The sequence below is a fragment of the Molothrus ater genome, chromosome 25 (assembly GCF_012460135.2).
Source record: "Molothrus ater isolate BHLD 08-10-18 breed brown headed cowbird chromosome 25, BPBGC_Mater_1.1, whole genome shotgun sequence".
In the NCBI taxonomy this organism is placed as follows: Eukaryota; Metazoa; Chordata; class Aves; order Passeriformes; family Icteridae; genus Molothrus; species Molothrus ater.
This window is the reverse complement of record NC_050502.2, coordinates 6,793,520-6,863,701: the sequence shown is the minus strand read 5'-3', so window position 1 is coordinate 6,863,701 and position 70,182 is coordinate 6,793,520. Positions and strand designations below refer to the sequence as shown.

The 70,182-nt window shown below is 54.0% G+C and overlaps 1 protein-coding gene across 2 annotated transcripts; it reads right to left on the bottom strand.

The window, feature by feature from the left end:
- Positions 1-22,788: 22,788 nt before the first annotated feature.
- Positions 22,789-46,493, bottom strand: CTTNBP2NL (CTTNBP2 N-terminal like). 2 transcript variants are annotated; one of them, XM_036398480.2, is made up of 5 exons: positions 46,451-46,493; positions 41,084-41,191; positions 30,748-30,978; positions 28,237-28,344; positions 22,789-27,514 (listed from the first exon to the last, which is right to left on the bottom strand). In XM_036398480.2, the coding sequence occupies exons 2-5, from the start codon at positions 41,180-41,182 to the stop codon at positions 26,066-26,068; spliced, it is 1,887 nt and encodes a 628-aa protein (XP_036254373.1). In that variant the 5' UTR covers positions 41,183-41,191; positions 46,451-46,493; the 3' UTR covers positions 22,789-26,065. The 2 variants fall into 2 exon arrangements, with proteins under 2 accessions (XP_036254373.1, XP_036254374.1); XM_036398481.2 differs by lacking the exon at positions 46,451-46,493 and adding an exon at positions 42,651-42,824.
- Between the last annotated feature and the right edge of the window lie 23,689 nt (positions 46,494-70,182).

Sequence of the window (70,182 nt, the reverse complement as noted above, 5' to 3'; positions counted from 1 at the left end):
CCTGACTCTGTCCCTCCCCTCCTTGCCCACCAGACCGACAGGCCCGAGCACCCAGGCTCGGACGGATCACCCCAAATCCAGCTGTGCTGGCCATGGCAGTCACCAAGGGCCAGCAATGGTTCAATAACACCTAAAAATACCCACGGTGTGCCGAGCCCGGTTTCCATCATCCTGCAGAGGCCTCTGTGCATGTGCGTGCGGGAGAGCGCGGCCATCAATCTGCCCCGCGCGGCTGCCATCCGCACCTCAGACGGGCTGACACTCCACAGGCCTGTGGAAAAACACGCCGTGACATCACGCAGAGACACCAGCCCACTGATTAATCTCCCAGGTCAGTGGCTGCTTTATTTATAACTGGGGAAGGCTTTGGGGTGGGTTTTTACAGGAGTGGAGCAGCATGGGCTGCCTGCTCCTCATGCCGGAGCAGCTCTGCCTTCCCCTGCACGCCTCTGCCTCCTCTGGACACTCCTGAGCAGCCAAAATGGGGCTCAGGGGACCCAAAACCAAACCTAAACCAGCCCTGGAGCCCAGCTGGAGGGACTGATCCCACTGTGGCACCTTGTCTGGATTCCAGCTGTTTTCTTTGCTCCTGGAGTTTCTCCTTACCCTCCCCAGCACACACAGCTCAGTTCCCCCCAAAACACAGCACATCAAACTTGAAATGTTTTGTGAAACTCTGTCAAGCTTTGGAGGAAAGGGAAGGTGGTCGCCAGGGCAAAAACATTCTATTTCTTCAATTTCAAAACAACATTTCCCATTTTCCAAAGGCTATTTGTTCTGTGCTTTTTAACATTTTCTGCTTTATAACCATTTTCTATGGGCTTTAACATTTTCACTCTGCTTTATAACGCAAACCAAAATTACAGTTAAAATAATATATTTTGAGTTTATCAGTTTGAAGTATTTCAAGCCATCAATTTCTCTAGGTTTTATTTTACAGATAACCTGGAAAGCTTTGGGGTGGGTGATTCTGAATTGGAACAGAAACAGGTTTCAAAATGTTTTGCAAAGGCAGAACTTCATCCCTGTTGCCAAGTGGGAAGTGGCCAAGGGAGAAAAAAAGCCCTATCAGGTATATCTCCAGCATTGTTTCTAAGTAGAGAATTTTCCCTGTGATTAATGAAAATGGGGAAATTGGGCCAAATCCTTCACGTGCTTTGACCGCAGAGCTTGCACAAACACGCTGGCTGGGCTTTGGCTGGAGTGACCAGGTTTAATTAGCTGCTCCTATCTAGGGATGCGGGCTGCTGCTGTCACTGCAGGGAGGGATTTATGTTTCCTTTTCCTCAGGAACATGATCAGTGTCTGAGTATTAAAAATAATCATTTCACTGATGTGAGGCAAATTTCTTATCCTACGCTGCTGATAGTGAGGAGGATGCTGCGAGCCAGGGACATGGCTCAGATGGGTGCCTGGCAGAGATGAGGATTTAATGCCGCTGTCATGAGCCCACGCTCAGCTCCTGGGCACAGGGGTCACCTTCTCTGGGTGGAGGTGACCCACCTGGGCAAAGGTGACCCACCTGGGCAAAGGTGACCCACCGTGCTCATGCAGCCTCGCCTCAAGTCCTGGGGCACATCTGAGCACCACGGTACAGGAAAGTTATGAAGCTGTTAGAGACTGTCCAAATGAGGGACATGAGCATGGTGAAAGGTCTGAAAGAGCCATACAGTGGCTGAGATTATTGCTTTGTTCAGCCGAGCGAGGAGCAGCTCCTGGGCTGGTGGCATCACTGCAGCAGCTCTCCTGGTCAAAGTTCCACAGGTGTTTTCTGCCCTTTGAAGAGGTAATGCTGTGCCTCCCCAAACCTGGTCCATCCTTGCTGCCTGCTCCCTGTTGGAGCCCAGTGCGGTCACTGAGTCCTGATGAATCTCCACTGAACTGCTTGAGGTTTTTCAGCTTAGCATGGTGGGGGATTTGGAAGGAGAAAGAAAGTGGAATAAGCGAGGAAGTGTGGAGAGCTCCAGCATAACTCCAAACTAGGGCAGGAAATGCACCACACATAGCTCTAACCTTATCATCCAGGATGGATTTTAAGTGCTTCTTCAGTGACTCATCATCCCTGAATGGGTTTGAAGGACTGTCTGCCAGAGAGGAAAGGCCAGAGAGCTCAGATCAGATAACAGGTTATTACAAAGCCCTCATGCTGCCCTGGGGCATCTGCCAGGGCAGCAGCCAGGGCTGGGAAGCATAAAATATGGTCTCTCAGGTGTGGTTCAGGTGGTCAGGGGGTAGAGAACAGGGCCTCTTTCTCCTCTTACTGATCACAGAATCACAGAATGGCTGGGTTGGAAAGGACCTCAGAGATCGTCGTGTTCTGAGCCCTGCCATGGGCAGGGACACTTCCCACTGGAACAGGGTGCTCCATGGCATGTCCAGACTGGCTTAGAAGAATTCCAGGAATGGAGCAAGGTTCACACTCACTCCTGGCCAGTCTCATTCCATGGGCACTCGGTGCCTCTTGCCACTTTCAGAAATCTCTTGTGTGGTTCCTTGTACCCTGCCTCCCACAGTCAGGTGAGGATGGGGGAAAACACAGTCTGAAATACACATTACTGAGAGAAACCCACTGTAAAAAGCCCTCTCTGTATTGTGCCTTACATGAAAGGTACTGCTGTGGTTCAGAGGTTAACTTTTATCTTAAGCTCAGCTAGAAGCTGAAGAGTTTTAGCATTTTTTAAAATATCAGAAAAGCATAAAAAACCCCATAAATTCTGATCTCTGCTATGTTGGTATTAATGGGGAGAAATTTAATGAAAGTCTGTAGAAGCTTCTGATTTACTCTTGTGTGAGATTGGATAGAAATAGGCCAAAGAATCTCATTGCTGCTGCCCAGATTCAGCTGCACAGTGGAGAGCTATTAATGCTCTGTTTTCTTGCCTTTGGTCAATACATCTTGCAAGGCAGGAGGAAGCTGGATTATGTCTGTGAGTGTCCCAATGCCATGCTATGTTGGATAATGAACTGTGGATAAATTGGATCAGCTTTTCAGCTGCCAGCCTCTCAGAAATCCAACAAGGAGTCAGGGCAGCAAGCTGTGCTTTCAGCCTTTGCTCTGATAACCTGTGTGCTGCTGTCAAGAGCTATTGTGGTGATTCCAGGCTGGAGCAGGTGAAAATCATTGTTAATCTGGAAAATGTACATCTCTCTTTAGCTTGGTGCTTCCCCATACCTTGGTCTGGTGCAAATCCACTTTTCAAGGAAATAGAGATGTAATGAGAGCGGCCCCTTGCTGAGCTGAATTCAGGCACTGCTTTTGACCTGGTTATTCAGTTAATCCTGGTGGTGAGGAGTGTGACTTGAGAAGCATCCAGCCTCTCTGGAGGAATGCAAAGACCCTGAGGTTGGACACCTAAAGGTTTGTGTTTCCATGGAAATGGAAGGTTTGATCCTTCCAAAAGAAGAATATTGAAAGACCCCCACTTGGTAGCAGAGCCCTCAGCCCTGGCAGTGGAGAGGACTCGCCAGCTCCTCTCCTGCCCCTCTGCTGTCCTGATGGACACCCCTTCCCTGCCCAGCGCCCTGCAGATCCCAGAGCATCGGCCTCTGTGCTCCCAGTGGGCTCCAGCTCCCTCCTGGTGTCACTGGGAGGGGATCCCGGCTCCACCAGCACTGCCCCACGCTGTCCCTGCTGCCAGGGGGACACCTCAGCTGTGGCTCAGGGGGGTTTCAGCAAGTCAGGCTGCTGCGGTCAGGGTGAGGGCAGCGTGTGCTGCTCTGCTGCTGACGCAGGGTGCTGAATTAGCTCCAGCCATTGCAGTGGCTGCAGCCTCCTTCTGCAGGGGATGCGCTGGGATGCGCTGGGGGCAGCTGCAAAGCTGGGGGCAGCTTGAACACCGAGGAGCCTGAGCCATACAAATCTTCAAATGATTTGTGTTGGAAGGGAACTTAAAGCTCACCTCCTTCGGAGCCCTGCTGTGGGCAGGGACACCTTCCACTAGACCAGTTTGCTCTAAGCCCTGTCCAGACGGGCCCTGGACACTTCCAGGGATGGGGCACCCACAGTTTCTCCGGGAAACGCGTGCCAGGGCATTTTTGCACAAATAATCTCCTCCTAGCGTCTAATCTAAATCTTGCTCTTTCAGTTAAAACTGCTCCGTGTGTAAGTCCCCTGTGGCTGGCAGAAAGCGGAGCCCGTTCCCTGCGGGTCCACGAGAGCTCAGCCCCACGCTTTGTCACGGCTTTAACAGCCCTGGAGGCTCCCAGCCCGGGGCCGCTGCGGGCAGGGGGGCTGCCCGTGGGCAGGGTGTCTGTATTTTCATTGGAGCTCCCGGGAGCGTAATCCTGTTAAGGGCTGAGCGTCTGATTCAGCTGTCCTGCTATATGGCTAATCCTGCCAGCGGGAGCGGCATTGTCCCCGGCCGGGCAGCGCTGCCAGCCCCGCTCTGCTCCCCCCGGGAAGCAAACCCCAAAACCCGGGAATTGTGCGAGGCTGTGTGGGCTCCTTTGAACTCTGCTGAGCGGCCCGGGCCCCCGGGCACGGCGGGCACGCAGCCCGGCACCCCGGCCCGAGCACGGGCAAATTCCGCCTTTGATCCCTTTGTCCGCTTTTGGGGCTCTGCTGGTCAATAGATCACAGCCAGGGAGTTAATTTACTCATTATCTATACATTTGCCAGGATTTAAATGCCATTTTTGCTCACGTCCTCCCTTCATTTGTGTGATTTCCCCTTATTTCCAGGACTATTGCCCTCCTGCCGTGGCTGGGTCTTGCAGGCAGGACATACCCTGGTGGGGTTGGTGTCACTGCTGCCTGCCTTGGCTTCTTGGAGTGTTGAAAATGCTCTTTAAAAATAGGATTGCTACAGAAAAGGCCATTTCAGTTGCAAATATTTTTTGATAACATGTGGGTTTGCGTATTTCTCCACCGGAAAAAATAAAAAAATTCCAGTGCTGATGAGTAAGAATATGTGGATAGAGCTGGTAATAAAACGAGTGGGTTCTGCTGGCAGCTGTGAGGGTGTGGAGATCCATGGGAAGCCCACAGTGCCAGGGATACTGAAGGTTTCACTGTGCAGCAGCCTTGCACGGGTTCGTTTTGGCCATTTGATTAAATTTGGCCACAGCCCTCCCGTTGAGCAGATGCTCCAGGAATGCCCATTTCATCACTTTCCACTATAACCTGAGACAGTGAATCTGGGGTTAAAAGCCTGAAGGAAAGCTGATAAATGTGTATAATATAAACTATTGAAGACTAAAAAATTCTGAAAACACTGGAGAAAGTAAATACAATAAATTTGGGGCGACATTTCTCTTCCTATCTCAGGTTTTCCAGGCACAGTTTCCAGCCCTGTAACAGCCCAGAACTCCACATCACCTCCAGACAGGGTGGGCTGGAGGAGACTGATGGGTGCCGTTAGCCACTGCTTTGGTGTGTACGGGGTATGTGGAGTTGTGGCTATGCAAAACATGGTGAGGGCTTTTTGCTTTCTTACCTGGCTTTTTTTGACGACCAATTCCCCCTTGGCTGTTGGAATCCTGCCCACCAACACCTGTCTGTGACCAGGGCTGTGGGCAGGCAATGGGATGGCAGCAGGCACTGGGCTCAGGTCCCCTCTGGTGCCACTCGCAGTCACAGGGAGATGCTGTGACTGCTGTGAAGATGCTGAGATGCCTCCAGGGCCCTGCCAGGTGACTGTGTGCATTCAGAATGGTCCTGTTTATCCAGCAGCGCCAGGGCCCTTTATGAGGGTGAGTTACACCACGTTTACTGGCTGCTGTGTGAGGCTGTCAGCCTGTGGGGCCCAGGCTGGGCTCCCAAGGCATGGGATGAGCATCCAAGCGACCCACAAGCACGCAGCCTCCCTCGGGGTCCCGCTCCTGGCTCCCCACCAACCTTCCTCCTGATAACTTTGCCTAAATGCTTTGCAAATCAGCCAGCAAACAATTTATCCCTGAAGTATTTTGGAGATGTCACTGTGGGAATGTTAATGAGTGTGATTCCCCTCTCTGGAGCTGGAGAATGTGCGGCCACGCAGGGGGCAATGCAGCAATGCAGCAGGCAATGTGGCCATGCAGCATGCAGCAGGCAATGTGGCCATGCAGCCGGTGATGCAGCCATGCAGCGGGCAATGCAGCCATGCTGGGCAATGCAGCCATGCAGCGGGCGACGCGGCAATGCAGCCATGCTGGGCAATGCAGCCATGCAGCGGGCGATGCAGCCATGCAGCAGGCGATGCAGCCATGCAGCGGGCAATGCAGCCATGCAGCGGGCGATGCGGCAATGCAGTGGGCACGGGGGCAGAGCTTTATTCACTCTGGGGCATCCTGGCCCTCAGACCCTGCTTCCCCACGGCGCTGCTTGGCAAACTGGTGGAGAGATGGAGCCATTGGGCTGGCCAGGATCTCAGGCTCAAAAGTTGTTATTTTTGGATGGAGCTCCCGGGCCCTCTCCCCTCGTGGCACTGAGCACGGCTGTTTATTGGAGCTGACAGAAACACAAGCAGTTGTCGGCGCTGCTGCGAGAGTCGTGTCCCCCAGCAGAGGAAGGAGCACGAGGGAGCTGATGGCTAATGCAGCGCTGAGTTTTATGTGCTCCCAGCTGAGGGCTCCCATATGTTCGCCTCTGCAGCCCGAGGGCAGAGCTGCTCCTTTGGCCACAGAGCAGGAAGCTTCGCTGGCTCCAAGGCCTGGCTCCCAGGAACTGGGCAGGGAGCAGGGCCGGGGCACACCTGAGCACGTGTCCCTCGTGCTGGGGCAGCCAGAGCCCTGCTGTGGCCTGTTGGTGCAGCCCAGAGCTTGGCAGAAATATGGGCAATGTGTGCATTGGCAGCTCCAGGGTGAGTGCCACTGGTGAGTTCTGCAGGCAGCACTCAGCCAGACTGGAAAGATTTATGAAGAGATCAAAGTATCTCCAGTCTACCCTGGCTAACCTGAATCTGTTACTCTGCAAGAGACTGTTGTGACCTAATTGATGTCCCTCACTTGGGGCTGTCTCTTGGAGCATTTTGGGAGGACCCAGGAGCAGGAGTAGTGGTGTTTCCTCAGCAAGCTGCTGTGTCATTGAAACAGCCCGTTGGCTCTCACAAACCATGCTTAGTAAATCCGTGTGCAGCTTTACTGCAAGAGGGATTATGAGATCCTGGGGTGCAGTTAAACCCATGTGAAGCACAGACAGACCCCATCCTCCCCAAGCACCCGTGCTCCTGGCTGCTCATTGCCACATCTGCCCACGGGTGCTGCCCCCCCGGGTGCCTGGCTTTGGAGCTCCCTGGGGAAACACAGCCACTGTAAGGTGACTGCACAGTTCTGAATGGAGGAGCAGCTCGTAGGAAGACCATTGTCTCTCACACACAGCCTTCTGTGGCCAGTGAAGGCTCCCCACACTCTGCGCTGTGGTCTTGCTCACAGCACACCTGCTCCGTCCCCTGCCCTGCACCAGATTGGGCAGCCTGTCACTCCTCGGGGCAGCACCTGGCAAGGCAGGCACACAGGCACAGCTACAGTCTGATGCAAATGGCTGCTTCACCAGGCACGTGGCACGTTCCTGAGTGCCCTGCCTGAGTGCCTGGGAATAATTCCCCAGTCTGGGAGAAGTTTGGCATCCCAACTGCTGGGAAATAAAAAGGCAGCCGTGGTGGTGGCTGTGTGTGCCCTGCACTGACTGACAGGCGGCTGTGCCCAGCTGGTCACCTGCTCCCTGGGGAATTCTGACCTTGTGTACTTTTAAACTCGAGTGCAACCTGAGTCTGGAGCTGGCAGAACCAGCAGGTGGTGAGGGTGAGGCTGGCAGCAGGAGCATGAGACCGTTCCTAAAGCCATGCCCTTGATACCCATCATTTCTTGGATGCCACGAGCCTGGGAAGGACAGGCTGGCGTGTGCCAGGGGACGAGCTGCTGCCCTGGCTGCCCTCGAGGCTCTTGGAGGAGAGTTCCCCTCTGGGTGCTGCTTTTCTGGAGCCCTGATCCCTGTTTGACCTCAGCCCTGCTTCCTGGTCCCGGCAGTGGCGCTTCCAGGGCCGGGCTGCCAGCCTGGCCCTGCGCTGGAATTCCCTCACGGTGTCTGCAGCCAGTTCCCATCTGCTCCTTCATTCATGTGATTTATCTGCCAAAGAAATTCCTGATGTAAACACAGCATTATCAGAATTTACTCCGGACTTGGCCCCTGGATTCCCTGCCAGCTTTTGCTGGAACTGCACTTCTGCTACAGCAACTCTTCAGCGCAAACAAACCAGCTGAAGGCAGGGCGGGAGGCCACGGGGTGGGCTGGGGAGGCAGGGATGCTGCAGGTCAGCGCTGGGAAAGGCTGCGGGTGCGATCCTACAGGGATCAGCTGTTTGCAGCGCAGCCAGGAGGCAGCGGAACGCCGCTGGAATGTCCCAGCGCTCTGGAGCACGCCGGGAGCGAGACCCGCTGCAGAGGCGGCCGCGCTCCGCTCCGGGTCCGCGCAGCTCCGGCAGCAGCCGGACCCCAGGGAGCCCCAGGGACGGGTCCCGCTCGGGGCACCCCGGCACGAGCCCCGGACGGGACGGACGGCCCGGCCCCGGGGATCCGGGGGCAGCGCTCGGCACCGCCTGCCCGGTGCCCGCCGGGGCAGCGGCCGCTCCTGCGGGTCGGGACGGACAGACGGACCCCGCAGGGCGCTCCGGGGCCAGGCACGGACCTGCAGCGCTACCTGCTGGCACCGGCCCGGCTGGCTGGCACGGCTGGCACGGCTGGCACGGCTGGCTCCGGCCCGGCGCGGACGGGCCCCGGTGGTACCGGCCCGGCCCGCTCCGGTCCGCGGGGCCACCGTGCCGGGGGGGACGCGCACCTGCGGGAGATGCGCCAGTCACGGCTCTGAGGCCCCGGCCCTGCAGGGGATGGGGGATCCCGGTGAGCATCAGGAGGTGCGTGGGGACCTCTCCACACTTCGCCCCGCTTTGCCTTTCTGAGCTCTGTCAGCATGACTTAGTGAGGGTGTTACAGGGGAGCCTCCAAAACGCTGCTTTTCTGCTGAAACAATTGCGTTTTGATGTGAGTTTGGAGAGAAGGGCTTTTGGGAGAACTAGAGATGCTGGCAAGAACCGGTGCCACATCAACTGGTAAAGTAAATTCCCAGCAAGGCAGGAGTGGGACTGAGGACAGTCCCTCAGGCACAGGTAAGGGGGGTCATGGACTGACCCTTGCAGGAATTTCCCTCTTTGACTTGATGTTAGAGTGATGCTTGTGGATGTGCAGTTTTGTGCAGAGCTGTTTGCACCTACCAAAACCTTTGCTATTGCAAATAACCAAAAGGCTCCCAGTTGGTTTTTTCCTGACCCTTCACGGGCAGGGGCAAAACACTGCAACTTGTCCCCCTGCAGTCTCTGTGTCCACAGTCTGGGATCAGGATGCTCCAGGGTCAGAGGAAGCCTCTCATTAAAGGTGATTTTCAAATGAAACTATTTTCCCCCTGGAGCAGCTGTGGAATATTTCAATGTATAAAGTAATTTCCCCGGCTATTTTGTCAAAGAGAAGTTTTTAATATAGATTATCTTCTAACTTTATAGAGCTTTTATCTCTTTTTTCATTCTGTGGAAGAAAAAGTCACTTCCCACTTGCTCCCCTGAGCAGCGTTCCAGCTGGGATGGCTCTCCCACACCCAGCTCCATCCTGCTGTCAGTGCCCTGTCCTCTGCGTGATCTTCCCCGAGCCCTCCAGAGCCCTGGTGGCTGTTTATGCAGGAGGGCACCGGGACCCTCCCTGGCTGCCTGTGGCTGGGGAGATAAAAACCTGCCCACGCCCAGCAAGGGGCAAAACTCCCTGCATCCAGCTGGGTCTCCATCCCTGTCTTCTCTGGAATTTCATCCTGGTCTTTCCCTCCCTCTCCTGCTCCTCTGAGAGGTGGGGATGGGCTCACAGAGAGCCCCCAGCTGTGGGTGCTCTGGCCAGCACTCCTCCATCCTCACTCCTGCTCGTCCCTTGCCTCCTGCCCACTGTCACAGGTGCCACTGCCCAAGGGGAGCGGGCAGGAGGAGGCTCAGGGCTCCTGTTCCCGCTCCAGGGCTGGGGCTGGGGCTGGCAGGAGGAGGCTCAGGGCTCCTGTTCCTGCAGGGCTGGCAGGAGGAGGCTCAGGGCTCCCGTTCCTGCACCAGGGCTGGCTGGAGGAGGCTCAGGGCTCCCGTTCCTGCACCAGGGCTGGCAGGAGGAGGCTCAGGGCTCCCGTTCCTGCACCAGGGCTGGCAGGAGGAGGCTCAGGGCTCCCGTTCCTGCACCAGGGCTGGGGCTGGGGCTGGCAGGAGGAGGCTCAGGGCTCCTGTTCCTGCAGGGCTGGCAGGAGGAGGCTCAGGGCTCCCGTTCCTGCACCAGGGCTGGCAGGAGGAGGCTCAGGGCTCCCGTTCCTGCACCAGGGCTGGCAGGAGGAGGCTCAGGGCTCCCGTTCCTGCACCAGGGCTGGCAGGAGGAGGCTCAGGGCTCCTGTTCCCGCTCCAGGGCTGGCAGGAGGAGGCTCAGGGCTCCCGTTCCTGCAGGGCTGGCAGGAGGAGGCTCAGGGCTCCCGTTCCCGCACCAGGGCTGGGGCTGGGGCTGGCAGGAGGAGGCTCAGGGCTCCTGTTCCTGCACCAGGGCTGGCAGGAGGAGGCTCAGGGCTCCCGTTCCCGCTCCAGGGCTGGCAGGAGGAGGCTCAGGGCTCCCGTTCCTGCAGAGCTGTGGAGATGTGGGCCCAGGGCAGGATCCCGGCGCTGCTCCCACAACAGTCTGCAGCCATCACTTGCGCGCGCGAGCTCTGTGTTTGTTTTTGTAATCCCCCTTTTTTTTAATTGTGATTTTAGCGGTGGTGAAAGGTGCTGGATTGACAGGCCGTGGAGACGGAAGGGCCTCTGAACTCCACAGAAGTTTACATTTACAAAGGACACAGAGAATAAATAGAAGACAGTGTTTAGAGTCCTCTGTAGACACTTCAGACTTGCTTATAATTCTGCAGCAATTCCATCACCTCCAAAGTGATTGATGCTCTCTATAAAGTCTTGCCTTAAAACATTTTCCTATGTGTCAGGGGAAGAAGTTTATTACACTTTACTGAAAGGGCAGGATTTGTCTTGAGCTGAAGGCTGAGTCCTTCCCAGCCCTGTCCCCAGGAGAAAAAATAATCAGAGTGCTGGAAAAAAGGAGCCTGACCCAAGGCAGGCGTGTGGTTTGTGGTTAGCCAGGTCGAGTGCTGGGTGTGGGGATGGAGCTCTCCCTGAGTGCTCCGAACAGGGCAGGAGTAACAGATTTTCATCAAACTGTTGTTTTCTAAAAGCTTACATTTTCTTTCAGGGGAAACATGAGATGAATTTGCTTTTGACAAAGAGAAAATATTTTTTTTTTTAAATTAAATCACCAAATACATTAAGACTGCTTTGGGACAGAGTTGCTTGTGTTCTGATAAAAGTAGCACAGATCATAGGTCTAAATTTCATTCCATATTTCCAATGAAACAGTTATTTTGGTTTTTGCATGGAAAATTCATGGCAAGGTAATGCTTTTTCTCCCTGTGCCAGGGCATTCCCAGGGCTGTGGCACCATGGGGCTCTGTGGGGAGCTCAGCTGCCCTGATGCACTCACAGGAACATCCCTGGGGTCAGGGCTGGGTGCTGCTGTGCAGCCATGGCCACCGTGCTGATTTATCACTGGACCCACTGCAAGGAATTGGCTGTGTCTGCCTGCATTTAATCTCCAGTTTGATGTTTGAGGGAGAACCCGATGTCAGTTCGGTTAATTATCTGCTAAAGACTCTGCTCCTTCCCTGCTTTCGTGCTAGATTCACCTTTTCTTTTTTCCTTTCTGCAATGCCCTCAGGTAAAAGACAAATGGCAACATATAAAAAATGACCCGAGTCCCTTAATTTGAACCAGAGGAGACAATAACAGTCTGGAGACAGAGCTGGATTTATCTTTTCTCTCCGATGGAGGCCCCTCCTCCGGTGATGGCTGTCGGACGGTGCGAGCAGCATCTGAAGCAAATTGAGGGTAACCTTTCATTCCACAGGGATCTTCCAGCAGGGTTTGCCGGTCCCAGGGACATCTGCAGCCCTCATGTTGGATTTTGGCAGCCTCTGAGCCCATTGTCAGCCAGTTCCATTGCATTCACTGGTAATGGATAGGGAAATGCCTGCCAAGTCAGCCCATGCATGTGGAGCCACGAGGGGCTGGGAGCTCTGGGCACGGGGATGGCGACAGAGCTCGGGCAGCTCTTGACTGAGGACTCACATTTGGGGCCTTTCCAGAGCCTGTTTATCCACCCCAAACTGCAGCACTTTCCCTCTCAGTCCTGTTTTCCTGCTGGGCTGGGTGCGGGTGCCTCAGGGAGGAGCTGGGAAAGAACCAGAGTCTCGCCCTGCCGGCTCATTCACAGGGAGTTCCTTCCTTCTTGTGTCCAACAACGTGGAAAAACGAGAATGATGCATATCAAACAGAGGAACAGGGAATCTTGACTTCTGGCTTGTGAGCTGTTGGACCAGCAGCTCAGCAAGGAGAAGCTAAGCGTCAGACTCATGATGCTTGCACTTCATTCAGTGTTTATGGGTTCTGCAATTACTTTGTTCAAGTTTTGAGGTGCTTGACTGTGCATCAGACATGGCTTGGTTGCTGTTACAAACTCACTTTTATGTCCATACTGATTCTATACCAACCCACTGCCCTCTTGTCCTTTCCCTTCCCTTCAGTTCTCCAGCTCGTTTTCTTATTTATGATCAAAATCATACGGTGACCAAGGAGTGTGATCAGGATGCTTTTATAAAACCTTTAATTGCATTTCATAACCTTTTTCCCTAAACCATCTTCAGTGTGTTTAGAGATGTCCTATCCCTTGTTTCCTGTTTTGGGGATGTGCTGTGCAGGACCAGGAGCTGGACTTGATGGCCCTTGTGGGCTCCTTCCAACGAAGGAAGGAAGGAAGGAAGGAAGGAAGGAAGGAAGGAAGGAAGGAAGGAAGGAAGGAAGGAAGGAAGGAAGGAAGGAAGGAAGGAAGGAAGGAAGGAAGGAAGGAAGGAAGGAAGGAAGGAAGGAAGGAAGGAAGGAAGGAAGGAAGGAAGGAAGGAAGGAAGGAAGGAAGGAAGGAAGGAAGGAAGGAAGGAAGGAAGGAAGGAAGGAAGGAAGGAAGGAAGGAAGGAAGGAAGGAAGGAAGGAAGGAAGGAAGGAAGGAAGGAAGGAAGGAAGGAAGGAAGGAAGGAAGGAAGGAAGGAAGGAAGGAAGGAAGGAAGGAAGGAAGGAAGGAAGGAAGGAAGGAAGGATGCTGGTAGAAGCCTCAGTCCTGGGATTTTGGCTGCCAGCCTGGTACCAGCAGGGATTCAGATTGTCTGGTTCAGGCTGAGCACAGCACCGTGCTGTGGATTCTGTGGGTGCTGTGACAGTACCAGAACATCAGCAGCAGGACATGGCCCTCCCCGTGTCACTTAGGGCAAGCAGGAAAACAAACAAACCCCGGATAATGGCCAAAGCATCTTCTGGGGGACTTGCAACTTCCAAACTTTATTTAAAAAATAAGAAAAAAAGTAAATTTTCTCTGTCAGAGCACAGCTATCATCACGCAATGGCACTTAGGAATATTATAAACAATGGTGTGGGTTTATGGGGCTGGAGACGTTTCCCAGTGGCTCGCTCAGCTTCCCTCTCCCCAGCGAGGGCAGGATGGCCAGGATGAGCCTGGGAAATGAGGGAAATCGGAAGGGTTTGTGCAGACATCGGGGTTTCCCGTCTGTTTCCGTTCCCCTGCTGGCTGCGGAGCTGCTCCCTGCTCCCTGCACAGCCCCAGGCGCGGCTGCCCCGGCCGGTGCTCGCAGCCAAGGTGGGACGAGCCTGGCTCCCGAAGCCTCCCCAGCACCCCCTGCCCGCCCCTCCTGGCCTGGCGCTCATTTTCTCCCACCTCAGCACTTTCTCTGCCTGCAGCTCCGTCAGCTGGCAGGCTGTAAATCAGAGCCCAGGCCTGTGTGGCCGGCTGTGCAGCCCAGGAGGACGCAGCTTTGGACGGGTGGGGAGGAATTATCTCGGCAGCAAAGGAAACCACCCTGGCGTGTGCTCTCTGCTGGCCCTTGCTGCACACACGCTCTGTTACCCCTCCCTGCAGGCACAGCTGCTGTGTGAAGGATTTTTCCCCGCAGGAGAGCATCCCTGCTTGGGGGGTGCCCAGGATGGATGGGCTGGGAGGGCATCCACAGCTCCCTGCTGCTGCCCGGGATGGATGCACTGGGAGGGCATCCACAGCTCCCTGCTGCTGCCCAGGATGGATGGGCTGGGAGGGCATCCACAGCTCCCTGCTGCTGCCCGGGATGGATGGGCTGGGAGGGCATCCACAGCTCCCTGCTGCTGCCCAGGATGGATGGGCTGGGAGGGCATCCACAGCTCCCTGCTGCTGCCCGGGATGGATGGGCTGGGAGGGCATCCACAGCTCCCTGCTGCTGCCCAGGCTGGATGCACTGGGAGGGCATCCACAGCTCCCTGCTGCTGCCCGGGATGGATGGGCTGGGAGGGCATCCACAGCTCCCTGCCGCTGCTGCCCGGGAATGAAGGGCTCTGCTCCATGCCTGCTCTACAGAGCTAAAACCCACCCAAACCTACTTCATTCTGCACGTTCAGGGCTGCAAAGCACGTGCTGGAGCTGGATTGCTGGTGCTGCTGCTCCTCACCTGGCAGATGGAGCGTGTAAGGCACGCCCTGCAATGCTCTCACATGGAGAGGCAGAGGATTTATAAGATCAGTATGTGACTGACAAATAAGGGACTCCCACAGAGCAAAGACAAGAGCAGGGGAACCACAAAGCTCCGAGCTTGGACCTGAATCAAGGAATTCGCAGCCCCTCTTGTTCAGGCAGGTTATAGCAGAAAATTTGCCAAATCAACCACATGCCATAAAAACTTTCTTGAGGAAGGGTTGGGGCAGAGATGGGTTTATAAAAAACACCCACCAATAGCCCCGTGTCCCACCCTGGTATTTATGAGATGCACGTGGAGGGTGTTGATAGCAGAGGCATTTTTGTAAGTCAGTAAAACAGAAGAAGAGATTGCGCTTGGTGAGGAGGGGTGGTGACTTTGAGCGCGTTGAGGGCAATGAAGGAGATCATTCCATTGTTCTAAGATTTCCATAACTCACTGTGCTTAAGCACATAAAAATGAAGACATTCTGGCAATAAAGTTTGGGTAATTTTTGAGTATGAATCAAAAATCTCTCCCTCGTGCTCCCCTCCCCCTTGCTCTGCCTTTTGTTGTTGCTGCAGGCGCTGCCCCCCCGCTCGCCCGCTCCACCCCATGGCCTCACGAATGGAAAAATGTCTTCAGCAGAAACCTCCCAGCTTTTCTCTAATTCTGTAATCTGCAGCATCTGTGCCCAGCCCCGGCGCTGCTGCGGGCGGCCCTGGCCCGCTCTGCCCCGGCTCATGAGCAGAACCATGTGCAGGTTGAGCTTTCCAGGTGGAGGTGGCCCTGCCCCAGCAGCCTGGCCACACTGTGGTGGTGCCCCCTGTCACCTCCGTGCCTGGGGCTCCCGCTGCCTGGGCAGGGTGAGGGTGCCTCAGGCAGAAGTGGTGCAGGGCACCCATCACCAGAGCAGGTGCCTGCTGCCTGCTGCTTGCTGTCCTTTAGAGGCCAGAGAGGTCAGCTTTGGGTTATTTTTATTCCTTTTTGTCTTGCCCTGTGTTTTTAGCCTGCTCCAGGGATGAGAAGTTCAGAGCCTTCAGCTGTGGTGCCCAGAGCTGGCACATGGCAGCGGTGGCACAGAGTGGGAATTCCATCCTGCCCCATGCCTGAGTCCTCACACTCCTCCCAGCAGACCTCACCCTGCACCTCCTCAGGGGCTTGTTCCTTTTTGTCTTTCCCATTTGCTTCTCTCTCTCTCTCTCTCTCTCTCTCTTTTTTTTTTTTCAGCGAACAACTTTATTTCCCACTTTGACATTTTCCAGACCCACCTGGGAGCCTGCTTGCCAGAAGGAGAAATGGCACAAGAGGAAATACATCTTCACAGCCTTGAGAGAGGAGAAGGTTGGAATCTGAGTCCATAAACAGCGTTGCTGTGCAGTGAGCAAAGACAGAGCAGGTTGGGCTCTGGAGAGTGTAACCCCACCTCTGCTGCTCCACTGCCAATTAAAAATACAGAAGTGGAACTTGTTTGTTTTTCCCTCTCAGGCTGGGGATGCCGTGCAAGGAAAACCCCTTGCACAGATTTTTGTCTTGGGGACCTCCTGGGACATGCAATGGCTCTGACCTGGCCTGGCTCGCTGGGACCTGCCAAGAGCCACTGTGGAAAATTCCCATTTCTGCCCCAAACCATCAGCCCAACTCCTTCCCCTACCATAAACGTGGCCACCAGTGCACAGCCCCCATGTCCTTGTCCCCAGCTGTGTTCTCCTCCTGCCGCCGCCCTGCCTGTCCCGCTGCCTGCTGGCAGGGAGGTTCAGCCTCAATCAGGCAGCACTGCAGAAGGGTTCACTTTGATTTAAACAGGTTTTCTGTGGCTTTGCAGGAGGCAGGTTAGAGCAGTGGTTACTGAGGCATGGCAGTGAGGGGCTGCAAAGCTGTTTCCTTCAGTGCATTTCTTCTGAGCATGGTCACAGTGTCCGTGCTGACAGCTCAGAAAATGTGGAAAAACCAATCTGACACACGCTGGTGCTTTATTTCATAATGCTCAGTGCCTGACGTTGATTAAAGCTCCTTTGCAGGGCTGCCAGCGCTGACACCTGGTAACCCAGGGCTGTCCCCAGCAGTGAACTGCGCGAGCACAGAGCATCATTTACTCTCCCACCTTCACTCAGCAGAGCACAGAGCATTTTTCTGTTGCTGAAATTGCCAGAATCACCTGTGCATTTGTCAGGGCCAGCACGGGATGATGGATATGACCCGGGCAGGGAGGAAGCGCTGCTGGGCTCCCACAGCCCATCCCCACAGCCCTCGCCCTCTTGCCCCACCACAACTTTCATCCCTTCACCTTTTTTTTCCGACTCACTGAGCAACAACTGTCATGTTTATACTCTTCCCCCCCAGTCCTGCTCTGCTTCAAGGATTAAGCTTTCATCCTTCATTATGAGCTTCTCCCCCAGGCAACATTTTCCACGAAGAAAAAGGAATTTCTGGGATTTTGCTTTTAAGAGATTATGTTACTAAGCATGTGTGTGTTTGTGCTGAGGTGAAGAGCTTTCCCACACACACGGGGCATCTCACACCCTGGGGTGCTGTGGGGGGACAGGTCCCTGGCGCTGCCTGTCCCTGGCAGCTCGTGCCCTTCCTCCCCTTGTTCCTGCCTCCTCCTCCTCCTCTCCCACCAGAGGGCTGCTGGTGGGGTGGCACCCACGAGGGTGTTCCCCTGGGACCAGGGTGGGTCCCTCACCACGCTGGTGTGTGGTCACCCCTCTGGGATGAGGGGTATGGAATGGGCATCCCCGGGGGTCTGGGAAAGGAGGGGCCTCGCCCTTGCTCCCTAATTTGGGGGCCACTGCCACGGCCCTGCCATTTGGGCCAGAATCACCAAATATTGGTGCCCTCTGCATGAGGCTGAGCTGGGCTGTGCCTGCCTCCAGCACCACTGGGGTGCTCCTGGGGGGCTCAGGGCTTGGCAGGGCTGGGACCCACCCCCTTTAGCTGGGGGGGAAGCCCTGACCTCGCTGTGCTCTTGCTGTGCTCACACGAAGCCTCAGCTGCTCCCAGGGAGGTGACACCACGCCTGGAGGCTCGGCTTGGCTGCACAGGCGCTGCTGAGCAAGGTTGTGCTTTCATTGGCAGCAGCTCTTGCTATTAAATCCTTTTCAGGAGCTCATCTAAGCCCAGCAAATTAACATAAGGGAAGCACAACAGATAATGTCAGCCGACCAAAATAATCCAAGTCTGTAGTTACAGCAGGGAAGGCATAAACACAGCCCAGGAGGAATAACTGCAGCTTGTTCAGCGTCAGCATCTGGGCTGCTGCTGCCAGGCAAGCGCTCCAGTTCTGCTGGGAAATAACCAAGGGAACGTCAGGTGCAGGCTCTGAAAAACCCCAGCCAAACCCCCAGGCTCTCGGGGACGCCGGTGTGAGGCTGCTCAGGGGACACTTGGGGACACGGCCTGGCACAGGTGTGGGGGAGCAGAGGCAGAGCCCCCCGAGAGCTGGGACATCCCCACCCCTCTCTCTCCGCATGGGCCGGGGGACGAGCCACGGCTTCACCCGCTGAGTCACGGCTGAGTCAGACCTTGCTCACCCTTGGAGCACTAAACGCTGCTTATTGGAGTGTTCACAGGGCAACACAAAGATCTGCTCCTGGAGAGACGAGAAGCTTTTCCCCTGCTTCGACTGTAGCCAGCATTTGCAGTGATTAACAATTAAATACCTGACCAGCCTGCTGCTTTGCTGCCGGAGCAGCTGCCATGATCCTCCTGTTGGGAAACTAAATGATTCCCAGCTTTCCACTGCTTTTTGACAAGTTGTTTTCAACTTAGAAGTCAATAAATAAAACTAGTAGCTTCTGCTGAGCTGAAACTCAGCTGGAAAAGAGCACTGAAAACAGCTCTCAACGTCACTGGAAGCCCAAGAACTTGCAGCCTTCAGAGCCCCCACCACAACACCCTGGGCAGCAGGTCTGTATCACACATGCAGACACGCACTATTGTGGGTATTAAAGAGCCTAAATCTGATTAAAGCCTTTCTATCCCCACCAGTGGTCAATTCCAGAAACCAGCTCACCCAGGAGGCCAAATTCATTTCATCCCCAAAGTCTAATTAAAGCCATTAGTGTATTCCTTGTCTTTCTGATAAGATCAAAGCATTCCAAGAGCCCGGCATTACCTTATTTTCAAGACAATTATACAACATATAGCATCGATTTATTCTGCCTGCAGCTGTACACATTTATCTCTGTCTATCATCGGGTAATCGGTCCCATCAGACACAGCCCAGCCCGGGCTCTCAGCTGACACTGCCTGCACTTGCCAGGCCGGGTTTCTTTGTCACCCTCCCCTCAAATTAACGCCCGGGGCAGTGCCTGGTGTGCAGAGCCCAGTGCCCGCGGCCAGGGGGACACGGGGCATGCCCAGGCTACCGTGGAGGTGTTCAGGTGGCCACGGTGGCCTGTGGAGGAGTCAGGGCACCCTCAAGGCTGCCCCAGGTCCCCTCCTCTCCCCTGTCCCTGCCTGCCCCGCACAGCCCCGGCTTTCAGCACTGCAGATCCATGGGCGGGACCCCCGGGCACCGCCGGCTCAGCAGCGCCGGGGGCAGCGGGCACGGGGTGCTCTCCCCTCCCGTAAACATCTCTCCAGCAGCTCACGGCCCCTGCAAGAGCCGAGCTGTGAATTTTCATCTCTCAGCTAATCAACTCGCCTGCTAGTCCAAACTTGTCAGGAGCTTTATCCCTGCCCTGCCAGCCTCCTCCCGGCCCACGAGTGACAGAAGACGTTCCCATCCCTCCCCGAGACACATCCAGCTGCTACAAAAACAAACATCCTCCCGCTGGTGATTCCTCCTCGTCAAACAGTCCTGACCCTGGTTCCCTGGGGAACATCTGCGCTGCGCCCGTGCCCGGCCGCCGGCACATCCTGAGCCGTGTCCCTGCCTCAGCCAGGGTTTATTAATTGCTGCTTCTCCCGATTCCTCTGCGACAAAAGATTAATCACCGGCCGAGGCCGCTCTGCCCGTGAGGCTCCTGCAGACGAGAGGCAGCTGTGGCAGAGCCTCTGTCCCTCTGTCTGTGCCCGGCAAGGACGGGCTGCCCCAGCCGGTGCCTTCAGAAGGCTCAGTGTGGTCTGGGCAGGCTGCACACCAAGGGATTCGCAGGAAGTGGCTGTGGGCTGTAGGGCAGAGTGGCACTAACCCTAACCCTGACCCTAACCTGCCCGCTGCTCGCTCACGCCAGGCCGTATCTCTGTCTGGGTCTATTTTGTGAGACCTTGCATTAAACACCCTGAGTGCTGTGCCTGGGCCAAAACCTGGCTGTGGGCAGCTGCAGGACACCCCGGAGACCCCACTCTTCACCCTGCAGCCACCAGGGTTTATTGGGGTTTGCAGCTGTACCAGCTCACAGCCAGCAGGCACCACCTTCCCATTTCTGGCACCTGGCTGCAGGGGCTGGCAGCACCAGATCATCCCAGGACGGGGGGCAAGCCAGGAGCTCTGGGCACTGCTGGGCAGCACAGGGGCTCTGGAGGGGTCTCTGCCCATGGCACGGGGGCACCAGGCCAGTTTGTGCCCAGGCCCAGCAGATACATGCCAGGAGGATGTACAAACTGGAAGCAGAGAGCTGCAGCTGAAGCACAAGCGTTGTGTCAGCCTCCAAACCAAGCCCTCTGTGTGCTTCCTTCGCTATCTTCATCCCGAAAGAGGTGATGATGATGATGAGAGGGATTTTCCCAGGTGCTTTAAGCGGCTGCTGGAGGCCGGGCTGGCTCTCCCGGGCTGGCGGGGCCGGGCTGAGCGCGGCGCCGGGCGCTGCCCCGGGGTTATCGGCGGCGGTGGCCGAGGCGGAATTAGCGGGCAGGGAAGTGGGGTGAGCAGAGCTCAGCCTCTCGGCATGTTTGCTTGTGCTGAACCCGCAGCATGAAAACTCTTCACAGCAACACTCAGCGCTTGAAGCCCTCCTTGGCGGCGAGCACCCGGCGGAGGGAGAGCCAGGGCTGCGCTGTGCAAACAAACCGGGCCGGAGCTGGTGCTCGGGCTGAGGGCACGCCAAGGCCAAAGGGCTTTTCCTGACGGAAATGTGGGTCCCAGCTTTTGGGGGCAGCCACGCTTCCCGGGGGATGCCCTGCGATGGGGGTGCCCTGCAGCAGGGATGCGCTGTGGCGGATCCGCCCCTCGGTGCGGGCTGCCTGCGGTGCGGCAGTGGGCTCCAGTGGCGGGGCCCGTGTCCCGTCCGGGCTGCGGTGCTGCCGCTGCCCAAAGGGGCCTCGCACGGAGCGGCCCGGGCCGGGTCCCCATTCCCGTTCCCATTCCCGTTCCCATTCCCGTTCCCGGGCGCCGGTCGCCCTCCAGCGGCCCCGCTGCGCCGCGCACCGGGCGCGGGTCGAGGGCTGCAATGGGCATCCCTGAGCGCTCCTGGGCTCCCCTGCCCTGTCCTGAGCATCCCTGCCCTGTCCTGAGGATACCCGCCCTGTCCTGAGCATCCCTGCCCGCTCCTGGGCTCCCCTGCCTTGTTCTGAGCATCCCTGCCCTGTCCTGAGCATCCCTGCCCGCTCCTGGGCTCCCCTGCCCTGTCCTGAGCATCCCTGCCCGCTCCTGGGCTCCCCTGCCTTGTTCTGAGCATCCCCGCCCTGTCCTGAGCATCCCTGCCCGCTCCTGGGCTCCCCTGCCTTGTTCTGAGCATCCCTGCCCTGTCCTGAGCATCCCTGCCCGCTCCTGGGCTCCCCTGCCTTGTTCTGAGCATCCCTGCCCTGTCCTGAGCATCCCTGCCCGCTCCTGGGCTCCCCTGCTTTGTTCTGAGCATCCCTGCCCGCTCCTGGGCTCCCCTGCCCTATCCTGAGCATCCCTGCCCTGTCCTGAGCATCCCTGCCCGCTCCTGGGCTCCCCTGCCCTGTCCTGAGCATCCCTGCCCGCTCCTGGGCTCCCCGTCCTTCTCCCGGGCTGCCCGGAGCTGCCCTGCCCGGCCCGGGAGCGCTGGAGGCAGGGGAGGCACCGGGGGTGGCTCGGGACGCTTCCAGCCACAGCCCCACACCCGGCAGCGCCCGCAGCCCATGTGCAGAGGGTGGCAAACCCCCAGGCCCCCTGTGCTCCCTCCTTGCCCTGCGGAGACCTGGGACCCCTCTCTGTGCCCCCCAAACCCCGGGTCCCCTCCTCGCCCCGCACACGGGAAGCCGGAGCGGCGTGGATGCGTTTTAGGGCTGCGGGAATGCCTGGTGTCCCAGGAGCCGGCTGCGAGCGGGCAGCAGGAGGAGGATCGGGGCTGGTACCGGGCCGGGAACAGCCGTGCCCGGCTCTCAGCGCGGTGGGGCACGGGGAGCCGGCTCGGAGGGGCGCAGCCAGGGTTTGCCAGCATTCCCCGCCTGGGCAAGGACCCGCTGCTGTAAAAGCCGTCGGGGCGGAGGCTGAGCTCCCGTTCCTGCCCGGGCAGGGCTCCGCACCCCCGGCTGTCCCGCATGGGGAGCAGCACCAGTTTGGTGGCTTTGGGCTGGTGCCGGCCCTGGCCCGAGCTCGGGATGTTATCCAGCCTGCAGAGGAACCAGGAGCTCCTTCCCAGCTGCTGCCAAACCTGTTCCACTGAGCAGGCAATCAGGCAAAGATAAGGAAATCAGGGCACCGTGGAGGCACATTAGGGCAGCGCGGGAGCTGCGGCTGTGCCCTGCACAAGGGCAGGGAGGCACCCGCAGCAGCCCCAGCTCCCGGGGCACAGGGGTGAGGGCTCTGTGCCTGGACCTGCTGCGTCCCAGGCAAAGCAGCTTTTCCTGCAGCCAGGCTCTGCTCCCAGCTCTGTCCTGTGACACACCTGAGCCGCTCCTCGGCTGCAGAGGGAGTTTCCATGAGATGCATCCTGTCTGAACACCAGCAGGGGACTGGGGCGTCTCCTTGCCCAAGCCCCAGAGCGTTCATTAATCCGAACTCCATCCATTCAGAATCCTGACACTGTGGCAAACAGGTACTCCAGGAAAACTGCTTTTACTGACAAGTACTAAAAGCCAGAGCTGTCTGGGGCTTGCAGAGTGTGCTGTGCCACCTGAAGCTGCCCCAGGGCACCTCCCAGCTTCCAGCACCCAGGTTGTGGAGATGGAGGAGCAATGTGCTCTGGCTGCAGCAGCCAAGACTGCTCGGGACGCACTGTGCTCACAAGAAATTCTCTTTCTTCTGACATTTCAGAGCTTCCATTACAGCTCCAGGTTCCAGGTGGGCACAGATGCCCAGTCACCATCAGCAGGAGTGTTTCCTACTGGGCAGCCCCAACTGCAAACATTTCCTTAAGCAATTTGCACATCTTAAAAATAAAATCCTTTATTGATAATATGAATGTTTAACATGTTTAATGCCATCAGCTATAAAAATGATTAAAGACTTCAGCTTGGTACATTTGGCTTTACAAATTTACAAGTGTTAATGAATTAATACTAGTGTTATATGTTTTGCACTTCATTATACTCCATTAGCCAGTGACAAACTCTGCAACAATGTCTGCTTAGGACACATGTGAGTTAGAGAAGAAATATTTAGTTGCTTTCACACAGAATCTACATCAACAGTTAAATACTAACTCTAAATGTCTTACTGAATTAGTTGGATCCATTTTAATCCCTTGTGCTTAGTTTCTTTCAGAAGTTAGTCTACTAGCAAAAATACATTCTTTTGCATACCCCTTCCCATATTATATTTTAAAAGAAACAGTACTCAGTGCATTTCCTATTAGACTTCATCATAGTATCTCTCTCTCTAGAGCTATCAATAAAGAAGGGGGATAATACCAGTCAGATTAATGTAAAAGTAAAGAAACTCATTAAAGCAGTGTATACAAAAGCCTCACTTTTCAGTCAGAAGGGATACATGGGCCAAAATCCATCTGCCCATCCATTTTTACTTTTACTCTCAGCAAGAGCTAAAAAATCTGCTGTGGACACTTAGTTAATAAAGTAATAAATGTGCTTCCAAGAGAGCCACTGCCCATTCAGCTCTGGCTGCCTCTGGGTCCCTGCTGTTAATGCACAGACCGTTCCACTGGATTAGGAACAACAGCCCATAATACCACTGCCTAAAGGGCTACCAAAAGGTCCGTGCAAGCCTCTAAACCCCTGCCCTGGCTGCGTGGGGTCAGTGCAACAGCAGCCACCCGAGCAGCGCTGAGCTCCCCTGTCCTGCAGAGCGAGCTCAGAGCCCAAGGAACCCTCAGCATGGGAACCCCTCTGCATGGGGACCCCTCAGCATGGGGACCCCTCAGCATGGGGACCCCTCAGCATGGGGACCCCTCTGCATGGGAACTCCTCAGCATGGGGACCCCTCTGAATGGGAACCCCTCTGCATGGGGACCCCTCAGCATGGGGACCCCTCTGCATGGGGACCCCTCAGCATGGGAACCCCTCAGCATGGGGACCCCTCTGCATGGGAACCCTCAGCATGGGAACCCCTCAGCATGGGGACCCCTCTGCATGGGAACCCTCAGCATGGGAACCCCTCAGCATGGGGACCCCTCTGCATGGGAACCCCTCAGCATGGGAACCCCTCTGAATGGGAACTCCTCAGCATGGGAACCCCTCTGCATGGGAACCCCTCTGCATGGGAACCCCTCAGCATGGGAACCCCTCTGCATGGGGACCCCTCTGCATGGGGACCCCTCTGCATGGGGACCCCTCTGCATGGGAACTCCTCTGCATGGGGACCCCTCTGCATGGGGACCCCTCTGCATGGGAACCCCTCTGCATGGGAACCCCTCTGCATGGGGACCCCTCAGCATGGGAACCCCTCAGCATGGGAACCCCTCAGCATGGGGACCCCTCAGCATGGGAACTCCTCTGCATGGGGACCCCTCTGCATGGGGACCCCTCTGCATGGGGACCCCTCTGCATGGGAACCCCTCTGCATGGGGACCCCTCAGCATGGGGACCCCTCTGCATGGGGACCCCTCTGCATGGGGACCCCTCTGCACGGCAGCGCTGCCCCTCCATGGCACAGGGATCCTCCCCAGCACAGAGGATCCTAATGGATCCTAATGGATCCTAATGGATCCTAATGGAACAGGGAAGCTGAGCGAGGATAACGCGTCTCTGGCACCGGGAGCTGTGCAAACACCACTCTGCGCCGAGGGAAGTGCTCCACGCTGGATGACACCGAGCAGCACGGCCACTTTCTAAATTTAGGATCAGCTCACATCCAACACCCAAGATCATTAACTCGGGGTCGTGCTCTCAGCCTGTGCCACTGATCTGTGCTGTCTGTCCTGTATTTCTCAGCACAATGACTCAGAAAACCACTGTGCTGGGCCTATCGGTTTTCTTGCGGCAAACGTTTCTGCACAGGAACCAGCTGCTTCTCCTGGGTCCAAATACTTCTCCTCACACGTGATCTGCCTCAAACTTAGGCAATTCCTCACTGAGGAACTTTTTAAAATCTCAGTGAATTGCCATGTTTTCCTCATATGAGGCAGAAGATCAAGAAGAGATAAATAGTTCCCCAATACACTGTGTGTTTAGCATGTATGTGTGTGACATACTTACACATATCCACGTATTTAATTCCACAGCAGCAATGATTTGGTTCCATATTTGCAGCCAAGGAAAACTAGCCACAGCTAGTGGGTAAAATCCAGGTCAGTCAGACTTAACTGACACAGATGGGGAACAAAATTATTGCTTTTGTTTAAAGTTGAAGATCCCATTTACAGGTGTTGCAAAAAACCTGTATTGGATGGATGAGTTACTTTTTCAAGTAATAGTGAGATCTTTGCCAAGTAACAGAAAGATCCTTTTCTCAGAAGTTCTACACACAACAGTAGAATGCTTGAAGAGCTTGAAAATTCCAGGTGATTCACCAGAAACCAGAGCTGAGCCATGTAAAGCACACAGGCGTCTTGGCGGGAAAGCAGAAAGAACTATATGGACAAGGAATACTGACAGAGAAGTAATCTGGATAACATCACAACTAAATTTTATCCCAAGAAACTCCTGTGTGCTTCCTCAAATAGCTGGAGCTGTGTCCTGAAGGACATAGCCTGGCTGGCTGCACCAGTCTGGTGGTCACCTGGCAGAATCTGTAGCACATTTGCTAACTTACCTTAGCAAATGGAAAGAATTAAAAGGAAAACCAGTGTTGGTTTCAACATTCAGGACTCAGAAGAATTTGTTTCTGCAGCTAGATGTTCCCCTCCTCACCTTTTCCCAAGAATCACATTCATATTGCAGGCTTAGTTCAGGCACTTTTATAAAATGTTCATCTGGAATAAAAAGTCTGCAAAAATTATTTCTGCATAATTTAAAAGTAGCATTTCAGTCCCATTAGAGGTTGATAGGTCCCACCACATGATCATGGTTGTTATCTCTAATGATTTGACTGCTGCCATGAGACATTTGGAGGCTACTGTATAGCTGTAGTTAAGGTTTCTTCATAAACAAAAATATTTTCCTACCTATTAAAAAGGAAAAAAAAAAATACTAAATGCTTTATACAGACAGAATCTGCTACTATGGAAATAAATAACATGGAGTGGAAAAACAGTGTCTTAGCTGCAGGGTAAGCTAAGCTGTGGAATGTCACATTCCCATTTTCTGGAGACTAGCTGCTGCTTGGCAGGAGGATCTCCAGGTCCTTGCCATTTGACACGACAGTGCTGCTGGAGCAGCTACTGGCCACGTCCATGGGGGCACCCAGGGAGGAGGCCTGGGAGGCTTTGCCGAGAGCAGCAGGAGCAGCAGGCGACTGAGCCAGGCCGGGTTTCTTCGGAGGGATGGGCGGAGGGTTCCCTCTTTCTGCCCTAGGAATGGTCGGTGACTTGACTCCAGGAGACAAGGGGCTGAGCGGGCTGGAAACCTTGACAGGGCTTGGGCAGTGCCCAGCCTCGGCTCTGGGGCTGCCGGCACTGGCCAGGCTGCGGTAGTCCGTGCCGAAAGGGGAGCTGTTGGGGGACACAGGCTTGATGGGGCCCTGCTGGCTGGTGAACCTGGACAGCACCTGGGTGACCGTGTTGCGGGCCAGCTGCTTGGCAGCAGAGTTGTCTGCCAGGGTGGGGGACAGGTCCCGGGACGGGGGGCTCTGCAGGCCCCCCGGCTGCTGCTCCTGCTCTGCCTGCGACTGGAACTTGTGCCTGGCCGCGTGGAAACGCTGGTTGATGCCCACCTGGTAGGAGGACTGGTAGCCAGGGCTGCTGGCAGAGGCTCCCACCAAGCGTTTGGCCAGCACTGGTGAGGAGCAGGGAGAAGGCGTGAGGGAGGAGGCAGCTGTGCTGCTGGGAGACAGGGACGCCCCGGCAGAGGGGAGCGGGTGCACCGGTGACTCTGTTCTTACAGGGGAGCTTCCGTTCTCCGCTGCACTCTCTGGGGCTGCAGCAGCTTTCTCCCTGGGAGCTTGGCTCTCTGTCTCCCCACCCGTCTGCCCCTCTGCGTCACAGTGCCCGTTGGATTTTGCATAGGAATGCGCAGGTGCAGGGGGGCTGGCAAACACGGCGTGAGCAGCTCTGCTGGTGCTGGCAGGGGCTGCTCGCTCTGCCTGCAGGCCCTCGGTCTGGCAGGACACAGACTTCACTGGGGCACTGTCAGTTGTGACCCCCCTGGATGTCACCGAGGGGCCGGGATGCACGGGCTTGGAGGGACTGTGCTCCTGGCAAGAGGCCTCCAGCTCTTTCAGGGCATTCTTCAGACATTCCACCTCTTCTTTGAGTGCTTTTGTACGGTTTTCTTCTCTGTTCAGCTTAGCTTTCAGCTGCTCTCTTTCAATGTCAAACTCTGAGAGCTGCTTTTCTACTTGTGCTTCCATCTGCAAGCCCCGCTTCCTCTTGGCTGCGAGCTCCTCTTCCAGTTTACTCACCTTACTCTTCTCCTTTTCCAATTTCAAGCTCAGTTCTGCTGTCTTCTGGCCCTCTTCAGCTGCTTTGGCAGTGGCTTTCTTGCACTCCACAACAAGCATGGAGGACACTTGCTTGTGGCGTGCCCTTTCCTCCTCCAACTGGCTCGACAGCTTCTTCAGCTCTTTCTCAAACTTTTTCCCCTGGGACTTTTCAAACTCCACCTGGAAATTAAGAACAAAAGAGATTTTTAGGGTACCATAAAACCTCCTGAAAGCAAATGAAGGGCAGCACCCCAAAAGGGAACAGGTTTACTGTGTTATCTTGGAGAAATTACAAGGTAAAAAATGACAATAACTAAGAAAGAGGTTATTGCACCAGAAATCAGCAAAATAGTCTGGCACAACTCAGCTTGCACACAGTAACAATTATTACTTCCCAGTAGTTTTATCCTGTGTGAAATTCGACTGGCCTTTAGTGAGACACACACCCAGTCTGCCATGCACTGACAGAACAAGCAAAGCTTCCTTCCACCTCATTTACCACTTTGTCAGTTTGCCTTTTAAAGGCATTTAGGCTTTAAAATGCTGATGTGTTATGTATGCTTAACAAAGGCTACAGGCTTGGGTAACAGAAAACAGTGGCTTAAATATTTATTAGCATCTCTGAACAACACCCCCAGGAGATCTTCCATGACTTATTCTGAATTTTGAGTGATGCAGTGAGCTATCAACTGTAAATGCAATCCTGTCCTTCCCAACTCCTCGGATTTCAGGCTGAAGTAAGATTTCAAAGCATTTGATTGCCCATTAATACCTTTCAGCACTGCTCAGCTACCAAAACACGCCGAGCAACTGAGCAGGGCTGTTTTCCATATTGGATGATAAAAGCCTTGCAGAGGGAGGGAGTTCCTGCTGCTCTCCCAGCCCTGCCCTGTGGCTGGTACCTGCTGGGTGAGCCGCTCCCGCTCCTTCTCCAGCATGTAGGTGACATCGTCCCCCTCGGCCGTGTCCTGGGCGTGCCGCTGCCTCTCCTCCTCCAGGTCCAGGATCACCTGCCCAAACACAGCAGCCATCAGGGCCAGGCCTCCAGGCCGCCAGGCAGGGAGCAGAGCCTGTGCACAGCTCCGGAGGGACACGGGACAGACACCAGGGCAGCCCTGGAGTGGCACAGGAGCTCCACAGGGACACGGGAGAGACACCAGGGGAGCTCTGGAGTGGCACAGGAGCTCCACAGGGACACAGGAGCTCCACAGTGACACGGGACAGACACCAGGGCAGCCCTGGCGTGGCACAGGAGCTCCACAGGGACACGGGACAGACACCAGGGCAGCCCTGGAGTGACACAGGAGCTCCACAGGGACACGGGAGAGACACCAGGGCAGCCCTGGAGTGGCACAGGAGCTCCACAGGGACACGGGAGCTCCACAGTGACACAGAAGCTCCACAGTGACACGGGAGAGACACCAGGGCAGCTCCACAGGGACATGGGAGAGACACCAGGGCAGCTCTGGAGTGACACAGGACAGACACCAGGGCAGCCCTGGAGTGACACAGGAGCTCCACAGGGACATGGGAGAGACACCAGGGGAGCCCTGGAGTGGCACAGGAGCTCCACAGTGACACAGGAGAGACACCGGGGCAGCTCTGGAGTGGCACAGGAGCTCCACAGTGACACAGGAGAGACACCAGGGACACGAGACAGACACCAGGGCAGCCCTGGAGTGGCACAGGAGCTCCACAGGGACACGGGAGCTCCACAGTGACACAGGAGAGACACCAGGGCAGCCCTGGAGTGGCACAGGAGCTCCACAGGGACATGGGAGAGACACCAGGGCAGCTCCAGAGGGACAGAGCAGCTCCAGAGTGACCCAGGAGCTCCAGTGACACGGGAGAGCCACCACAGCAGCTCCAGACACCCGAGCTCAACCTGAGTCACAGAAAAGCAGCTTCTGGACAAGTCCAATGTATGTTATTTATTATCTGGTCAAACTGAGTCAATTTGTGAAAGATGTTAGGGAAATCTCACACTGGATCTATTTTACTATTAAATATCTAAACTGCACGCTTTCCCCCCAGACTGTGCAATATCCTTGGGAGGCCCGTGTTATGAATGGTGCCCTCGTTCCAGAAGGGCTGGGGCTGGAGGGGATCTCTGGAGATCACCCAGTGCACCCCTCGCCCTGGAGAGGGCTGCACAGATCAGCCCAGGAGGGCTCTGAATACTGGCAGGGAAGGAGAACCCACAGCCCCTCCACAGCCTGTTCCAGTGCTCTGTCACCCTCAAAATAAGTCAGTTTTTCCTCACATTCAGCTGGAAATTCCTGTATTTCAGTTTGTGCCTCCTGTCCCTTGCAAGCCAGAATTTCCTGGCAGGAGCATCACCCCAGGGCCCAGCAGGAGCAGAGGTGCTGCATGAGGAGGCACAGGGCTCTAGCAGCAGGACAGTCCCCCTGTGGCCCCAGCAGCAATTCCCAACAGGCTGCTCCCACTGCCTTACGGGGATCTGAGGACTCCAGCCTAAAGTTTATTTTAAAGAACATTAATTTGTTCTTCCACTTAAGAACAAGATGAGCTCTTGAAGCGAAACTGCTTCCCATAAGGGCCCAGTGAAGGAGCTCCTTCAGCTTTAACACTGAATTACATGAATAATTGAAATGCTATTAACAAAAAAAGCCAGAATACAAACTTCCCAAGAGGCTCTGCTTATCTCATCACCAAAACAAAGCTCTCCCAACACATGCTCGCCATGAATTTAGCAGCTCCTCAGTCTTCCTGAAATTTAAGCTTCCAAATAATGCTGAAATATTATCAAGTATACATCCTTGTATACTTGAAGCAGACAGGAAGGGGAAAAAGTGAAAAAATATCTGATTTTACTCTATGACTTAGTTGGATATTTGGCTGAAAAGTGAAACCCAGCCTTGCTCTTACTTCTAGTGACATCAATTTTTGTGGTAGTATGGTCTGACACATGACCAAGCACTTTACTGGTGTCAATATACATTAAAGGTATGTCTGAAGAACAACAGGTGCTTCAATTAAGAGGCCAAATGGCAAGAAAAATACTTTTGGTCCCTCCGTATTTCCTTAGGGAAGCACAAGGAGGTGCCTTCCCCGGGCAGCAGCTCCTCAATACCCACAGAGAACAAGCCCCAGGCAGAACAGTGACGGGTCTGCTGAGAATTCCATCTTCCAGAAACCCTTCCCTGCATTTTGGGAAGCGTTACACCTGTAAGCTGCATCCTTTTTGGTGTGTCCTAACAAAAACAGTTCAAATTCTAGAATTATAACTAATTAGCTCACCAGCTGCATCCTCTGGAGTGAGAAGTTTGAACAAAGGTGCAAAGTCCTTCCAGGTACCAAGCCCCGGGGAACTGAAGTGTTTTTTGCTGAAGTTAACTTGTTATTAAAATGCAACTGTAACCTCTGCACATCTTACTTGAGGCAACACCTACCTTTCTGTGTCTGCTTTCCGCAGCAGCCAGCTGGGATAACATTCTTTCCTGCATGTTCTTGCAGTGCTTCATCACCACCTTCAAAATAGATAAAGGATTGGAGCATACTGGCTGCTTTTCACCACGGTTCCCCTCTTTCAGTGTCTCAAAGTCTCTCTGCAAAGCCATCAGTGGATCACTGATGTTGTATTTCCCATAGCGCTCCTCAATGAATGTGTCCCTGTGCTGGGCCTGCAACACAAAAACAAATTTGCATTTTAATATACTCAAACTAGCTACAGAAACAGGGCTTTGTACTTAATATTCCTTTTCCCCAGTTTTCCATTTAAAGATAATTTAACACAGTCTGATTCATATCCTGTTATCTGCTGGAAATAAAGGCAATAAAGACAAATCTTGCTTAAAAAACACAGCATCTCCACAATACATCCAGTCTACAAACATCCTCATACCACAGCTACCTGCCAGGGCCGTGACTTACATTCCACAGCTGTGTGAAAGGAAAGAAGGTAAGTACCAACTCTTGCTCAACAAAAGATTTAATCATTTATTGTCGCATCAGTGAAAGAAGCAGTTGTGTGCTGTCCTTGGCTGTGTCACCATCAAAGAATTTCATGTTGAGCAATTAAAGAGCTTCATTCTCGCAAGAGCCATCAATCTGTGAATTGTTAATAAAACCTTTAATGTTCTCATCCAGACTAAACAGAGTTTAGCATCCCAAGATGGGAATGATGAGGTTTCCTTTGGTGCTTGTAGGAATTAGGACAACTCACACATCCCAGGCTCTGCCTTTACAGTGCTTAATGGCCGGACTCGATGAGCTCAGAGCTCTCTTCCAACCCCAACCATTCCATGAATCAGCCATTCCATCTGGAAATCTGTTTGTTAGGATACCCAGAGACTTATCCTACTCAATGATGACTGTAAAGGTCTAAGAACAAAACAAAATCTCATAGACAGATATGAAAGTATTATCTGTGTCTTCACCACCATGATGAGAAACCAAATATTTATGCAACAAAAGACACAGAAAACCAGACGAAGATTCAAAAGAGCCCTCAGAGGCGTCCTGGCTCAAAGGAATGGAATCACTGATTTCCAGTGAAATGGTTCTGGGCTGAACCCTGAGCATTTGTGAAAAGCTGTGGCAGTGCTCCATTCCCCTGCGTGCCCCTGCCCAGCAGAGCCGAGGCACTGCCAAGAAGCAGCACCTGAACACGAGACTGCAGCTGGGTTCCTGTGACTCCTCTGTGAGGACTGGTGCCAGCACAGGTCACCCCTTCTCTTTTCTGTACATGACTCCTCTGTTCTGCACTGGAGTGTCCCCAGTGAGGCCGCAGAGGAAGATGGGCTTTTCCTCTGCACCACTGAAACGCAGGAGTGAGCCCCAGGACCTTCTTCAAAGTGTGTTCAATTTAGAACAGAGTTTAGCACGAGTGACCTCTCAAGGGTGCTGACCCTGAGTGCCCTTTTCCTGCCACAGCACACACGTTTTTCCCTCGAGCACCCGCTCCAAACAAACGCTGTCTGCACCTCCCCGGGCGCGCTCCACCCTTCTGCCCCAGCTGCAGAGCACAAAGAGCAGATCTCCCATTGCCAGCCAAGCTCTCTGGAGCTGGTGCAGGGCCCTGAACTGGGTCCCACACAAGCCCAACTCTGCTGCTGCTGCTGGGAATGGCACCCAGCTGAACAGAGCTCAGAGTGCAGGGCCAGCCGTGCCAGCCTCGCTGGGCGCTGCCCAGAAACCCTCACGGACAGCAATGCAAACATCAGCAACCACCCGTTCCTGATGGGACGGCACAAGGACGGCATTTAGGCAGGAAAGATGGGCCCGACTCAAGTGAAAAGACAGCTCAGAAGCCAGTGCCTCTTGGAATGGCTCTTTTGTCATGACCCAGTATCAAAACCACAAATGCTTCCCTCGAGCAGGAGCCCCAGAACCGTGGAACATCCCCACACAGCAGCTGGGAGAGCTACACTGACACAGTGAGAGTTAAATAATAACACTTGGCTTCACTCAAAGAGCTGGTGAGGTTTGCTGGTCCCACCTGCATTCTTAAATGCAGCCATGTGATTAACATGAAATAAACTAAAAAAAATTGATTTTTGCTCTTAAAAGCAAAAGTGTTTGCATTACCTTGACAAGAGGCATAAAAAAACCCAACCCAAAATATCTTCTCCATGACCAAATCAGAGACATTCATCCTGTGAGTCCAGTTTGGAGCTGGATTTTAACCCTGCAGTAAACAAACACAGAGGAACAGCTCACACTCACACCCCTCCCTCGGTATCAGCAACATCCGTCAGGAACTGTGGGTACCTTTGACCAGAGCTTCAGATATTGTTCTAACTTTACACAATAATAAAAAGGAGAGGAAGGAAAAGAACAGCCCTGGAAATGGGAGAGCAGCCCTGGATAATGGGGCAGCCCTGGTTTAATGAATCACAGGAAAAACTTCAGGTTTGGTGTTTTTTTTTAGGAACAGGGAATCTTCTGTTTTTCTGAAGTGTTTATAAAAATGACTCAGTGAAAGCTCCATATAAGTGTGGAGGCAATTTCTAAGTGACTCAGGCATTAATAAGTCTGTAAATACGAACTGGGATCTCCATCCAGCTGGCCTTACAGCTTTGACAGAGGAATTTAATCCCACCTCACCCCAGTGCTGCCACTCCACACAGAAACAGGGCAGGGACCCTTCAGAGGGGCACCAGTGCTTCAGTGTGCACACAAACCCTGCCTTTGCTGCTGGGCAACTGCTACCAAATAAGAGCTCCAGAACCTGAGATTAAGGTGATTTTTGCAGTACTGAAGGTGTAACAAAAGCCACGTTTTCCTCTGCTCCTCTCAGCACCGGGCTCTGAAGCCTGAATAAACCACCCACTCTGAATTCAGTGAGGTGGTTTATTTCCTGTTTGGGAAAGAACGAGAAGTTCTTCCTCGCTACTTTGAGCAATTAAGTATTTTCCTGAACTAGCATGACAAACAAATGAGACTATCATAACATTAAGAGCTTTCTCAAGTCCAGCTATTCTTCTTCAGTAGCCAGCAGAGCATAAACATTTAATTAAAGTTGTCTAGACTGGAGAAAGTCTTAACCAGGTCATCCTCCAGCGAGCACACCACGTTTGCAAAAACAAACCCAGTGCTTTGGCGTTGGGGCCGCTTGGAAATGCAAGCAGGGATTTTCCAGCCTGGGACACCTCTGTCCTGCAGAGCAGCCCCCTGAACCACTGAGGCAGCTCGTGGAAAATGCATTTACAGTGCCACGATCCCCAGAGTTCCCTTATAGAGGTGTGGAAATGGCACAGAGGAGTGTGCTCCTCCCTGAGACAGCTCTGCACCTCAGCTGCTGTCACTGGAGGTCACATCCACATCTTCCACCCTTCTGATTGCGTCCTGTCTGAACTGGACTCTGCCCTAAATGGCTGTTCAACTTTCACAACAGAAGGAACTTGATGGAGGAACACTCTATTAGTGAGCCCGAAGTGAAAAGAATCAGCCTAGATCTCAGATCCCAGCACAGAAAACACAAATCCACAGAAAATCCAGGTTAAACGAAAAGGAAACGAGGTTACAAAGGGCAGTGTTAGCTAAAGAGTGGAAAATTTCATCTGAACATCAGAGATGACATGACATAAATACCTCCAACATCAGCAATGGTGCTTTGAAAGAAGATGCAATTCTGAGCAATTACATCTTCTGATTTAGTACCTCCACCTCCATCATCTCCAACATGCAGAACTGTGAATTTCCCAACAAAATACTCAAATTCCAGAAACAACTAAATGGATTATTCAGCAACTTTCAAGACAATTAAACTGACCTCTCCCAACAGGAAACAAAGATAACATATAAGCTTGGGGTGCTTTTAAAAAACAGAAGGAACTATACATGTGAACTACCTTTAAAAATAAACTTCCAGAAGACTGGAAAAATGAGCCATAAGCAGAGGGGGTTCCACGTGAAACTGGCTGGCTGTGAGCTCCAGTTTGGGCAATGGACCACGGCTAGTCTGCTTGGGAAGAGATAATTCTGATTTTATGGGGCAGAAGCAACATCTGACCCAGCTGAAAAGATGTTTCCTGTGCAGGCAGGCAACGCAAAGGCTTTGCTTTGTTAGGAAAAGGCTGCTGTTTCCTCTTGGGAATTCTGGGCTGGTTTGGGATGTTTCCCATAACCCATTTCTGTGTCTTTTAAAAAATAAAATATTTCTTTCTACTGAAACCTTGTTTATGTGACAGAATATTCTCTCTCTGTTCAGTAATCTTTACAACTTGTTCTACTGGAACATCAAACAGGGAATTTCCAGGACCTGTTTCAAGTGTTTTTTTGGACATCAAGTAGAGCATTTCTCCTCCCTGTAATTTCAGAGTTCAGGTTTTAACCCTTGGTACACAACAAACACACTCTTAATTAACTCCAGCTACTGAGTTTGCAGTTCTCCAATGATAATTTGCACAGAAGTTCCTCCTTCATGTAGCAGAGAGTGGAATAAGCTTTAAATAGCTCCTTGCTGCCTTGAACTTCCTTATTAGCTTCTCTCCCCAGAGACAGAAGTTGGGAATAAAGACAGGCTGAGGTCACAGCAAGCACGGAGAGAGAAGGGAAATGGGGGTGGGGACCTCTCGCTTTGCCCAAAAATAAATGTCAAAATGCTGGAGTGGGACCTGCAGTGCTGCTCCAGCTCTGCAGCAACGCCAGGCACAGAGCCACCAGTAAATTGTTCAAATGCAGCATCTGTCCCAATTGCCAGCATTACATCGAGCCAGCAGACCTGATAAACGAGAGCTGCCCGCATCTGCCCGAGTGAGACCGGTTATCTGTGGTGTTATCAGCTCTGAAACACAGAATCGGCTTCCTCGGGAAGCGTCCGGCAGCGCGGAACCGCAGCCTCCTTTGCTGGGAGTGGTGCCAGGCTGGCTGTGCCTGCCCTGCACCCTGGGGCGGTGCTCGGGATGGGCTGTGGGCACCCCAGCACCCCTGCCCGGGCTCAGGATGGGCTGTGCCTGCCCTGCACCCTGGGGTGGTGCTCAGGACGGGCTGTGGGCACCCCAACACCCTGGGGTGGTGCTCAGGACGGGCTGTGGGCACCCCAGCACCCCTGCCCGGGCTCAGGACGGGCTGTGGGCACCCCAACACCCTGGGGTGGTGCTCAGGACGGGCTGTGGGCACCCCAACACCCTGGGGCGGTGCTCAGGATGGGCTGTGGGCACCCCAACACCCTGGGGCAGTGCTCAGGACGGGCTGTGGGCACCCCAACACCCTGGGGCAGTGCTCAGGACGGGCTGTGGGCACCCCAACACCCCGGGGTGGTGCTCAGGACAGGCTGTGGGCACCCCAACACCCTGGGGCGGTGCTCAGGACGGGCTGTGCCTGCCCTGCACCCTGGGGCGGTGCTCGGGATGGGCTGTGGGCACCCCAACACCCTGGGGTGGTGCTCAGGACGGGCTGTGCCTGCCCTGCACCCTGGGGCGGTGCTCAGGACGGGCTGTGGGCACCCCAGCACCCCTGCCCGGGCTCAGGACGGGCTGTGCCTGCCCTGCACCCTGGGGCGGTGCTCGGGATGGGCTGTGGGCACCCCAACACCCCTGCCCGGGCTCAGGACGGGCTGTGGGCACCCCAGCACCCTGGGGCGGTGCTCGGGATGGGCTGTGGGCACCCCAACACCCCTGCCCGGGCTCAGGACGGGCTGTGGGCACCCCAGCACTGCTGCCTGGGCTCAGGACGGGCTGTGGGCACCCCAGCACCCCTGCCCGGGCTCAGGACGGGCTGTGGGCACCCCAGCACCCCTGCCCGGGCTCAGGACGGGCTGTGGGCACCCCAACACCCTGGGGCGGTGCTCAGGACGGGCTGTGGGCACCCCAACACCCCTGCCCGGGCTCAGGATGGGCTGTGGGCACCCCAGCACCAGGGAGCAGCACCCCCAGACAGCCGGGACCCGAGCAGGAGCCGTTCCAGAGGGAACCCACTCGAGCAGGAGCCGTTCCAGAGGGAACCCACTCGAGCAGGAGCCGTTCCAGAGGGAACCCACCCGAGCAGGAGCCGTTCCAGAGGGAACCCACCCGAGCAGGAGCCGTTCCAGAGGGAACCCACTCGAGCAGGAGCCGTTCCAGCAGGGAACCCACCCGAGCAGGAGCCGTTCCAGAGGGAACCCACCCGAGCAGGGGCCGTTCCAGCAGGGAACCCACCCGAGCAGGAGCTGTTCCAGAGAGCCGGGACCCAAGCAGGAGCCGTTCCAGAGGGAACCCACTCGAGCAGGAGCCGTTCCAGCAGGGAACCCACCCGAGCAGGAGCCGTTCCAGAGGGAACCCACCCGAGCAGGGGCCGTTCCATAGGGAACCCACTCGAGCAGGAGCCGTTCCAGAGGGAACCCACCCGAGCAGGAGCCGTTCCAGAGGGAACCCACCCGAGCAGGAGCCGTTCCAGAGGGAACCCACCCGAGCAGGAGCCGTTCCAGAGGGAACCCACCCCACAGCCGCCTGCCCCTGCTCAGCACAGCCGGGCGCTGCAGGGGAGGAGAGGCAGCTTTTAAAGACTCTGGCAAAGCCGGCTGCTGCCAGCACCAAAGAAACAGAAACCTCCCCAGGCTTGCAGTAAAGGCCGTAAGGAATGCCTGCGTTCCAGCAAACAGCACCCATGGGAACGCTGCTCCATGGAAGCTGCTCTCTAAGTGATGCATAAGCCCAATTTGCCCCATCTGTGAAAGATTTAACAGCAGGAAGGTTTTGTATTACTGAACTTTTATTTTTATTTAAACAAGAGGCAGGCTTAAGTTTTTCAAACTGCACTGTAAATCTAATTTCTAAATCTACCAACAAACAACACCTAGTTTTTCACTAATATCGCTTTATAGTGCATCACTGCACTCAGAAGCAAAGAGATGAATACCAGCTCCCAGTCATTAACACAAAATAGTTTCTATTCCAGTGTAAATTGCCTGAGGCCTTATTAACATAAAGGAACAAGCCAGAAAGCTGTTTCCTGTTTTCTAAAAGTAAACAGAACCTCAGTTCTAATGTATGGAAAGCAGGGGGGAGGGAACAAAGTGCTCTAACACAGCGATAGAGATCCATTTAAATATTGAATTGTTTCCAGTCGTGGTGTGCAATTTCAAACCTGTGGCTCATGCAACCCTTCCTACACTGCAATGAGGACTGAGAGCCCAGCTCTCAGGATTATGCAACTCCCTGACAGCATCTGGGTTTTTTGGATGATATAAACACAATTATAACTACAGGAAAAGGAGCACAATAAGAAGTCAGGATTAAAATCTGTTCCAAGGAGAACATTGAAATTTATGTAGTGGACAGGAAGCTACTTTCAGGCAAAAAAAAAAAAAAAAGTTTTGTTTTTTTTTTTTTTCCCAAAGAGGTTTTAAAACAGAGGAAGCAAACTGAAGCAGTGGCAAAGAATATTTTGAATACAGTCAGTTTGTCAGACAGCAAGGAAGAAAGGGCCAGGATTTGGGGAGAGGGGGGAAGAAGGAGTGAGTTCAACAAGCAGTGTCTGGAGGGCCTGGCTCAGCAGCTCGATTCTGACAGAGAGAAACGGGGCCAGTGCCAGCCAACAAGTGCCTGATACCATGAGGGAGAGGAAAACTATTTTAAGCTTTGTCATCTGCACGCATGGATTCTCTCTGCTAAATGCCAGATGCAGAATGTTTGTCTCTAAGCGTGCAGGAATATCAATTATTGCAGACTGTACTACAACCAGATGACATGTTTACAAATGAAGGTACTCTTCCTCTGCAAGTGCCTGTCCTTTCCTACAATGTACCACAGGATTTGACCCAAACAACCAGAGCTCAGAGTCATTGAAATCAGAAGCAGAAGTAAAATTAGCCCATGAAGGGAAATGTGTTTCTGTTACTGTGAGGGAAGCAAACAGGCAGATAAAATTCTTATTTCCAGCCACTGACATCTACGTGTTCAACAAAAGTGCTGGAGAAAAATCACTGCTGTGGTTGAGGGCTATGCAATGCCCTAGGAAAGTTCAGAGGGTTGAACTCCACCTGCTCCCAACAAATACCCACATCTGACACAAAACTATTGCTGTTCCAAAGAAATGCAGCTGCCAAGGCAGGACAGCCACCCTGCCCATGGCCCTGGGGGAACTGAGAGCTGTGGTCAGACAGGTCCTGAGAGAGGAACAACAGCTGCCCCCAGCCCCAGGGTCCTCTGCTGGAAATTACAGCTCCATTCACCCAGATGTACAAGTCAAACTAAATGCTCTCAAGAGCGCAAATCTTTAACTCAGAAGTTGTTTTTACTCAGGGCAGCACTTTCACGCATCAAAAGGTGAGTAAACAGATTAGCAAGGTTTCCTTTAATCAGTCACACACAACGCCTTCGGCCAGTGAGGCACGGCGAAGCTGTTACCACAGCTACTATCAGCAAACAACGAGAGAAACAGCGTGAGGCCGGTATTTCTCTAGCTGTATATCCCAAATAAATGCAGAAAGCAGCGCTGGGAGGGCTGTGCTGCCGAGCCTTTGCCCAGGCACAGATGAGGCGTCGCAGGAGCTTTCCTTGCACGCACGGAAGGGCAGCAGAGCTGCTGCAGCAGGGCCAGCCCGGGCTGCAGCAGCTCTGGGGACAGCTCTGGAGGCAAAGAGCAGCACAGCGGGGACCTGCAGCCTCTCACAGCGCTGCAGCCCCAGGGCTGGCAGCTCTGCCCCCAGATCACCCTCAGGAGGCAGCAAGAGCCAGCTTGGATTTGGAGCTTTCACTGCCCACCAGCTCCAGCTGTCCTCACAATCCTGAGATGGACACTGCAGCACAGCCCTGACAGAGGAAGGGGAAAACAGCCCTAACCTTTCATTAGATCAGTATTTTATACCCCATAATTATCAAGCATAGGTTACAATTTCATTTAATTTCTTCTCAGTTATGAGTACTTGACAAATTATGTCAAAGGGTATTCTTGGCGTATTAATCTCCTCACACAAGGGGGAACTGCAGGTTAAATTTCAACAGGAAAGATAATTGCTTTACACTACTGGAAGATAGGCAATAAGGAGCCTCTGGAATGGAGCTGCTGCATTTCTTCCCATTGGTCTCTCTGTGCTCCACTGCACACCTTTCACACCGAAATACTGAAGGGGGGCTTGCTTGGGCAACACATTCTGACCACACACAGTGAAAGGATGGATCTCGGGGCAGAGCAGAAACTTGCAAGTGGGTATCAAAGCAGAAAACAAACCTTGCACCTGACCAACAGTTTCGAGAGGGTAACACTATTCTTCCGAAGTGAAAGGATTATCAAAATGGAAAAGCAACTAACAACAAACATAAGCATCCCAACTGTCCTAGAGAAGGATATGCCTCCACTCCTCTGAAAGGTGTTTGGAAGCCCCTGCAGCTCTCAGGCCTGCAAGCTGCCATTCCTCTTTTGAAACAGCTGCAAGTTTTACACACTGTGAGCAGTGACAGGCCAGCTTGAAAAAGCCTTCAAGATTCAACCCTGACACAAGTAATTCCTTCCAAAACTGCCCCCTGCCATCATTTATCCCGCTGGTTTTTTCACTTTGCTGAGGCTGAGTGCCAACCAGGCACCCTTCAGAGAGCAGCAGAACTACACGTGGACAATGCATCTTCTAAAATAACGTGCAGGCTCAATATGAACACAGCACCCTGTGCAGAGAGCCACAGTCCTGCTCCAGGCCAGCAGAGCACAGAGCTCACAGCACAGCAGCCAGTGTTCTGCCAGAGGGGGCTCCAGCACCAGCCCTGCCTTGTCCCATCACATCCTGCCAAGCACCACGACCCAGCTGCACTGACATGGACTGAGAGTGGCCTTTGGGAGCAGTTTTAGCTGGCATCTGCCTCGCTGGAGGGTCACACTAATGCTCCTGCCAGCCAAGGGAAAGAGTAAGCAGCTGAGCACTCAGGGCTGCTGCTCTCAGCAGTGCCAGCTTACGGAGGCTTAGCCAACACAAAGCCACGGATGCTTTTTGCTCAGTGTGACGTTATTGCCACTAAAAGACTCATCTGTGATCCCTCCTGCGGAGAAGAGTTCCTGCTTTAAGCAGCCCTCCTTGCTAAAGGAGAAAAAAACCTAGAAAGGAATTCTGGTGTACCTTTCACACGGCAGAAACACATGGTTCTTTATCAGAAAGGATGAAAACACACGTGTAACACTGTATTTCAACACCAAAATGCTCCTTGCAGACAGCTTCTGAGACAAAAATTACCTACAGCATTTACTATGTAATCCTGCTGATATTAAATGGGATTCTGAACCAGTAATGAACTTCACCTTGGATACAAGCTCTCTGCAGAACTCACAGTGGTACTGTTGCCATGTTTGTCTCTTGTCCTGATACTTAAAACCTACCTTTAAAGCCTCTATGACAAGATCTCTTGCTTCTAATTCTCCCTCGAGAATGCTAAACAGCGTCAGTAGTTCTGGTTTGCTGAGTTTTTCCAGATTCATCCTGAAAACCTGAAAAATAACGAAACCCAGTTTAGTAGGCATTTCTTTGGACATTAGGATCAGTATTCGAAGCTATGACATATAATCTCCATTTAACCTCAGCTCCCAGCTTTCTGGACTGCAAATTGCCCTAAAGGGGGGATAATTTTCTCTCCAGCTTCCACCACCAGTTGCAGAAGATGCATTTGTCACCTCCTCCCAGGGGACAGCAACATATGCACTCCCAGATGGTGATGGCAGAACGTGTGGGCTGGCAGGACAAGGCAAAATTCACCAAGCAGCAGCCAAAGCTAACAGGAGAGGGGAAAAACAAGGATATCCAAAAGTCATACTGATTGCACATCTGGCTCCCACAGCTGCAAACACCACTGAGGAGCTGTGATGAATGGAGGCCAGCGTGGGCCACCCACAGGGGCTCGGCAGGGCTGGGATCTGCTTCCTAATGGGAATGCCATTAGCCATGCTGATGGAGCAGGCCCAAACCCTCCACAGAAATCAATGCCACAGAAAATACACACTTCATTACCGGTCTTTCAAACTGGTTCAATATCAGCATCATTTATTAAATATAATTTCACTGCCTGCGTAAGAGGTCCATCATCTGAACTGCACATAAAGAGGCTTCACATTCCCTTGCATCTTTGCTGATACACTTAACACTGTCCCATAAGAAGCCTGTTTGTTACATTATTTTGTTAAAAATATGAATAATTTCAGGTTGAATCCTTGTCTCTGATGAAAACATACCCACTGATACAGTCTTGTGCTTTGCACAACCATCAAATATACTTTTCTGAGTCCAAGTTACGTCCATCTTTCACCACACTTCGTGTCGAGCAGAAAATGCTACAGCATCAAGAAGCTACTCAGAGATCTCAAACTCCAGTGGCAAGTGATGAAGGGTTAAATCAGCCCCTGCTGGAGAATCTATCCAGCTAAAACATTCAGCTGAAGTCTACTTTGTCTGAAGTCACTGCTCCTTTACAACTGATTTGCATAACTGTGCCTTGGAGAGTTACACACAAAAGCAAGTTCTGTCTTGTTTGTGCCAGAGCAGTTTTCCAGTGGCTGAGAACAGAAAGTTCTGCAGTCATCATACAGCAAGAGAAATCAGAAATCTGCTCTGTGCCCCTCTGCTAGGCAGGGAAGTGTCTCATCACACCCACGTTCCTGCCTCACACGGTGTTTTACACGAAATTCCATCAAGCAGCAGCATTTCTCACAGGCTCTGCTGGCTCCCCCTCCCTTGGCATGGGCTGCTCAAGGGACCACGAGTGGCTGCTCCAGAACCCAACGGAGCTGGACACCACAGACCTGTCCCTTTGCACTTCTGTTCCCTGCTGCACATCCAGACAGATTCAAGAGGAAAACCCACGAGTGGAACGTTTGGGAAATCTGCTCATGTCTGTCACCGTGCCAAAAAACCCCGATCAAAACTCGACACAAAGGCACAATTTAGGAGACTCACTGTACTGACTAAAATCCCGTTTCTGTGGGCCAGGGCAGGGCTGGTCAGTCCATGGAGCTTGACAGAGATGTCCAGGTGGGAGCCTGACCCTCTCCCTCCCTCTGGACACGGCTGGAGGGCTCTGCTGCCACGGGGAGCCTGGCTGGCTGAGACCGCGTGCAAGGAGTGTGATTTACAGCTTGGTCATCTCAGAAAAACGGAGGAGAGGCCAACAGAAGCAGCAAAGAAATGCTAAAACATCAAGAAGTAGCCACAGAGAGTGAGAAAAGACACAGCCTGGTTCTAGTCTTTGATATTTACCATGTTTGTGCTGGTGCTCATGTCAAAGCTGCAGCATTTCCCTGGGCAGCCTTTAGATGTGGAATATCCAAACAGCTGCTTAGGAGATGCACAGCTTGATTTCAAAACCATCTCAGTCCTTGCTCTGACTGAATTCACAGGTTCTAAGACTGAAGCAATACCGGTGGGAAATACCTTTTATTGCCAGACACTCACCAGGTTACGGTAGCATTGGGACATTATAAACCTGAACGAAAAAGGAGATCTTAGAACCAAGTGTATCACATAATTCTGTTACCCCAGGACAGTAAGTGTTGAACATGGACTTTAACATGACTGCATCCACGCTTTTCCCTAAAAAAGAGATGATGTGGAAATGCGCAGCTGCATCTCCCCAAGAGCTACCAAGCAGCTCAGTCTTATAGCAAGGACAGCTACCAGCTGCAGTTTGGTATTTTAAAGCCATTAGTCAGGGCAGCAATAATTTCTACTCTATATTCTAACTACTCCCATTGTGACTCGTACTTCCCCGTGCTGTAGGAATAAGCCATGCTATTCTTACCACACCTCTAATGTGCTTAATAACATAAACAAGCCCCGTCCTAAATATACAGGTAAAATACTTAAAGAGAAATAAAGAGCAGGAGCCAGTGTGCACAGTAATCATTTATCCAACAACAAGAGGTAACATTACAGGTGTGCAAGTGGTACAGCCTCAGCTTCCTCACGTGCAACCTGCTGCAGGAGAAGATCTCCACCTGCTTTGTTGGCATCAGTTACTTCACACTGCTGAGGAGCAGACTGGGAGCACATGCAACAAATAAAGTCACCCACCAAAGTGTACCTGCACTCTCCAGAGATCTCAGGGAACTTCCAGAGCTCCCCAGGCAGATGTCTGTTGTGCTGAATGGACCACAATCCCAAGCATTCCCCTTAAGGGCCACTCCGCACTTGGGAGCTGAAAATTCGGGGGAAAAAAAAGCCCCATTCATTTGATGTTACTATCTTACAAGAAACATCTCTGCATCAGAGAGCTAATAAGCATGTATTCCTGCTCCTTTTCCCTTATCCAAATCTAAATCCAAATCCCTTCCCAGCCCTCCAGGCTCCTGAGCTGACCTTTCCAAGGCTCTTTCAAGCTACACATCCCAGTGCCTTCCCTCGTCCCATGTTTTATCAAAAGATCACACCAACTCTATGAAATTACCCAGTTCTCCCCCTTGCCAACAGTCTCATTCTACCAAAAGGATCTGGGCACCTCAGCTGGGGAACCTGACCCTCCATTTCCAAACCTTTAACCAAGAGACAGAGCTTCCCAGCATCAGAAACAAGATCCAGCAACTCCCAGGGCATGCTACCCCTTTCCATCCAGGGAAATACACCGAGTGCACTCGCACAGATCACAAACCACAAAGACCTTGTTGTTTAGACCGATTACATAAATATTTTCCCTGAGTCTGAGATACACCACCATTTTTGGACAATAAGCCGGAGTTTAGAGCATAAACAAAGATAATCACTTTCTGCTTGCCTAAAGGTGAGCTTCCTTTCAGCTACGGACCACTGGAGTCCCCTTGGCAGAGCCATGGCCACCCTCCAAGGAGATAACACCTTTCTAAGAAAGCTATTTCCCAGTATTTCACTGAAAATAACCATGGGGAGCAGTTTAAGTGTGCGCACACCGAGGGAGCGGGGGAGTTATCTCTGGCATGTGCCACTTGAGGAGCTCTCAGATAGGCTGGCAGCTCCCCCGCGCCCTCGGCCACGGCGGGGTGGAGGTTACAGCGTGCCAGGTTACACGGCACTGCTCTCTCACACACACACGGGCAGAACCCAGGCACAGAATGCTCGGGAGAACCTCACCCTCCCACCGCCAGGGCTGGAGTCAGGGACAGGAACCCAAGGGGAGCTGAAAGCACAGCCCGAGGCATGGGGAGGCAGCTTCAGGATCCCCCGCCAGCCCTTGGCTCAAAACTCTTCTACTTTTTGAAAAAAACCTCATGAAGAACCAAGCTTGTTGCTCCTTCTTCCTCTGAAAGAGGGTATTTCCTAAACCTACACCATGCAACAACGCCATAATGCTGATAATTCTGAATCAGCTTAATTGTCTTTCCTGTGTTCCTGAAGAGGAACCAGCATTTTCCAGAAGCCAGCACAGGCAGTCATGTAATCACATTAATGGGAGAACCTCAATGACCAGTTGGAGAAGTCCTGACAGACAAGTTCCCTAAACTGCTTCTGCGTGTATCGGGTGCTGTTTGAGTCGTTTCAATAATTACATATGTTCATGAAATGAAAAATGCGAACATAGACCTAATAATTGTGTATCCACAATGCTACCTGGCATTGCATCACTCCTGTGGAGATCTAGGTTAAAATGAGAAGTGCTTATATTTCCTTCACCTTTGTATCTCAGCCCTAAAGGAAAAAGGGCATTACCCACGAAAAACCCATCCTCACTGCATTGGGTTTTGAAATAATACTCGAAGGAAGCAAGTTAGCAAAATTTCAGCGTGGATTTTGTGCGGGTCCCTGAAGCCCCCGTGCAGAACTGAAACCATCGCTGGCTGCTGACCTTGAGCCCCCGGGCCCGGGGAGCCGCGCCCGCCCTGCCGCTCCCAGCCCCGGCCCGGCACCGGCGGGAGCGCGGGTCAGCCCGGGACACGGCCGGGGGCACGGCCGGGACCGGCACAGCCCGGGGACCGGCACTGCCCAGGGACCGGCACCGACCGGGACCCGGCACCGACCGGGACCTGGCACCGCCTGGCACCGGCACTGCCCAGGGACCGGCACCGACCGGGACCCGGCACCGGCCGGGACCGGCACCGACCGGGGACCCGGCACCGACCGGGACCTGGCACTGCCTGGCACCGGCACCGCCCGGGGACCGGCACCGACCGGGGACCGGTACTGCCCAGGGACCGGCACCGACCGGGACCCGGCACCGACCGGGACCGGGACCGGCACCGCTCGGGGACCCGGCACTGCCTGGCACCGGCACCGCCCGGGACCGGCACTGCCCGGGGACCGAACGGGTGGTTGGCAGGGGCCGGGCTCGGTGGCTCCCGCGCTGCACCGGCCCGGTACAAGCGCGGCGAACAAAGGGAAGCGCCGCAGCGGAGCCCGCGGGAAGGAGGGCGGGCGCGGGGAACAACAACCGGCTCCATCGCCGCTCGGTCCGCCGGGCCCGGCCGGACCGGGCAGCGACGCCCAGATCCCGGTAACGCCCCCCGGCCCCCTCCACCGCTCCCCGCTCTCCCGTTGCCCCCGATGCCTCCCCTGCGGCCGCCCGAGTCCCGACCGCAGCCGCCCCCGCCCGCAGCGGGGCTCGGCCCCGCCGCCGCCCCTCTCAGCCCCCGCGGGCCGGGCCGCCCTGCACCTGCCTCCGCCCCCCCTGGGGCAGCGCCGCGCCAGCACGGGCCGGGCCGGGCCGGGCCGGACCGGGCCGGGCCGGGCCGGGCCGGGCCGGACCGGGCCGGACCGGACCGAGAGCGGAACCACACCCACCCCGCCGCACCGACCTGCCCGGCCCCGCGCTGCCGCCGCCGCCGCCGCTCCGCTCCCCATCGGCCGCCCCGCCCCGCCGCTGACCGACGGCCCGCCCGCCAATCAGCGCTGCCGCCGCCGCGGCCGCGGGCCAGTCCGCCGCGGGAAAGGCGGGGCGGGGGCGGGCACAGCCAATGAGGCGGCGCGGAGGGCGGGGCCGCGCGTGAAAATCCCTTTTGTTCGCGGCCGAGCGAGCGGGCGGCCGTGATTGGCGCGTCACTTCCGGCGGGGCGGGGCCGCGGCACCGCCCGGGCCGCCGCCCCCGGCCATGGCTGCGGCTGGGCGGGGCCCGGGGCCGGGGCCGGTGCCAGGCGGGAAGGGCTGCGCGAGCCCGGGACACGGACAGGGGGACAGGGGCTCAGCGATTGCAGCCCCGCCGTGCCCATCTGTGCCCCGGTGCGCCCAGCGGTGTGCAGCCCCGGTGTGCCCGTCGGTGCCCCGGTGTGCCCGTCGGTGCCCCGGTGTGCCCGTCTGTGCCCCGGTGTGCCCACAGCGTGCAGCCCAGGTGTGCCCGTCGGTGCCCAGGTGTGCCCAGCGGCGTGCAGCCCAGGTGTGCCCGTCGGTGCCCCGGTGTGCCCGTCGGTGCCCCGGTGTGCCCGTCTGTGCCCCGGTGTGCCCAGCGGTGTGCAGCCCAGGTGTGCCCGTCGGTGCCCAGGTGTGCCCAGCGGTGTGCAGTCCAGCCGTGCAGCCCGGGCGCAGCCCCGCGCTCCCGGTGCCGTTCCGGCGGCGCTCCGGTGCCGTTCGGGGCTGCCGCGCTCCGGTGCCGTTCCGGCGGCGCTCCGGTGCCCCCGCGCGTCCGCAGCTCCCGCTCGGAGCTGTTTTCCCCAGTTCTCAAAGCACACTCAAACCGCTCACAGCTCAGAATAGCAGGGAGCGAGTGCGTTCCCCTGTGTTTTTCCCGTGCGTTCCCGTGTGTTTGTTCCCGTGTGTTTGTCCCTGTGCCTTCCCGTGTGTTTTTCCCGTGCGTTCCCGTGTGTTTGTTCCCGTGTGTTTTTCCCGTGTGTTTGTTCCCGTGTGTTTGTCCCTGTGCCTTCCCGTGTGTTTTTCCCGTGAGTTTGTCCCCGTGCGTTCCCAGGCTGGCACGGACCATCGGCGGGGCTGTTGCTCGCTGGCCATTCCTGCTGCGAACATTCCCGGTGCTGTCCAGCCCCGCTCCTGGAAGCTCGGGAGAAAGGAGAGCTTTGTGCGTGAGCTGATTGCCTGGAGATGAACCGAGCCTGGAAAGGCCGTGGATGCATGAGGTACACCAGGGAACATCTGGCACCAAAAGCTGCTCTGTTCTGGGGCTTGCTGAGGACACCTGGTGAGCCCAGAGCAAACATCTGAAGGGATTGAGAGTCCCAAACCTCCCAGGTGGTCTCAGGGGTGGCAAATAAACAACTGCAGCCTTTAAAATCAGTGCTATTGAGAGGAGAAAAAAAAGTGTAATAGCTGAGTCCATACAGAAAAAATATATTAAAAGATAAAGACGATATTCAGTTGCCCACTGGTCTGCATTGAGGGGGCAATAAATCATCTGCACAGGATAGGAAAGGCTTTCCAGGTCTGGAAGACATCTCTCTCCAGGCTGTTTGGTCACTTTACACTTTGCATTTTTTAACATGCTGTAGAGATGCTGGCACAGACTGCCCAGAGAAATTGTGGCTGCAGGAACGTTTGCAGCAGGAATGACCAGCGAGCGGGTGACCCTGCTGACAGCCCGTGCCAGCCTGGGAGTGTCCAGGGCCAGGCTGGACAGGGCTTGGAGCAACGTGGGAGAGAGGAAAGTGTCCCTGCCCATGGCAGGGGGTGGAAGAGATGAGCTGTGAGGTCCCTCGAATGACGTTCTGTGATTCTGTGATTGCCAGGCGTGTCAGGTGCAGGCAGAACAATCAGGTGCCCTGAGAGTCTGTGCAGGGTGGAAGGGAACAAGGAGAGGGCAGGTCCAGATGGCTCCAGCAGCTGCACAGACGAGGACAAGCACGGGGGTGTGCAGGAGGTTCTGGATGCCTGTGCCTGCCACGGAACCGTGACCCGAGGGCCAGGGAAGGGCGAGGGGCTCTGGGGGCTGCAGGTCCTGTGGGACCAGAGCAGGGGGTCCTGCAGGTCCTGTGGGATCAGAGCTGCAGGTCCTGTGGGACCAGAGCAGGGGGTCCTGCAGGTCCTGTGGGACCAGAGCAGGGGGTCCTGCAGGTCCTGAGGGACCAGAGCAGGGGGTCCTGCAGGTCCTGTGGGATCAGAGCTGCAGGTCCTGTGGGACCAGAGCAGGGGGTCCTGCAGGTCCTGTGGGACCAGAGCAGGGGGTCCTGCAGGTCCTGTGGGATCAGAGCAGGGGGTCCTGCAGGTCCTATGGGATCAGAGCAGGGGGTCCTGCAGGTCCTGTGGGATCAGAGCAGGGGTCCTGTGGGATGGGAGCAGGGGGTCCTGCAGGTCCTGTGGGATGGGAGCAGGGGGTCCTGCAGGTCCTGTGGGATGGGAGCAGGGGGTCCTGCAGGTCCTGTGGGACCAGAGCAGGGGGTCCTGCAGGTCCTGTGGGATCAGAGCTGCAGGTCCTGTGGGATGGGAGCAGGGGTCCTGCAGGTCCTGTGGGATCAGAGCAGGGGTCCCGCAGGTCCTGTGGGATCAGAGCTGGAGTTCTCAGCTCTTTGGGAAGCCAGGGAGGAACCAGGATGGGACCCTCAGCAGCACTGGGCAGGCTCCTGTCCTGCTGGGGAGGATCAACCACCAAAATCTCCCAGAGGGAACGAGGGGGTAAGAGAGAGATTCCTCCTGAAGTATCACAGGCAAGAGAGATAAACCACAAACACAAACAATTAGGAAGAAGCACATCTGTCATGTTCTTGATGCTGTCGGAATGAGAATCCATCTGGGAAAAGAGCCAGCCCTGCCTCCCTGGGAATTATGCATTTTTTCTTTTTAAATATTGTATGACATCCATCTCTGGAGCTGTGTGTTGTTTGTGCTGGCATGTGGGTGTGTATTTCTGAAGGCTCCCCATATTAACACAAGATCTATAGTCTCATTTTAGAAAATTTGCGGCTATAAAAATATATTCTGGGTTTGACTGAGTGTTTTTCCCTTCCTTCCTGAAACTCTGGAGCCACGTAAAATAGCTTCATAAAGCTTGTAGGGCTTTTTAAACAGAAGTTACTGCCTTGCCTTGCTTTTCAAAATGCACTCTTGATTTTAAATGTTGGGATATTGTTTGCTTTTAAACTAGTGAATGCTGGAAAGTTGCTCTAAATTCCTTTTTTATTTTGTTGCTTACTGAGAAAAATCCCATTATACCAAAGGGAAATGGGAATAAAGCATTTCATAAAAATACATGGTATATAACCCAAAAACCCCACTCAGTCTTCTAAAATGAGTGTGCAGAAAAAGGGTGGAATTCTTTCAGCATTATCCCTTGAGCAAATGCCCTCCCTCGGGAGGTACCCAAAGGAGTGTGGGCCCCTCCTCAGCCCCAGAAGTCCCTTCCCTGGTGATGGCTGCTCAGGGCCAGGGCAGTCCTGGATCCTGGGGGTTTCTGGCTCTGCCAGAGCGGGGCTGCTGCTCCCAGCCCCGAGGGACAGGGACAGAGGGACTGGGACAGAGGGACAGCACAGGGAGTGCTGGACAGCACTGAGGGGCTGGGACAGAGGGACTGGGACAGAGGGACAGCACAGGGACTGCTGGACAGCACTGAGGGACACTGCAGGCTCCACTCAGGGGCTGCTGCTGCTGCTCCCAGCCCTTGCCCAGCCCCTGGAAGGACAGAGGGACAGCACAGGGACTGCTGGACAGCACTGAGGGGCTGGGACAGAGGGGCTGGGACAGAGGGACTGGGACAGAGGGACAGCACAGGGAGTGCTGGACAGCACTGAGGGACTGGGACAGAGGGGCTGGGACAGAGGGACAGCACAGGGAGTGCTGGACAGCACTGAGGGACTGGGACAGAGGGGCTGGGACAGAGGGACTGGGACAGAGGGACAGCACAGGGACTGCTGGACAGCACTGAGGGACTGGGACAGAGGGGCTGGGACAGAGGGACAGCACAGGGACTGCTGGACAGCACTGAGGGACACTGCAGGCTCCACTCAGGGGCTGCTGCTGCTGCTCCCAGCCCTTGCCCAGCCCCTGGAAGGACAGAAGGACAGCACAGGGACACTGTGTGAGCTCCTGCTGCTGCTCCCAGCCCTTGCCCAGCCCCTGGAAGGACAGAAGGACAGCACAGGGACACTGTGTGAGCTCCTGCTGCTGCTCCCAGCCCTTGCCCAGCCCCTGGAAGGACAGAGGGACAGCACAGGGACACTGTGTGAGCTCCTGCTGCTGCTCCCAGGCTCTGCTCCCGCCCTGGAAAGGCACCAGCCCAACAGGACAGTGACTCTGAGCCCCCAGAGCCAGGCTGGGGCTCCTCACGCCCCTCTCAGTCACTTTGTGAGAGCTGGAGTGAGAGTGTGAGCAGCCAGGGAGCAGCTCCAGCTCCAAGGACTTGGGAAAGCCCTTTTTCCAATCAGGCAATTTGTGATTTCAATTGCTATGTGTTTCCCTTCCATTCCTTGTCACTCTAGCACCATCTGAATTGGCTTCCTCAGGACTTCAGGAAGGCTTGTGTTACATTATGTAAGATTTAACAGCCATCACTTCCCCAAAAGTAATACAGAAAAGTGTTTTTTATGACACAAGAGGGAGATTGCTCATTTAGGAAGCTGATTCTTTGTTATTTTCAAATGACTGCTTTGGTGCAATTTCAATCTAATAAATAATATTTTTAATGAAAAAACTAGAATAAATTTTGCTGATATTTTGATAAGTGGAAATGCCTGCTGAGAGGAAATTAAATTTGTCTTTTTATCTTTATAGGTGCATATCATGTAGGTTTATGTGTCATATTTAGATATAGGGAGCCCTGAGGACACTGCCTGCATTCACAGAAGCACAGGATGGGAAAGGTTGGAAATGGCCGTGGTGGGGTGCCCTGGCCCAGCCCCATCTGTGCCTTTCTGGAGCTGAGCTGAGGTCACTAAGCCTGCAGGAAGGGCTCGTTTGTCCCACATGGAGCTGACAGAGAATTCCTGCCCCAGTCCTGCCACAGACCCAGCCCAGGAACCATCCCAGCCTTTCTGATCCCTGTGGGTGATTTCCTTTTCTCTCTATGACCGTTTATTCACCCATTAATTCATCCTTGGCCTTTCACATGGACACCCTGTCCCTCTCCGTGGGTCCCACAGCCTTGGCAGGGGTCAGCCTGGGCAGGGAGCTTCTCACCATCCCTAAAATATTAATGGCAGGCAGCCAGAAGAGGTGTGGCTTTGCTCTACTGAAGCTGTTAGCAATTTCCATGGAAAGAGCACGCAGGGAGCTGCTGGCTTGGTGGTGACTTTCCTGACAGTGATGGAGTGCTCTGATAAGGAGCAGGAGTTTGGTGCTGCCTCATTTGCTGTGCTGGGCTCTTTCCCTGCAGCACTTAATACTGTTCTGGCCAGACCAAGGTGTAAAAGGAGTGGAAAACAGAAATACACTTGGAAATTGCCATCACCTGAGAGCACAGCCCGTGGCTGAGCTTGCTTTGAATCACCCTACGCTCCGTGTGTGGGGAATTGCTTTCCGTGGTGGGAACTGCTGGCCAAAGCCCTGGGACCCTGAGTGATTGCTGTGCCTCTGCAGTCGGGAGAGCAGAGAGGAGACAAGTGTGAGAACCAGGACAATAAATGGGAAGGGCAAGTTCTCCCTGAACTGGCTGAGCACTGAGCTGCCTGACTAATGTTCCCTAATTATCTCCTGGAGTGGAAAAGGGGGAATGCCAGGAGCTGTGTGGGGCGCACACAGCTTCATGGCTGCACAGTGTAAATTAGCCCTCATTTTTGGGCAATACATTTCTGCATGGCACCTGTTCTTGCCATCACTCCTAGGCTGTCTTTCCTCACCAGCTGGTTTGCTCTGTTTTATTTCTCCCTCATGGAAACTCATTTATTATTTTACATCAGTGTGTGAAGCCTTGGAGCATCTCTTGCTGCATTTAAAGCAGGAGGAAACCCTCCCTCTGTGACATTTCTGTGCAGGGCTGGCTCTCACAGCCTCACTCAGCAGCTCTGAGGGTCAGGATGGGGTGGTGTGGTCAAACCCATGGTAATGAGCAAAGTGTTCAATCACCAGCTGGGCCTCTCGTGAGCGCTGAATGGGGAATCACAGAGCAGAAGAGTTTCCAGAAGAGGAACCTGCTGCAGTCCTGCTCGTGGTGGAATTGGGGCTGCAAAGAGCTGAATCTGGGGAGTGCAGGGGAGGTGCTTCACCCCTCAAACACCCTGTGACATCCTGCCAGGGCACAGAGCAGCTGCGACCAAGGGGCAGAAATTGGAAGTTACACTGCGGACGCACAGGGTACAGAGGAAGTCAGCGGGAAAGCTTTACCTTCTATGGGGACTGCCCAGAAAGGAGAAACACTGAGTGCTCCTGGAATTCAGTGTCTTTAGGGAGAGCTCTGCACCTTTGGAGAGGAGCAGCCCTTGCAGCAATGGCCCTGGGCTGCTTGCCCTGTGCCTGACTCGCTGTGGGAGCACGGGGAAATTCTGCACTCACATTATCCACATTATCCAACCTTTGTGCTGTGTCCTCACTCACATTATCCACATTATCCAACCTGCACCTTTGTGCTGTGTCCTCACTCACATTATCCACATTATCCAACCTGCACCTTTGTGCCGTGTCCTCACTCACATTATCCACATTATCCAACCTTTGTGCCGTGTCCTCACTCACATTATCCAGATCATCCAACCTGCACCTTTGTGCCATGTGCTCTGCCCACAGGGATCTGGCCCTTGCTGCATCCATCCCCAGCCTCTCTCCACGCTGAGTCTGCCAGCAATGACAGGGTCCTCCAGCATCTCCCCTGATCTGCATTCCTTGGCCCGTGCTGGGTATTTGTGAGCCAGCCCTGCTGCTCGTTAATGTGCGCCGAGGGTTTCTCTCAGCAGGCACAGTGGCACCCAGGGCTTTCCTAATGGGGATCAACGGGCCAGAGAGGAAACAGCCACAGGGCTCTGCAGCTTCCACTCCCTCAGCACCTGCTGGACCCACCCGCCAAACCAGGAAAAGCCTAACGTGGGCAGAAATTCTGGGTTAATTCACCAGTGCCTACTTAAACCAAGGATGAGGGTGCCACGAGGTGGTTTTCTCTGAAGTGCTGTCCGGATGAGAATACCTCAGAACTGGGCACAGGAGGCAGAGGTGCTGCAGACCTGCTGCAGATAAAAGAAAACACAACCATGGGGCATTTCTGGGCCATTTAAGGCACCAAGCTCCCCCTGTCCCTTCCCCTGGAAGATCTGTTACCCCAGAAGTGTCAGAGCGAGTCCTGTTTTGCCAGGGAACATGACAGACATCAAACACAGCTCTGAGAGAGGAGCAGGAGTCACCCAGGGCATGGGTCCTGCCTGGATTGTTTCTGAGCTGGCACAGGGGGAGTGGGAGATAAGAAGGAAGAAGATGTGAAAGCAACACTTTAAAGGCCATGGGCAATGAGGCAAGTCAGGAGGAATAATAAGAGCCCTGTCTGCATTAGGACTTCACTTACAAATAACTTCTGGAAGGTGGCTCTGAGCTGACTGTGATTTCATAGCTGATTAAACCGTGCTGCAGAGTCCTGGGGGCAGCTCGTAAACACGAATTCTGCTCTGTGTGCTCACAGCCATGATGCTCCAAACACATTCCCTAATCATGTTTCCCCTGGTGAAGTGCTGTCTCAGCGTGACCAGGCTGGGGTGGGCAGGGTGGGGGCGCAGGGGGGCCCAGACCCTCTGTCCCCAGCCCAGCTGGCACAGGAGGGAGCTGGGCACCAGCCCCAGCAGCCCCACACCTTAGCATGAGCAAAGGCATTTCCCAGGCTTGACCTTGGCTCCCCAGAATTCAAGCAAGAGGAGAGGCTGTTTGGGATGTGGGGGTGTTCAATATCCTCAGAAGCTCCTGCAAGGACCCGGGTGCCCATGTGGGGAGTGACAATTCAGCCCCACAGCGCAGAGGGGAGCTGGCCTGGTGCTGCCATGCACGTCAGGCTTGCTCACATTTAGCAGAGTGCTTTAGAATTTGCATTCAGGCAATGGGAGGTGAAAAAGCAACCATAAACTTCATCAGCCTCATCAGCCTCGTGTATAGGGTGATTTACATAATTTCCTACTTTCATGGGGCTCCTGTTTAATTTTTCCACCCCTTGTATGATCAAATATACCTACTTCCAGATGAAATCCTCAAGTTTAGAGGATTAACCTGCCTGCAAGAAGTGACAATGTTAACAGCTTGTTATCTCCAAAATACAATTCCAGGATCCCTGCAAGCTGGAGAAACTCAGCTGTCTCCACGCCTCGGGGAATGGCATCACTTCCAGGGCTTTGAGAAAGCAGTTGCACATCCAGAACTGCCTTTCTTCCCCCTCTTCTCGTGCTGGGCTGACGAGGATCGCAGAAAGCTCCAGTGTGTCCAGGCAGCGTCCAGAGGTTTGATGTCCAAGGCTCCCACAGGGGTGCAGCATTGCGCCTTGTGCCCGGAACGGAGCTGTGCTGCTGCTGCTGTAATAATGCTGCTGCCACTGCTGTGCTGCTGTGCTGCTGTGCTGCTGCTGTAATAATGCTGCTGCCACTGCTGTGCTGCCGCTGCACTGCTGTGCTGCTGTGCTGCTGCTGCTGTAATAATGCTGCTGCCACTGCATTGCTGCCATTGCTGTGCTGCTGTGCTGCTGTGCTGCCGCTGCTGTGCTGCTGTGCTGCTGCTGCTGTAATAATGCTGCTGCCGCTGCACTGCTGCCACTGCTGCCACTGCTGTGCTGCTGCTGCTGCTGTGCTGCTGCTGCCACTGCATTGCTGCCATTGCTGTGCTGCTGCTGCTGTGCCGCCGCTGCCACCGCTCCTCCGCTTGGGCAGGGAGGGCTCAGAGCTGCCTGCCAAGGGAAGCAGCTGCTGGCAAAGGAGCAGCTCTGTGGCCAGTCTGAATAAACCCGGTCTCCAGGAGCAGTGCACACTGAATTACTGCAGTGGGAACTGGGATGTCGCGGGCTCTGTGGCTCCTTGGAGGGCAGGAAGGAGAGGTGTCCTCCCTGCCTGCCTCAGTTTCCCCACACCGAGTACCAGGATGGCAGTGCTGGCAGCGCAAGGACAAGGGCATTGCCAATGTTAATTAATATCAGTCTGCAAAATGAGCTCTCAGACAGCAGATTCATTCCAACATCCTGCTTGGGAATTCACCTCTGCCCACAGATGGATCCATGGAGCTCTCATCAGCGTGACTCAGGGCAGCATCTGGCTCATGGCTTGCTCAAGGAGAGGGAATTCTCCCGGTGTGGCAGTGCCAGGCCAGTGAGGAACCCACCCTTGTCAGTGCCACCCTCCCGACCCCGGGCATCCTCCACCCGCAGCACCTGAGTGATGGAGACAAATGGCTCTGTCTGACAGGAATTAATATTTAACCCAGCCTTCCTCACACCTGCCTTCTCCTCGGTGGGCAGAAAAGCTGCATTGATCTGCTGCTAAAAATAGGAGCCCCAGGTTTGGAGGCAGCAGCACCAGCGGGGCTGCGAGAGGTTCCTCGCATCTGTTGCCTGGCAGAGGCCCAAAGTGTTTTTCTGGTACAAGGGGCTTTTTTTCATGCATCACCAAAGAACAGAGCTGCTATTTTTAGCTCTAATAAGCATATTTAATTTCCTACTGCCTCATTCCTACTGTTTTGTGCAAGTAGCATTTCTGAGCGTGACCCTGGGGAGCAGGTGAGGATCTTGTCTGCATCCCTTGAGCATCCAGAGGGATGCTGTTCCCCCCAGCACCATCAAACGCTGGCATTCAGTGAAGAACAATGCACTGGGCTGCTCCAGATGGAACCCCCGGGCTCCCACCTCCACTGTGGGGTGCTCTGGGCAGGGGCCCCTCACAGCCCTCGTGCCCCTGTTCCTACCTGGGGCGGCAAAGGGCTCCTATTACACAAATAATTAATTAACACAACATCAAAAGTTGCTCCTTGGCATTCCAAAGTGGCCACACTGTGCCATAACTCCCAAACTGCCTCTGCCATCAGCTCAGGGACTCCCTGGGAGTGCCTCCCATCGGCACCTGGGATGGGGGGACATTCAAAGCAGCCCAAGTTCACTTTGCATCTGTCGCTGGTTTTGGTCAGGGCAGGGGATGCAGATGCTGAGTTGTGCTGTGTGAGAAGTGACATGAAAGCACTTGGCATGACTCACTGCCAAGCCTGGGCTGCAAACACAGCCCTGACAATGAGACAAATGCAGAACCTGGGCTGTGCACAGCCCAGTCCTTACCCCACTGATCAGTGCGGCCCATCAGCTTTGTGGGACAATCGTGGCCCAGAACCCCTGAGTAATGGCTTGCCAATGCTGAGTAATGATAATGATGTCCTGCAAGTGAAGCAGAAACGACCAAGTAAAGGGATTTAAAGCAGTTTAATCGGGCTGAGTTTTCCTTGAGTTTTCCCAGTTCTGTCAGCCCAAACCTGTGCTTTATGAGATTTCCTTGTTGGCTTTCAGCAGCTGCCTGTCCTCTCTGGGCCTCTGCTCACTGCCCCACCCTCACCCTGGGAGAATTTCTGTGCAGGAGGGTGCAGAGCCCTGGAGAACTGGGGTGTCCCTCTCTGAGACATCCCAGACCCTCCTGGATGTGTCCCTGTGTCCCCTCTCCAGGTGACCCTGCCTGGGCAGGGCATTGGACGTCCAGACATCCCTTCCAACCCTCTTCTGTGGTTCTACAGAGCCCCCAACACTGTCATTTTCCCCATTCTCCTGTCCCCCACCTCACACTCTCATTTCCCCAGCCATTCTCCTGTCCCCCACCTCACACTCTCATTTCCCCAGCCATTTTCCTGTCCCCCACCTCACACTCTCATTTCCCCAGCCATTCTCCTGTCCCCCACCCCACACTCCTTTCCCCAGCCATTCTCCTGTCCCCCACCTCACACTCTCATTTCCCCAGCCATTCTCCTGTCCCCCACCCCACACTCATTTCCCCAGCCATTCTCCTGTCCCCCACCTGACACTCTCCTTTCCCCAGCCATTCTCCTGTCCCCCACCTGACACTCTCATTTCCCCAGCCATTCTCCTGTCCCCCACCTCACACTCTCATTTCCCCAGCCATTCTCCTGTCCCCCACCCCACACTCTCATTTCCCCAGCCATTCTGCTGTCCCCCAGCTCTCCTGGCTGCAGCTGGGCACTGTCCCTGTCCCCAGACATCTCTGGCACCGCTCTGGAGACAAGCCCAGCTCCTGCAGCTGAGAGCTCCAAGTGTGCCGTGGGTTCCTACCTGGCAGCGCTCAGACGTTTGCTGCAGACAGAAGCCTCGTCATGGCTGATTCCGTTTATCGTTGTGTGAGTGTATTTCCAAATAAAACAGAAAGTGAACAAATAAACTGGGCGACAGAGCCATAAACCCTGCGCCTGCTCATTCACTTGAAGAAAAGCCTACTTCAACTAATTAACCTGTGCAAGCCTTGTGCTGTTCATAAACAAGCCAGGAATTAATAGTGGTTGTGTTTTTTTCAAGCAGGCAGCATATGCCAATAAATCCTTTTTGGGCAGCAGGAGGAAGCAGCTCCACTTTCTGGGGTAGGTACTGCGACAACAGTGAGAGCTCTGAAATGAGGGTGAAATATTAGAGCAGGGTTATTCCCTGCTTTGGCTGCCTGTGCTGAGCACACCTGGGATGTGCTGAGCAAAGGGTGGAGTGGAAGCTGCAGCCTCCCCAGCACTGGGGGTTACAGAAACAAGCACCCAAATGGGGTTTTCTGCACCAAATCTGCTCACAGATCCAGCAGGAAGATGGATTATACGGTACAGCAGTCTGAGAGGCTGAGCAGCAGAGAGGAATGAATAAATAAATGAATAAATAAAGCTGTGGGGATGGGGAGGATGGTCATGGGAAGGAAAATAAACAGTGGGGAATGCTGGCAGGGATGTGCTGGGCGCAGGAGTGCCCTGGCCCTGCACAGGGGTGGGCAGGAGGTGCCTGAGGCGTTTCAGACCAGCCCTGGCTGTTCACTGGTCACACACACAAGGAAAGGGAGACTTGGGAAAATAGAGAGGGGGCAGAAATACAAATCAAGGAGTAACACTTTTGAAGGAGAAATTATAAATTGCAATTTAATCACATAATCACTTTGACACTCTCAAGCAAGCTAATTTCTTCCCTTGCCTCATTTCACCCACTTGGCAAGATGAATCTTGATGAATAATGTCCTATGAATATTTAATTTTTTGATCAATTTGAATTTTTTTTTTCTCCTATGCCTACCTGCTGGAAAAATCAGTTCTCTTTTCCTCTCACAAACATCCAGAGAACAACAGCTTCTTCTTCAACTTCCATCCTCCCCTATTTTGCCCTTTTTTCCTCCCCTTTGGAAGGGTTTTTGGCCAAGCAATGATCACTGTCGGCACCCCTTGCCCATCCTCTGCCAGCCAGGAAACTGGGGACAGCCAGGGAATTTCCTCAAGCCAGGACGACTTTGCAGACAGGCAGGAAAACTGATAATCTCAAGTGGTTCTAAAGCAGTTGGAATACAAGCACATTGCTCGTGCAGGAGTCTGGTGGCTGAGGAGAGGGGAACGAGGCTCCCCTGTTCGTGAGCACTGGGTGAGGGGGGCTCTCCTCAGGGACCCTCGGGGTCACCTCCAGCACCTCCTGGTCCTTGATGGCCACAGAGAGTGGAGTGCAGGCCTCTGCCAGTGCAGCTGGATGTGCCTGCAAGGGCTGACCTGAGAGCACCAAGCACCTCCTGGAGCAGGAGCGGAGGATAAATGGTCCACCCGAATCCCTGCCTATTTTATTTGCTGTTTTTCTTTGTTTCTCCCAACTGTTCCATCCATTCCTGCCCTAAATTGCCAAATTGGGAAAGTTTATTTGAAGTTAACACTGATGTCAAGCTAGAAATCAATGCCCTTGGCTTCACAGCAAATCCATCCCTACCGCTGCTCCCAACAAGCTGCGGGGATAACCAGGCCCTGCTGAGGCCATGACAAATGCAGAACTACCTGCAGCCTGAAACTGGGGAATTGGGGAATTGGGGAATTGGGGAATTGGGTTTGTGGAAAGGGGAGAGCACCTGAGAGCAGCGGCCAGGGCTTGGATGCCCCTGCACGCTGCTCCAACAGCCTGGGAGCGGAGCACAGGTGCTGCCCTCCATCCCATCGCCCGAGTGTCTGGGCAAGTGTGAGGCTGCAGGAGCTGGGCAGGTGCTGTTTGTCTGAGCTGTTTATTAGAGCTGGCAGTAACACCACTGCGAATCCAGCTGAAACGCCTCCGTGGGCTCAGGGAAGGGGAAGGAAGCCTGAGTGCTGTGGCATCCATCCATCCATCCATCCATCCATCCATCCATCCATCCATCCATCCATCCATCATCCATCCATCATCCATCCATCCATCCATCATCCATCCATCCATCCATCCATCCATCCATCCATCCATCCATCATCCATCCATCATCCATCCATCCATCCATCCATCCATCCATCCATCATCCATCCATCCATCATCCATCCATCCATCCATCCATCCATCCATCCATCCATCCATCCATCCCTCGATTCCATCCATCCATCATCCATCCATCCATCCATCCATCCATCCATCCATCCATCCATCCATCCATCATCCATCCATCCATCCATCCATCCATCCATCCATCCATCCATCATTCATCCATCATCCATCCATCCATCCATCCATCCATCCATCCATCCATCCATCCATCATCCATCCATCCATCCCTCGATTCCATCCATCATCCATCCATCCATCCATCCATCCATCCCTCCATCCATCCATCCATCCATCCATCCATCCATCCATCATTCATCCATCATCCATCCATCCATCCATCCATCCATCCCTCCATCCATCCATCCATCCATCCATCCATCCATCCATCCATCATTCATCCATCATCCATCCATCCATCCATCATCCATCCATCCATCATTCATCCATCATCCATCCATCCATCCATCCATCCATCCATCCATCCATCCATCCATCCATCATCCATCCATCCATCATCCATCCATCATCCATCCATCCATCCATCCATCCATCCATCCATCCATCCATCCATCATTCATCCATCATCCATCCATCCATCCATCCATCCATCCATCCATCCATCCATCCATCCATCATCCATCCATCCATCCATCATCCATCCATCCATCCATCCATCCATCCATCCATCCATCCATCCATCCATCATCCATCCATCCATCCATCCATCCCTCCCTCTGTCTCCACTCAGCAGCACTGATGGAAACCCCTCCTCTGCCTCAGCCCCCCATCAGAGGCAGCTGCCAGCTCCCCCTTCTCCAATTATCCCCTCAGTTCCTGTCTCTGAGCCCTGTCCCCTGACCTCTGCCTCTCAACATCTTTCTCCAAAGCTTGTTCTAGCATGAAGCCAGTCCTGCACAGACTTACAGGGCCAAAAACACTTCCCCTCCCGAAAATCCCAGCACAATTCTGTCTCTGTGTTACTTTAAAACCTCACCAGCACAATCCCTGTTTCCTGCAGCTGCACAGAGCCACAGTGATCTGAAATCACCAACTTTGGAGCCGTGGCTGTGCTTTCCATGCCCCATTACATCTGCCCAAAGGATTTTTCTTCATTTGCAGGAGCAGAGGTGCTGCCTAACGAGGGCACCCTGCTAATGGCACTCACTCCATCAGGAGCTGGGCTCTGCTTCAGACCGTGGCTCCACACTACCACAGAGCTAAATCTCACCACAAGGGCTTTAATTTGGGATTAACCAATTGGGAAATTAGATCAGTTCTCCCATCAGTCATCCTGCCCTCCCTGCTGGGCTGCTGGGGATGGCTGCAGGAGGAGCAGGCTCCCAGGAAGGGCCCTGCCCGAGGCTGCAGAGCTCCTGCAGGGCTTGGACGGGGCTCCCAGGGCTCCTTTGGGGCTTGGACGGGGCTCCCAGGGCTCCTTTGGGGCTTGGACGGGGCTCCCAGGCACAGGGAGGGGTTTTTGTGTGTCCTGTGCAGGGCCAGGAGCTGGACTGGGTCATCTTTGTGCGTCCCTTTCGGCTCAGGATATTCCCTGATCTTTATGCTTAAGTCCAAATTAATTTATTATGCTGTTTAAACCAATATCCTGCTGTATCCATCACTGTTTGCGTGTGTGGCCCAGCAGATGAGCACACACACACACATACACCCCTTATCTTGTAAATTCCTGCTTTTTGCTTGCATTTCTAGGGCAACACTTAATGCAGGATGGAACATAATAGAGGCCCCAGCTGGGGAAGCCAGGATACAGCCCAGGCCCCAGAAAGTCAATTACCCTGCAGGAGAGGGTGAGGATAACAAGGAGATTTGCATGGAAATAGCTGATCTCCTGATACAAAGGATCACAGGGGCTGTGCTGGCAGACAGGGCTGGAGGCAAAGGTAAAGGCAGAGGATCAGAGCACACCAGGCATGGCTGTGGCAATCAGCATTGCTTTGTTCTCTGTTGGAGATGGCCAGGCAGCAGGCTGAGCTGGTGGAGATCTGGCTGCATTCTTGCAAAAGTCATTCATTGAAAATTAATGACAGCTTAAGTTTTCAATTAAATTTTAATTTAAGCTCTGTGACTGGTGCAAATCAGCACAGTGCCACCCGTGTCAGTGATTTATCGCAGCTGAGGATTTGGCCCCACATCTCAAATGAAGGCTCTGCCAAGATAAGCTGCAGTGGAGATCCTCAGGCCAGATTCCAAAGTGTGCTGAAGCCCTGAAAGGTGGAGATGGGCACGAAATCAATGCAGCCTGGGACCTCTGAAAACTCCATTAGGGACCTGGCTGACTCTCCAGGAGCGGCACTACCGCCCCAAGTATAAATTTGCCATAAAGGGAAAAATCCTGCAGTCCCCAAAGCCTCTTTCCTTTACCAAGTGGGATGTGTCCATGGCTCTGCCCAGGGTCCTGATGGAGATCACAGAACCCCAGCGGGGTTTGGGAGCTCAGCGCCCACCCAGTGCCACCCCTGCCATGGCAGGGACACCTCCACTGCCCAGGGCGCTCCAGCCCTGTCCAGCCTGGCCCTGGACACTTCCCCAGGTGTCCTTGGCTGACACACAGCCTGGAACAAGGAGGAGAAACCTGAACCTGTGTCCCTTCCATGAAACAGCCTCTCCTGGGTCACCTGTGTGCTCCCAGAGGGGCTCCTGGGTCACCTATGTGTTCCCAGGTGTGTTCCTCGGTCTCCTGTGTGCTCCCAGGTGGTTCCTGGGTCTCCTGTGTATTCCCAGGTGTGTTCCTGGGTCACCTGTGTATTCCCAGGTGTGTTCCTGGGTCTCCTGTGTATTCCCAGGTGTGTTCCTGGGTCTCTTGTGTGTTCCCAGGTGTGTTCCTGGATCACCTGTGTGCTTCCAGGTGTGTTCCTGGATCACCTGTGTGCTTCCAGGTGTGTTCCTGGGTCTCCTGTGTATTCCCAGGTGTGTTCCTGGGTCACCTGTGGGCTCCCAGGTGTGTTCCTGGGTCTCCTGTGGGCTCCCAGGTGGTTCCTGGGTCTCCTGTGGGCTCCCAGGTGGTTCCTGGGTCTCCTGTGTGCTCCCAGGTGTGTTCCTGGGTCTCCTGTGTGCTCCCAGGTGTGTTCCTGGGTCTCCTGTGTATTCCCAGGTGGTTCCTGGGTCACCTTTGTGCTCCCAGGTGTGTTCCTGGGTCTCCTGTGTGCTCCCAGGTGTGTTCCTGGGTCTCCTGTGTGCTCCCAGGTGGCTCCTGGGTCTCCCTGGCTCCCCCAGCCCTGCCTCCAGCCCGTGGGGACATGGGGACAGCCATGGGCACTCTCCTGGTGGCTTCATTTGAGAGGAGAGCTTTGGTTTGCACTCAGTGCCTCTTTGCATCCCATTTCATAGATCTGTGGCAGGAAGTCTAATAAGTTAGGAAGTTTAACACACTTATTTTATATGTAATGTAGTCATTTCTCTATCTGCCATTCTCAAGAAGTTCTTTTTTTTCTCCTTGCTGTTGGAATCTATCTGGATTGAATCATCGAATCATTATTCCTGATGTTCCACAAGTCTTGTTCTGAATATTTTTAGAATTTAAAAAATGAGATTTCTGCTTGGGACTTTTTTGTTTATAAATTTTGCATAAATCTGCAATACAAAAGCAGCAAAAAGAATTCAACTGACTCTTTTCAAGAGCGGGATCAGCTTGTGATGTGCAGAGCAAAACCATTGGGTTTAACAGGCTGAGGGGCTGGAAGAGAACGAAGCAATTAAGGGGAAGGAGGGATGTGGAAATGAGGGTCACTTGCACTTTACAGAAAACCAGACCAGCACTGAGTTATCTCTTGAGCTGTCAGGGCTTGGAAAATCCAAGGACAGCAAGGCAAAGGCTCTCCTGACGTGGCTGTTCCCATATTGAGTGGCAGGAACACCGAGGGTGAGGAAAGAAACTCCTGTCAGGGCAGCTTGAGCCCTGAGAGGTCACGGTTTTGTGCTGGAATGGGCAGCCAGGCACTGCAGCCCAGCCTGGGAAGCCTCTGTGTCCTCTCTGGGGCTGCCCAGGAGGGGCTGGAGAGGGGCTGGGACCCTCCTTGGGAAAGAAGGAGCCCTGGGAGCCTGAGCTGAGCCCCAGAGCCAGGCAGGGCACAGGGAGCAGGGGAGGGACAGAATTTACAGTGATGGTCCAGGGACAGAATTTACAGTGATGGTCCAGGGACAGAATTTACAGTGATGATCCAGGGGGAGAATTTGTGTGCATGGTCCAGACGGGTCAGCAGCTCAGCCCTGGGCACAGGGAACATTGCATTACATTACAGACAGTAATGGCTGTTCCTAGGATCTCTCTTGGTTTTGCCTGGGGGTTCATTAGCAGGGGAAGGGGTTGAACCATCATTTTCGGGGTATGGGCCCGATATCTTGTTTAGCTGGCCCTACCTGATAAAGGAAGCATGGGGGATTTTGATTCCTCTAGTGCAGGTTCATTTCCTGCTTTTCTGGGTGCTAGGAAACGAGAGGGCTGGTCTACCCCCATGTCCACTTTACCATAGTGGCCCTTGGTGCTCAGGCACTGGAGGAGCTGGGCAGAGGGCACAGGGCAAGGGGAGAATTTGTGTTCATGGTCAGGGCCCACCGTGCCCCCCAGACCCCAGCCGTGGCAAGGGGGGCTGGAGAATCACAGGGCTGGCTGGAAATTGCTCTCAGCTGGCGGGGCTGTCAAGGGCAGGGGAGGTAATTCCTGCCCAGCTTCACTCCCTGTGCAGAACAGAAAGGGCAGCCACGCAGCTCTCCCCCTTTTTGGAAGAATTACAATGCAGTTGAAGTATTTTTAGTAAGGCCTTAATTAAATCATCAAAATATTTCAGGCTGATGTTCATCAGCAAGTAAATTCAGGGAACAGGACAAGAAAAGCAGCTGTACATTATTTTTCTGAGTAATGATACTTGGACCTCTGTGCAATAGAAAGTGGGGAAAAAGTAAATTATACAGAAAATGCATTCAGGAAGGTTTTAATGTTATTACAAACCTTCATTATAATGTATGATCAAGCATGTAAGTGAAAATCTTAGGACCCGAGGGTAACATATCTATTCTGGTGGACATTAAAATTTCCATTTGATGCTTAAGCAAAATCTAATCTGACTTCTGATTTTGCAAAATATTTTAGGGTAATTAGACATGTTTGTGCTTTATTGATTCTCAAAATGAACATAAGTATGTGGGGAATTGCTAACAGTCTGGATTAAAGAAAAAAAGACTCCTTGCTTTGCAAAAGTTCCTGTAATTAAATCACTCTCTGCAAATGTGACCCTCATTATCCTGGATGGAAATGAATGCAGGAACAGGTAAGGGAGTTGAAAATCATAATGATCATAAAAGTGAAGCTTTAGTGTTTAGATGAAAGTTTGTTTTCCTATGGTTTTCTTCCCACAGCCCAGCCTGAGGCACTGGCCCTGTTTGGGGCCATACAGCACACAGTCACTGCTGCCTTCACCTTTCTGCCCTCCCACGGGCACAGCCCAGCCCAGCCCGAGGCACTGGCCCTGTTTGGGGCCATACAGCGCACAGTCACTGCTGCCTTTGCCTTTCTGCCCTCCCACAGGCACAGCCGAGGCACAGCCCAGCCCAACCTGAGGCACTGGCCCTGTTTGGGGCCATACAGCCCACAGTGACTGCTGCCTTCGCCTTTCTGCCCTCCCACGGGCACTCCGGCACAACCAGGCCACTTTCTGCAGAGCTGCCTCTCCAGGTGGCTGAGCTGCAGAAACACCCAGACCCTGTGAGCATCCTGAGGCCCCAGCAGCTCATCCCCCTGCCCCAGCCCCGGGGATCTGGGGTTAGAGGCTGCAGATCCAGCCCAGCCAAGCCCAGGGTGCCTCGGGGACCCGCAGCTCAGGGCACAAAGAGCCCTTGGTGCCAGCCCTGCCCGGCTCTGAGCAGTGATGCTGCCAGGGAGTGAAGCCTGCTCCAAAGGCACAAAGGGACAGCAGTTCAGCTGGTTCGAGCAGATGGCTGGGTAACATTTGTGTGGAGCTGCAGGTCCCCAGCAGGGCCGTTCTGCTCCCATTCTCTGCTCTCTGCTTCCCTGGGATGCTCTCTGGGGTGAGCTCAGCGCTGGGACCTGCCCAGCCCTGCAGTCAGATGGAGCCATAAATAAGCAATAACAGAGCTAAGTGTCGGATTTATGGGGAGCTCAAAGGCAAAGAGGAGCAGCAGCAAGGTCACCCCCATGGTTAAGCGTCCCTGACACAGCTCGCTCCTCTCCCTCCTCCCCTTCTGCCCCTGCCAGCTCTGGAAAGCACCAGAACTGAATTTTTGTGTGCATTTCTCGCTTTGGCCTCCTCTGCATGCTGAAACCAGCTGGTCTGCCCCCAGTGCAGGCGTTTTCCCCTTGCAATGCCAGGGCTCCAGAGCCCAGGGGGATGAGGGACAGTGCCCTGGCTCTGTAGCGTGGCAACAAGTGCTAAGCAACAGAGCCAGACACAGGCCTGGGCTGGGCTTCATCTGCTCAGGGACCCTCCCTGCAGGGTTCTTGTGTGCCAGACAGCTGTGTGCAGCTGCATTGCTCACACAATGAACCTGAGTCCTGCTCAGGGACCCTCCCTGCAGAGTCCTGTGTGCCAGACAGCTGTGTGCAGCTGCATTGCTCACATAATGAACCTGTCTGAGTCCTGCTCAGGGACCCTCCCTGCAGAGCTGCAGAGTCCTGCGTGCCAGACAGCTGTGTGCAGCTGCATTGCTCACACAATGAACCTGAGTCCTGCTCAGGGACCCTCCCTGCAGGGTGCTTGTGTGCCAGACAGCTGTGTGCAGCTGCATTGCTCACACAATGAACCTGAGTCCTGCTCAGGGACCCTCCCTGCAGAGTCCTGCGTGCCAGACAGCTGTGTGCAGCTGCACTGCTCACACAATGAACCTGAGCCCTGCTCAGGGACCCTCCCTGCAGGGTGATTGTGTGCCAGACAGCTGTGTGCAGCTGCATTGCTCACACAATGAACCTGTCTGAGTCCTGCTCAGGGACCCTCCCTGCAGAGTCCTGTGTGCCAGACAGCTGTGTGCAGCTGCACTGCTCACATAATGAACCTGTCTGAGTCCTGCTCAGGGACCCTCCCTGCAGAGTCCTGCGTGCCAGACAGCTGTGTGCAGCTGCACTGCTCCCCAGAGCCTGCCTGAATGGCTGGGGCTCATTCAGGAGTTCAGTATCCCCGCCCTGCCTGGCAGTGTGGCAGGAAGGGGAGCCCGCTGCAGTGCACGCTGCTCTGGCCAGGGCTCTGCCAGGGCTGCAGCACGAGGTGCAATCCCCTGCAGGTGCTGCTGGGTGAGGTGTGTCCCCTTGGGCTGCCCGGGGGTGGATCACAGCTCCCCAGGCTCTGATGGAGCCCATTCCCAAGGGACAGAGCAGTGTCCATGCAGCCCTGTGCCGAGGCATTGCCCCTGCTCCTGGCATCACACAGGCTTGGAATGGCTTTTGTTGGAAAGGACCTTAAATCCCATCCAGTCCCACCGCCTGCCAGGGCAGGGACACCTTCCACTGTCCCAGGTCACTCCAAGTCCTGTCCAGTCTGGCCTTGGACACTGCCAGGGACCCAGGACAGCCCCAGTTTCACTGGGCACCTGTGCCAGGGCCTCAGCACTCTCACAGGGAAGAATTTCTCCCTAATATCTGATCCAAACCTTCTCCCTTTCAGTTTAAGCCGTTTCCCCCCGTCCTGTCACTCCAAGCCCTCACAAAAATCCCTCCCGGCTCTCTTGGAGCCCCATCAGGGGCTGGAATTGCTGTGACAGGGCTGCTCCTGCCAGGGCTGTGCCAGGAGCTCAGACACAGCCCCACTGAGACGCACTGGGCACCAGGAATTCACTGCAGGGCAGGGAACAGACAAACCCCAGTGCCAGGGAGGAGAACGCCCTGCCCCTGGCCAGGGTTGCAGCACGGGCAGAGAACCTGCCCTGGGAGAGGCTGTGAGCATCAGGGGCACAGGAAAGAGAAAAGGAGAAGAGAAGAGAAGAGAAGAGAAGAGAAGAGAAGAGAAGAGAAGAGAAGAGAAGAGAAGAGAAGAGAAGAGAAGAGAAGAGAAGAGAAGAAAAGAAAAGAAAAGAAAAGAAAAGAAAAGAAAAGAAAAGAAAAGAAAAGAAAAGAAAAGAAAAGAAAAGAAAAGAAAAGAAAAGAAAAGAAAAGAAAAGAAAAGAAAAGAAAAGAAAAGAAAAGAAAAGAAAAGAAAAGAAAGAAAAGCTGGGCAGCAGAACCTGCCCCGGGAGCAGCTGAGGAAGGTCTCTGGCAGGACAGACTGCTATCTCCTGTCTGTCTGCTCTCTGTTGTCACCCTCAGCGGTAAATAAATCCAGGTGGCCACAGAGACAGGGCTGAAAGTGATGCTTCCCCATGGCACACTGGATTTTCTGTCACTTGGCACTAAATAAGCCATGGCAGATTTGAAAGTGCCACAATTGCTGAAAAAATAACCTTAATAAAGTGGGTATAAATAATTGTATAGCAGCATTTCTACGTATTGGAATTGTTTATGCAGGTAAAATTTAATAGCAGAGGTGTGACCACATTTATAACAGAGTAATCAGTGTGCAGTTCCACAAAGGCAGTGTGTTTGCTCACAGGAGACAACCCTAATGTCTTTTAAAAAGTCATTAGGTTTAAGTAATAGCCAGCACCCAAGTACTCGATCAGGCAGATAGAGAACAAATCAACTTTTATTGCCAGGCAAAAACTAGAAAACCTAATTCCTTGGAAGCTAATAAAAATTTTATAATTTTTTTTTGAGTCAAATAAGTGCAGGGTTTATTACTTTGTAGACATCTTCATAAAACCTGGAGCAAACCTAATCTAGATGAAAACAACAGCTGTGAGGCACAATATATTTGACCAAGATGGATGCCTCAGAGGTATGATATTCATTAGCTCACTAATTCCAAATGGTAAACAAGGTTTAATTAATTTTGATTTGCAGCTGCAATGGCCGGCTGGCCCTGCAGAGGTGCACAGGATGTAGCTGCTGGAGGAGCTGGCACGTTCTCCTGGCATGTCTGCTGGGAGAGGCTTGGGGAGCAGAAGAGGATGAGTGACTGTGCCCGGGCTCACAGGGGCCCCAGGGAAGGGACGAGGATCTGACTCCGTGTTTCCGGAGGCTTGATTTGTTATTTTATGGTATATATTACATTAAAGCTATACTAAAAGAATAGAAGAAAAGGTTTCATCAGAAGGCTGGCTAAGAATAGAATAGCAAAGAATGATAACAAAGGTTTGTGGCTCAGACTCTCTGTCCGAGCCAGCCGGGCTGTGATTGGCCATGAATTAGAAACAACCACATGAGCCAATCCCAGATGCACCTGTTGCATCCCACAGCAGCAGATAACCATTGGTTACATTTTGTTCCTGAGGCCTCTCAGCTTCTCAGGAGGAAAAATCCTAAGGAAAGGATTTCCCATAGGAGATGTCTGTGACAAGTGTGGGATTTCTTCTTCCCTGTGAGGGCGGCAGCCCTGGCAGTGCAGCCCCTGCACCCCTGGCAGGGCCCAGGGCTGGGGGCACCTGGGACAGGGGAAATGCCTGGAGGGTCTGCAGACCCCGATTCCAGGTGAAACAGCAGCACAGAGCTGCTCCAGTGAAAACAGAGACAGGCACCAAACCTTTATGGGCAGGACAGTGAAATATCCCAGTAAACAATGTGCTGAGAATTTCAGTGAAAACAGAGACAGGCACCAAACCTGCATGGGCAGGATGTTAAAATATCCCAGTAAACAACGTGCTGAGAATTTCAGTGAAAACAGAGGGCAGGAGACAAACCTGCATGGACAGGACATTGAAATATCCCAGTAAACAATGTGCTGAGAATTTCAGTGAAAACAGAGGGCAGGAGACAAACCTTCATGGGCAGGATGTTAAAATATCCCAGTAAACAATGTGCTGAGAATTTCAGTGAAAACAGAGGGCAGGAGACAAACCTGCATGGACAGGGCGTTAAAATATCCCAGTAAACAATGTGCTGAGAATTTCAGTGAAAACAGAGGGCAGGAGACAAACCTGCATGGGCAGGACAGTGAAATATCACAGTAAACAATGTGCTGAGAATTTCAGTGAAAACAGAGGACAGGGACCAAACCTGCATGGGCAGGACATGGAAATATCCCAGTAAACAATGTGCTGAGAATTTCAGTGAAAACAGAGACAGGCACCAAACGTTCATGGGCAGGACATTGAAATATCCCAGTAAACAATGTGCTGAGCATTCCAGAGTTGTGACAGGAGCAGTGCCTTTGTCCCTGGCTGTCC

Excerpts from the sequence above, each read along its gene's own strand:
- CTTNBP2NL (XM_036398480.2), bottom strand. The coding sequence starts at position 41,182 with ATGAATCTGGAAAAACTCAGCAAACCAGAACTACTGACGCTGTTTAGC. Across the intron at positions 30,979-41,083 it reads TTGTCATAGAGGCTTTAAAG|GCCCAGCACAGGGACACATT; the intron begins GTAGGTTTTAAG and ends TTTGTGTTGCAG. Across the intron at positions 27,515-28,236 it reads GGGAGCGGCTCACCCAGCAG|GTGGAGTTTGAAAAGTCCCA; the intron begins GTACCAGCCACA and ends CTTAATTTCCAG.